Source organism: Haematobia irritans, chromosome 2 (assembly GCF_050003625.1).
Source record: "Haematobia irritans isolate KBUSLIRL chromosome 2, ASM5000362v1, whole genome shotgun sequence".
Taxonomy (NCBI): domain Eukaryota; kingdom Metazoa; phylum Arthropoda; class Insecta; order Diptera; family Muscidae; genus Haematobia; species Haematobia irritans.
In genome coordinates, this window is record NC_134398.1 from 101,319,805 (window position 1) to 101,391,893 (window position 72,089).

The 72,089-nt window shown below is 35.9% G+C and overlaps 5 protein-coding genes and 4 long non-coding RNA genes across 11 annotated transcripts in view; 3 read left to right on the forward strand and 6 right to left on the reverse strand.

Moving 5' to 3' along the window:
* Positions 1 to 18,046: 18,046 nt before the first annotated feature.
* Positions 18,047 to 28,652, reverse strand: LOC142225894 (uncharacterized). 2 transcript variants are annotated; one of them, XM_075295753.1, is made up of 2 exons: positions 28,519 to 28,652; positions 18,047 to 19,979 (listed from the first exon to the last, which is right to left on the reverse strand). In XM_075295753.1, exon 2 carries the CDS (start codon positions 19,961 to 19,963, stop codon positions 18,476 to 18,478), a length of 1,488 nt encoding a protein of 495 aa, XP_075151868.1. In that variant the 5' UTR covers positions 19,964 to 19,979; positions 28,519 to 28,652; the 3' UTR covers positions 18,047 to 18,475. The 2 variants fall into 2 exon arrangements, with proteins under 2 accessions (XP_075151868.1, XP_075151869.1); XM_075295754.1 differs by lacking the exon at positions 28,519 to 28,652 and having other exon boundaries at positions 18,047 to 19,464; positions 19,522 to 20,076.
* On the reverse strand, positions 20,076 to 21,881 carry LOC142225896 (uncharacterized). Its single transcript, XM_075295756.1, has 2 exons — positions 20,709 to 21,881; positions 20,076 to 20,648 (listed from the first exon to the last, which is right to left on the reverse strand). The coding sequence occupies exons 1-2, from the start codon at positions 21,240 to 21,242 to the stop codon at positions 20,076 to 20,078; spliced, it is 1,107 nt and encodes a 368-aa protein (XP_075151871.1). The 5' UTR covers positions 21,243 to 21,881.
* Positions 21,265 to 21,651, reverse strand: LOC142224878 (uncharacterized). Its single transcript, XM_075294655.1, has one exon. It carries the CDS (start codon positions 21,649 to 21,651, stop codon positions 21,265 to 21,267), a length of 387 nt encoding a protein of 128 aa, XP_075150770.1.
* Positions 27,623 to 29,050, reverse strand: LOC142225895 (uncharacterized). Its single transcript, XM_075295755.1, has 2 exons — positions 27,977 to 29,050; positions 27,623 to 27,771 (listed from the first exon to the last, which is right to left on the reverse strand). The coding sequence occupies exons 1-2, from the start codon at positions 29,048 to 29,050 to the stop codon at positions 27,709 to 27,711; spliced, it is 1,137 nt and encodes a 378-aa protein (XP_075151870.1). The 3' UTR covers positions 27,623 to 27,708.
* On the forward strand, positions 28,370 to 33,210 carry LOC142225897 (uncharacterized). Of its 2 annotated transcripts, none has more exons than XR_012719497.1 (3): positions 28,370 to 28,504; positions 32,437 to 32,694; positions 32,924 to 33,210. It is a non-coding gene; the product is annotated as an uncharacterized LOC142225897 (long non-coding RNA). The 2 variants fall into 2 exon arrangements; XR_012719496.1 differs by lacking the exon at positions 28,370 to 28,504 and adding an exon at positions 29,364 to 29,503.
* A 14,866-nt stretch (positions 33,211 to 48,076) lies between these two features.
* Positions 48,077 to 48,585, reverse strand: LOC142223600 (uncharacterized). Its single transcript, XR_012718814.1, has 2 exons — positions 48,327 to 48,585; positions 48,077 to 48,259 (listed from the first exon to the last, which is right to left on the reverse strand). It is a non-coding gene; the product is annotated as an uncharacterized LOC142223600 (long non-coding RNA).
* Positions 48,586 to 50,102: 1,517 nt separating this feature from the next.
* On the reverse strand, positions 50,103 to 51,436 carry LOC142225900 (uncharacterized). Its single transcript, XR_012719498.1, has 3 exons — positions 51,107 to 51,436; positions 50,678 to 51,041; positions 50,103 to 50,613 (listed from the first exon to the last, which is right to left on the reverse strand). It is a non-coding gene; the product is annotated as an uncharacterized LOC142225900 (long non-coding RNA).
* A 661-nt stretch (positions 51,437 to 52,097) lies between these two features.
* The window catches only part of LOC142225898 (serine/threonine-protein phosphatase PP2A 65 kDa regulatory subunit-like), a gene marked incomplete in the record, with an annotated part of 366,424 nt that continues 346,432 nt past the window's right edge, over positions 52,098 to 72,089 (forward strand). The window contains 1 exon segment of the mRNA XM_075295757.1: positions 52,098 to 52,398. Coding sequence (XP_075151872.1) covers positions 52,315 to 52,398 — 84 coding nt within the window.
* On the forward strand, positions 62,441 to 67,047 carry LOC142225901 (uncharacterized). The gene is made up of 6 exons (XR_012719499.1): positions 62,441 to 65,415; positions 65,468 to 65,632; positions 65,693 to 65,996; positions 66,116 to 66,282; positions 66,347 to 66,452; positions 66,518 to 67,047. It is a non-coding gene; the product is annotated as an uncharacterized LOC142225901 (long non-coding RNA).

Sequence of the window (72,089 nt, forward strand, 5' to 3'; positions counted from 1 at the left end):
ACACATTGGTTAAATTTCTGCCTTTCAACATCTGACTACGCCGTATTTTTTTTTGCGTTTTCTTGTCATCTTCACAATGGTGAGCAATGTTGTCACATGAGTAAATACTTTAAACAAGAAAATATTAGATTAGATTTGTATTTGATTTGAGTACATTTCATGTTTTTCCACAATTCCGTTACCACTTACTTTTATTGTTAGATTTTAAAACAGTAGGCTCTCAAGTTGTTCAAGCAAAAACACAAGAACTTTGCATAACGCAGAAAATGCCGTAGTGCACACAACGAGTATGTATACAATGATACGGTTAGAAATTTACAGATAAACAGTTTGTGTGTATTAAATACCTTTCAAATTAATTTCGTAGATGTGAATAACGATGTGCATGTGGTTTCGATCGGACATCATGACAACACAACAAAAACTATTTGGTGGTGTGTAGGGTGACCTATTGACTTTTTAAAATCTCTGTAACTTTTTTGTTTATGAATATAATTAAATACTTCCAAAGCAAAAGTTTCATATTTTGATAAGATCTTTATAATGGTTATAAGAAATGGGCATCATAGGGTTATACGAAGCGAAATAAAAAAATTAAAAATCAAATTTGACGTCGGAGTCAAAAATGACCAATGCACGAAATATAGCCCCTGATCAACCATGAACAACGATATGCGTTTCTTTTCGATCGGACTTCAAATGACGACACAGCACAGTAAATTGTATTTCGGGGGGTCGTAGGGTGCACGGAAAAAAAAAAGTTTTTGTGTTCTGAAATTGTCTTCAAATATGCTACAAAACTGGGGGGTGACTGTATCAACTTTTTTTTTTGCCTTAGGCCGTGACCCTACCTAGTGTACACTTCTCCTAATATTACTCAAGAGAATAAAACCCATTCTAACTGTCTTGCAAGTTTATACTGAATAACTTTTATTCGAAAATTTCCTATACAAACCTATTGTCCAATTTTCGTAAATGTAAATCCATTCCATTAATAAATAGCAGATTTGTTTTGATCCTATCACTACGAATTTTTTATTGCATTTTTTTGATGTTAAAAAAATAATACCACATTCAAAACTTTATTTCCTAAATTATTTCTATGTTCGGTTCCAAAGATTTTGTACACTAATGATTTTGGTATTGATTCAGAGTCAAATTTGAATTTATTCGTTTTTTCAGCTTTTTCTTCATGAGCTAATTTCAAACCAAACCATAATTCAAACCAAAATTCAGTTATATTCACAGAAAAATCTTCAAAAAAATAAATTATCTGCCGCAACATAACTAAATCTCATACTTCATCCATACACACAATTACAACCAAACTTACGGTATCCTCCGTTGGGCGCCATATGTAATGGTTCTAATTCAGATTGAATATGATGAGGGAGTATTTTGGACACGGTGGCATATCTGCTAGCTCGTCAACTTGGGGAATGGGTACCTTGCACCGCTCATCATACCATTTGAAGCCACTTACATAATTCTTCGTGTCCAGAAGAAATAAAAAAAGAAACCTCTACAATAGATGTAACCACAATCACACAATTACAGGTCTTTTGTCCCGTCCGTTGTCAGAGCCTCCCACCCCATCTACTGCCAAACAAGCCTGTAGCCTATGTTTTTCCGTTGGCTCAAATAATAACTCAGAAAAACCCTTCGTTAAATAAACTCACCGTCCGTCTAGTTAAGAGAGTCCATCTAGCCTGTCCGTCTACGTTATCGAATCTGTCCGCCTAATTGTCCGAGTCCAAACAGTCCATCTGTTCTTTTCCAATCAATTATCCCATACCTATGTTGAAAACAACACCTTAAAAAAAACAAAGCTCTACTCCATTATGATTATATCAATGACGACATATAACCAAAGAATTATTTCAAAATTTAACCAAAATTTATTAAAACACATTATCCTTATCTAGATACATTCTTAATCCTAATTTACTAAATGCTAAGACTATATACTTGTACAATTTGATTTTTTTTTTCTTTTTTTTTATTTCATTAAAATTTATTTTTTTTTTTTTGTTTTTTTTTTTTTTATTCATTAATTAAATTTTGCCTAAAAATACATACAATTTCCAATTCATAGTAAGTGTAAACTTATTACAGGTTACCCCTGAGATTTTGAATTTCTGTTTATATAGATTTTTTTTTATTATTTTTCTTTTAATTATTTATTTATTTTTTTTTTTCAATACAATGTGAGAATGGATGCGAGTCTGATAATTCTGTATTCTGTGTCGATAACAGTGTCACCTGTTCACCATCAGCAGCATCTGTACTTTTATCAGTAGTTTGTTTTGATCAATTATTCTGTATTGACTTCGAATTTACGTCTTTTTCTTTTCACTGTTTTGGTTCTTTGTTTTTGTTTAAATTCCTCATTACATTTTGCAGATCGCCTATTCTTCGCTTCTTTGTTGATAACTCTACACATTCATTCTTTTTATTTTGTTATACAATTCTTGCATATTTTCTTCTTCTCCACGTATTTGTTTTGATTTATATTTTTTTTGTTTTTGTTTTTGTTTTGGTTTTTTTTTTGTTTTTGCCTTACATTTCGTCTTATTATTTTGTGTTGTAATTCTTCTTTTTGGTGAATTCTTATTTTCTTAGTTTTGATGTTAGTAACATATCACAAATATTTAATGTTATTTCTTAACATGTTTTTCATTTCTCTCTGAGTTACTATGATGTTTATCCAGAGAATGACACTTTTATTATTTTGTAAAACTGGTTTGGCCTAACACTATGAAGGCTTAATCTACACATGTACAATGTACTTGGTGGGTGTAAAAAAAATATCCCCTTAGTTTTTACCATGTGATTAGTACAACACTAAAGTATATAACTTGTGTGAATGTTACGTAACATTCGTAACAAAAATTAAAAAAAAAATGTCTTTAAATAAATCTTTACACAACATTAAATCATCATATATTATATATATTTTTATTTTCCAGTTTTTTCTGCTTTTGGCTTTATTTCTAACATGTATAAACTATGCACTTTTATAATTCATAGCATTCTTGTACATTTTTATTGCCAGTTATTAATATTTACTCGTTCCTTTGTCTTTGGTTAAATTTTATAATTTTCTCTGGTTTAGTCACAATTTCTCGTTTTCTTTTTTTTTATATTTCACGAGATTTTTAACTCATAATCATATACGCTGATATGTACTGGCCTTGCGAGCTATACGAATAACACCCACTGACTAAAAATCTTGTTTCTTTTCTTTTTTTTCTCTCTCCCAATGATATTGTGCAAGAGATAGAGTGGGGCATTCTTCCAGAGTTGGAATAAAAGGGAAGCTAGTCTTGATTAGTCCTCACGTAACAGGCTCGCTATCGTCGATACCAGGATTGGTATGGAATGGAAGCGTAAAATCATTAGTCGATAAATTCAATCAAAATTGAAAACTAATTAAAAAAAAAATCAGCCGGCAAAAGAAAACGAGAACATGGTAAAAATTCAATTGATATAATTAACCAAAAAAACTAAAATTAAACACATGTCTAAAGATTTCTTAAAAGGTTATTAAGTCAGTTAATTTGCTAATTGAAATTAAATGATGTTTGAATCAAATCAATAATTGACATTTTTACTGTTTTCAATAAAGATAAAATATAGTTTCAGTTAATTTTCAATCAAGTTCTTACACATAATATCGAATTAACAATTTGAATATTTTACCGTGTAAAACATTATATTATACGGTAAAGGATATAAAAACATTATTTGATTCAATCACCCTTTTAATTAACATTGCCATAAATATGTCTCTACACTCAAAGAAAAAAAAGGTTTGACCAAATTGCTCAAAAGTCAGTACATATATTAATTTGCGTTCCTAATTTTAATCTTAAACAAAAGCTATGCTTAATTAAGCGACCTTGTATTGTAACCAGAATGAATTGGTCAACTTGTTCACATTTTCAAAATTTTGTCATTAACTGAATTTTCTTTTTTTTTATTAATTCATATAATCAATTAATTGTTCAATCGATATCCAAATTGATCCTGGTGTAAACTTTCAATTATTTTCATTTCGATATTGGAAACTAAAGCAGTTGAGGCAGTTTAAATCTAAAAAAACAATTGAATCAATAAATTGCCATTATCGAATCCTAAATTCCGTTTTCGTGTATCCAGGATGTGTGGCCTCGACCCACGACTAATCCGCTAGCCGGGACTACTTAACCCACAAATATGTCTTGTCCATGAAATATGCCCATACTTTTTCCGTCCAGCCCTCCTAATTCGTATAGTGAATTACCTAACACTTTTAGCACAACGCACTTTATATGGGCCGGTGCAAGCTTAGAGTTGTAATTCTTAATCTTATTGCTAAGCTTAAAATTCCGCCTAAACACCATTTGGCCAACTTTATACCGCACCTCTTTGGCACGCGTGTTATAGTTCCTCGAACAACGTTCATGAGCATCTCCCAGATTGAGAAAAATTTTATCTCGAATGAGGGCCAATTTATCTGCCCGATCAGTTAGCACCAAATCAAGATCCTTGACAGAATCAAGTTTCCGGATAATATTGTAGGTGGTTGCATGTTGTATCATGTTAAGACCGAATATCGCGTAATAGGGAGATACCCCAATAGAACTATGTCTGGTACTCCTTAGGGCAAATTCCACGTCACCAATATGCTTGTCCCAGTTCCTTTGTTCTGACCCTATATACGAACGAATCATTTGCAAAACAGACCTATTCACACGTTCGGCTGCGTTGGATTGTGGTGCGTATAGGCCTGTACGAATATGTTTAATACCATACTGTTGAAGGAAATCCCTAAACGCACCTGAAACAAATTGTTTTGCATTATCTGAATGCACGAATTCCGGTACACCAAATGTTTGTAGCACCCGTTTCTCTAAAAATTTGATTACATTAACGGTCGTAGCCGCACGCATCGGTTCCAGCATCACAAATTTAGAAAAATGGTCCAAACAAACGAACAGAACCGTATTGCCGTCCTTGGTTCTAGGATAAGGACCCATAAAATCGATATAGAGACGATGAAAAGGTCGTTCGCTCACCATCTGTTCTCCCATCAAGGGCTTCTTGAAGAGGTTCCTAGTCTTACTCACGGAGCATATTTCACAAGCCCTTACGGCTTCTTTAACATCCGCCACCATACCAGGCCAAAAATACCGCTCTCTAATCCTGGCCAAGGTCTTGTGTACCCCACCATGGCCTGACGACGGTGTGCCATGTGCAGCTTCGACCAAACCACTTCGCAATTCTCTTGGCACCCACATTACCCATGAGTTGTCATCACCTAAAGGATCCCCACTTACAAACCTAGTGCGCTTATAAACAAAACCCTCAGAAATACATAAGTCTGGTATCGTATTCTCCAAAATTCTCTCTCTCAGTGCTATGTATTCATCAGACTCGAAAAATGGACTCGAGAGGTCAATATCCAGCTGTCGATGAATTTCTGCCATTTCCTCAACATGGGCCCGTGAAAGGGCGTCAGGAACGACATTTAGCGAACCCTTGCGATGTTGAATAGTAAATTCAAACCCTTGGAGCTTCAAGCTCCACCGTGCAAGTCGCCCTGTCAGCTCTTTCTGGTCCATGAGCCATTTGAGGCTCGAGTGGTCAGTTATTATTGTGAAGGGTAAACCCTCCACATAAGGTCGAAATTTTTTTACACTGAGCACCGCGGCGTAGCACTCAAGCTCTATCACGCTATAGTTTTTCTGTGCCTTATTTAATTTAGCAGACATGTAGGCTATTGGGTGCTCATGATTGTCATCGTCTAGCTGAAATAGTACCCCACCAACGCCATGGGTTGATGCGTCACACTGAATATAAAAAGGACGGTTGAAGTCTGGATTAATCAGTAAAGGAGCTGAAGTAAGGCAATCTTTAAGCCGGTCAAAAGATATAAGGGCCTCATCGGAAATCAAGAATTTCCTGATGTTTTCCTTTTTCAAACACTCATGAAGAGGAGCAGCAACATTGGCGTAATCGTGAATAAATCTACGATACCATCCACACATGCCGAGGAACCTACGCAGTTGTCTTGGTGTCTTTGGTATCGGAAATTCCCTTATTGCCTCCACCTTGGTATCATCAGTACGAATACACCCATTGCCCACGATAAACCCTAAATATCGAACCTCCTTGTAGCAAAATTTACTTTTTTCGACATTTATGGTGAGTTTCGCATTTTTAAGACATTCTGCTACACTCTCCAATAATGTCAAATGCTCGTCGAAGTTGGAAGAGACCACTAGAAGGTCGTCAAGGTAAACGAAGACGTTGGCTCTTAGACCAGCTGGAATGACCTTGTCCATGAGCCTACACATTCTCTGGGCGGCATTACAAAGACCGAACGGCATTACCGTAAAGTGGTATAATGGCCGCCCAGGGACTGTGAACGCCGTCTTTTCCCTTGACTTCGCCTCTAGTGGTATCTGCCAAAAAGCATCCTTGAGGTCTATCTCTGAAATAAACTTAGTATCTTGTAGACGACTAAGTATCCCTTCAATATGGGGCAAGGGATATGCGTCCTTGATCGTCCTGGCATTAACCTTGCGAGCGTCAAGGCACAAACGGCATTTGTCCCCTTTCCTCACTAACGTCACCGGAGAGCTCCATGCACTATTGCTCTCCTCTATAACACCCAATTCAAGCATACGGTCCAGTTCACGATACAGGAGCTCTTGTATAACAGGTGAGACTGGATAGTGCCGCTGCTTAATGGGGATATCCTCATTCGTCACATCTATCCTATGCTCCTCTAATGACGTTCTACCCAAACCAAGGCTAGAAAATGATGGAAAAGAACATTTTACCTTATCTAGCTTTTCCGTATCAATGAGTGACAATGAATGTCGTGCCGGGTCCTGTTCTGGCGAAGCATCCACAACCAACTCGGAAATTGATGCATTAGCTCGAAGAGCTTCACCAACTAAAGGTAAACCAAAAGCTCTCCAAAAGCTAATGCCAAAGTAGAACTCTTGTTCCAAACCAGGTACAATAAAAAAATCAAGGTCCTTGGTAACACCTTTCCAAGTCACAGGAAGTGTAACTATACCCTTAACTGAGACCTCACCTCCGTTGGCAGTACGGACAACTTGATTCCTTAATCCTATCACTCTCCTATCCACACCCTTTAAAAATGTATCCGCATTTCTTCCAATACAGCATGCAGCTGCACCAGAATCTAAAAGTGCCGTAACTTCTTTTCCTGCCACAAATGTCCTTGCATACAGCCTATCGTCATTCCCAGTCATCACCACAGTTTCTACCAGTAGTCGTTTCGATCTCTTAATTATTTTCTCTTTTTCCCTCAGTTTCGTAATTTTCCGGTATTTTCTAGTGCATTTCCTCAATTCATCACAAAAGATTTTACGCCTAGCCATTTCATATTCGATTCTTCGTTGATGTAAAGATTTTCTTGGAGCCTGTTCAACTGCCTCACCTACCTTGAACACACAGCCCCCATTTTCCCTTTTCAAAATCTCTATTGGTCCATGTCCGGGGTTTCTAACTGCTGGCAAAGGTACCCCGTCATCTCTGCCACCTTCACATTTACCGAATTCGGTTCATATTCCAGAAAAGACTCATCTTTGCCACAAACGAAGCATTTCATATCGTGGAAAGTTGATCTGCATACATTCTGTTCCAATGTCTCTCTCTTTTTTCTATAAAAATCCACTGGCATGCCACATTTATAACATAGATTTATATGAAACGGTGACATACAAAGTACATTGGATTTATCTTGAACGCCTAAATGCCTATTAGAATAAACAGTAGGTGAAATGATACCTGAATTGTTGGTCTGATCTAATGATAACTTCGACGCACCCGTATCCAACGTCAATGTACGCTTGTCGCCGTTAACAAACCCCGCGACAGTTAAATGGTTATTTTGCTGTTGCTATGGAGATTGTGGGGCTATCATATGTGGGAGCCAGCTCTTGCCCCGCTGAACTAGCTCTATTTAGTTTAAAGGTGTCTCACTGGACTGTGGGTTCACCCACACATGGCTATTGTTTGATGGGGATGGCGATTTCGATCTTGATCGCTTAGGACGTGCTTTACATTCGCGAGCAACATGTCCAGGCTTATCACAGTTATAGCACTTCATTCTGAATTTGGTGGTCTCCTGCTTCATTTCTGGCATTGCCTGCTTAACGGCTTCTTTCACTGAATCAATCACGGAATTTGATTCGTCATTCTCGGTCTCCACCTTACGTAATTTGTGAACTTGGAGCAGCGTTGCCAGAATTTTTTCACCAAAAACCGCTAGATTTGCCCAAAAAACTAGCCAAAAAAAGCTAAATAATGTTAAAAAATAGCTAGAAAAAAGCTAAATTTTTTTGTATCAAAAGTCACATTTTTGATTGAAATTTAACAAACTTAAAGGCTTTATTTCACTTAAAATGCATATTATTTTAATTGTATTCATTTTATTTCCATTTCTGTGAGACTGTAAGAAAATCTATGTCATATTAGCTCTGTTTGCGTACTCGATACATTTTGATTACTATCACAAATTTTTACTGGAAGTCCTTCATTTATATTTCCTAAAAAATTTTTTCCCCGGTAAACTTGCAATTATCAGCTGGTTAATCACCAATGTCACATAGAATTGCATTAGAAAATATCAATATATTTCGTTTTAACTGAATTAATGATAAATTTGTGAACGTGTACACTTCTCCTAATATTACTCAAGAGAATAAAACACATTCTAACTGTCTTGCAAGTTTATACTGAATAACTTTTATTCGAAAATTTCCATACAAACCTATTGTCCAATTTTCGTAAATGTAAATCTATTCCATTAATAAATAGCAGATTTGTTTTGATCCTATCACTACGAATTTTTTATTGCATTTTTTTGATGTTAAAAAAATAATACCACATTCAAAACTTTATTTCCTTAATTATTTCTATGTTCGGTTCCAAAGATTTTGTACACTAATGATTTTGGTATTGATTCAGAGTCAAATTTGAATTTATTCGTTTTTTCAGCTTTTTCTTCATGAGCTACCACAGTGCTTTAAAAACGTGCTAACGACAACTTAAATTTCCAAATTCAGACTCGACTTTAAGAAGAAATTATTCTGTGTATACGTTTTTAAAATAAAATATTGAAAAACCTCTTCTTTTTTTGAACGCTATTTTGGTTTGTGGTCAAGATACAAAAACTCCACAAATTGAAAGACTATTTAATTAATTTTAAGAATTTTTTAGAATTGACCCTAGCCTTCTTTCATGAAAAACGATTTTATCGGCTTTTGGACAAGGAAAACAGTTTTATAACATAAATATAAGAAAAATTCACAAATGCTATTATAACCAAAATTCGCGTTCGTATTTTAAAGACATGAAATCTTTGGCCTCATGACAATATTTTTTCAGTGTACAAAGCAATTCACATCTACTATTTTAATTTAGTAATATCATAATAACTTTAGAATACGTATTAAAATAACATAAAAAGGATAAACGAGTCAAATGCTATTATTCCTAATAATTTACTGACAGTTTATATAAGGAATTTGTATGGTAATAGTAGATTTAAAGTTTACGAGAACTTTTATGAAGACGAGGAAAAAACTTTACAACGAGGTGTATTTGCTGCAAAAATGCCCGCATAATGGCTTGAATAATTATTAAGGCTTCAATTGAGCTTTGAAATATGCGGAAAACCTTATTCTGGCAGCAAGACTTAGATAAAAACGAAGTTTTATCCATATTTCAATAGGAACATGTCGAAAATAAAAAAGCCAAAAATAGCTAAAAGGGTCATGAAAAAAAGCCAGAAAAAAAGCTAAAAGCTAAATGCATTTTTCCCCGCTAAACGTCTTCAAAAAAGCCAAATCTAGCGGGAAAAAAGCTAAATTGGCAACGCTGATCATTACCAGTATACTGGGATGCACTTAATTCACATATTTTGTTTCTATAAACATATGGTTCGTGAATAAGAACTATGTCTATGCCCTCTTTCATCAGGATAACTTTTAAGGCAGCACATGCAGCCTTACAATGATGAAGATTTATCTGGAGGGTCCGTAGAACCATTAAGATTTTCAAAAACCGTCACATCAGCCGTTTCAATCGAGTCATCAAGAATATCCTCTTCAGAGATCTCGGTGACTCTCGCAATAACCATAGGTTCACATAGGTTCAACTATCCTTGTCTTCAACTTTGGTATCTTCCTCGACTTCGCAAGAGGATCCGCTTACTTCTGATTCAGACAGAGGCTTGTCCATTTCTGAATCCTTTTTTGCTTGAGATTTAAATTTTTTTCCTTTCGAATTCCTCCAATATTTTCCCATACGATTCAATTAAATTTCGAACTTTCTTCAATTTGTTTAAGTCATATAAAAACCCCTTTGAATTCGAGGACTTAAGCTATTTTGCTTATAAAACAATAAAATTCGATTTGGGTAATTTTCCACACATACAACATGCAAAATGGCTACCAATATAAATCGTTGGAAATTATGAAAATTCAGTAAAATCTTTTCGATCCCAGTTAAAAAATTGAGTCTATTGTTCGTTACTTGTAGTTGGGTCACGTTTTATCAAGACAAGATTCAATCAAACAAAAAGGGTCAAACTATTTTCCACGAAAATAACGTTTGCACGGGTCAAACATCCAAAATATACAGGGTCAAGCATGTAAAAAACAACAACTCCTTGGATGAAATCATGGGGAGAGTGTTGAAGTCGCAGCACCCAGTATATTTCGTTGGCTTGTCGCGCCAAAGAACAAAAAACAACGCTTGTACTCACTTTGACTGTAGTGTTTTTGTGTGTGGGATTTGCGTTCTACCGTTAAAACGGGAACACCTTTGGCTTTCTTGTTCTGGCAGAAAATTCGAGATTTGATTTATATTGTTTTTTTAAACCGTACCGTACGATTGATTTATTGTGTGTTATGTAATTATTTTAATTTATTTGTTTCACAGTTTTTTCCTGCAACCCAATTTTTTGTCTTTTCAATTGATTGTGGCAAGCCTCACAATGTTTATGCATTGATCACAATGATTTGATCACCATTTTATTCGTACAAAGCTCTGAAAACACTTTAATTTTTGCACACTTCACAATCCGGCTCGAAGGACCAAATGTTTCGCCTTTCAATTCACAAAACGTTTTGTTATAAAGTTTATTTTTTTAGAAATTCACGTTTTTATTGATTTAGTGCACAAGGTAAGTATATGGTTTCCAATAGATAGGTATTAAGTTATAACTAGTAGGTAAGTTTTAGGTATAAATAAGTATAATTTGGTAAGTATAGGTTAAGAATTAACAGGTAAGTCTAGGGTTTTAGCAATTTGTTTTTTTTTTTTTGTTTTCTCTAGGAAAGTATATGTTATGAGTTCACAAAGGTAAGTTTTCCACAGGGTATTTTAGTTTTACAGGTAAGTTTTTAAAGTTATCTTTTTTTACAGTGTATTTATTTCAGGGTTTCGTTAATCTCCACAAACTCTCATTTAGCTAGGATTTCATTTAGAATTAAATAACAAATTATTTCACTTTACTTCTTTAATAATGTTCACTTTTTTATCACTTGTCACGGGGGATCGATCTTATCGTGTCGGCGCAAAAAACATAATAATAAATATTTGACATATATCAATGTCACTCAAATCAAGCCGGCAAAACTTTCGGCAACATTCAGCCAATGATTACAACAACAATGAAAAAGAGAGTAATTGCAACTAGCGATTGCAACTATGTATGATGTGATGTATGTGTAATTGAGCAACTCGCTAGTCACAGTGCCGATCACATGTTTAGGATCACACTGTTGAGTATTAATTTAGGGTAATGCTCAACACCCATAATGCCAAAATGATAAACAAAACACATATCCACACATAACAGGTTGGCTGATAAGTCCCCGGTCTAACAAAGAAAAACACATTTTTTTGTCAAAATTCGTTTTTATTATTCAACATGGTCCCCTTCAAGAGCGATACAACGATTATAACGACCTTCCAATTCCAATGATACCAGTTTGGTAGTACTCTTTTTTTTGCGATTTTGCGATCACCTCACGTCTTCATTGCATCCAAATTTTTTCCCTGCGAGCATCCTTTTGAGGTCTGAGAACAAGAAAAAGTCGCTGGGGGCCAGATCTGGAGAATACGGTGGGTGGGGAAGCAATTCGAAGACCAATTCATGAATTTTTGCCCTCGTTCACAATGACTTGTGGCACGGTGCGTTGTCTTGGTGGTACAACACTTTTTTCTTCTTCATATGGGGCCGTTTTGCCGCGATTTCGACCTTCAAACGCTCCAATAACGCCATATAATAGTCACTGTTGATGGTTTTTCCCTTCTCAAGATAATCGATAAAAGTTATTCCATGCGTATCCCAAAAAACAGAGGCCATTACTTTGCCAGCGGACTTTTAAGTCTTTCCACGCTTCGGAGACGGTTCACCGGTCGCTGTCCACTCAGCCGACTGTCGATTGGACTCAGGTGTGTAGTGATGGAGCCATGTTTCATCCACTGTCACATATCGACGGAAAAACTCGGGTGTATTACGAGTTAACAGCTGCAAACTCCGCTCAGAATCACCAACACGTTGTTATTTTTGGTCAAATGTGAGCTCGCGCGGCACCCATTTTGCACAGAGCTTCCACATATCCAAATATTGATGAATGATATGACCAACACGTTCCCTTGATATCTTTAAGGCCTCTGCTATCTCGATCAACTTCATTTTACGGCCATTCAAAATCATTTTGTGGATTTTTTTGATGTTTTCTTCGGTAACCACCTCTTTCGGGCGTCCACTGCGTTCACCGTCCTCCGTGCTCATTTCACCACGTTTGGATTTTGCATACCAATCAATTATTGTTGATTTCCCTGTGGCAGAGTCCGGAAACTCATTATTAAGTTTTTGCTTCCACCGTATTTTTTCCCTTCAGAAAACAGTATTTTATCAAAACACGAAATTCCTTTTTTCCATTGACTTACAGAGGTCAAATTTTGACACGAATCATTTGAAGGTTGGTACTATATAAAAATAATATGCATTTAATACTAGCGACGCCATCTATGTGTCAGACCGGGGACTTATCAGCCAACCAAAGTTTTTCACACTAATCGGCAAACCGTTTCTCTTAAGATTATCAATAATCCTCTTGTTATAAGTGACAATTCTGGCATCTCTAATTCTAGAAAAACTCTTCCATATAAGATCAGAATTCGCTGTCCCTTCACTGAATACGATATTTCTATATAATCTTTTCATATAATGCTCCCTTATGTTCTCCAATGATGGCAAATTAGTTTCAAAAAGTAAATTTTCTATGGGGGTTGTACGGAAACCATTAAGAGTTGCACGAATAGCACTATTGTATAGTGCCTTAATCTTACCAAGCATCTTCTTATTAGCATAACCATAAAGGAAAATTTCATATTCAATTTTACTAATAATTAAAGATCTAATCACAGATACAACAGTGCAAATATTAGTGCGAAATCTTGTGGAACTTAAACATTTAACTACATCTACACGTGCTCTCAAAGATGATTGCAGATAATTAATGTGGGCATCCCATGAGTATTTGGTGTTGAAAAATATTCCTAAAATTCTAAGCTTGGACACATTTTCTAGAGATTCTTCTCCCAGATCCAAGTTAAAAGTACATTCTCGTCTCCGACATATATGTAAGTGTTTACACTTCGAAACCGACAATACAACTCCGGAATATTGGCACCATTCATCTATTCTCCTAAATAATGGGACCACATCAAAAGAAGGGGATTTCTTCGGAAGTTGTCTGACGATCAAAAAATCATCGGCGTACGCACAAAACTTTATATTCCTAAAACTTTCCAAGGTAGTGCACAACTTATTATACGCAATCAAGAACAAAATAACAGATATTGGTGGCCCCTGAGGAATTCCGTTAAATAAGGGACATGTGTCCGAATATGTTCCTATTTGCCTATTTCTCATGAAATTGAAAACGTATCTAATTATATTGGATCCAAGCCTCCAACACTTCAACTGGTCTATAATAGCATGAATGCCGATTTTGTCATATGCCTTGGCGAAGTCTAATGAGATCAGAGACACATGATTCCGTACTGACAAAGAATCTGTAATCAAATTATCTATGAACAAAAGATTATCAGTTACAGATTTACCTCTTTTAAACCCGATTTGTCGAGTACAGATAAGTTTATTCGTGTCCGTAAACCAAACGAGTCGATTTGCAATAATCTTGTCCAATAACTTAGCAAACACGAATTCAAGGAAATAGGACGATAGGATCCAAGCAAGGTCCTATCACACTGTGGTTTAAATATAGGAAATACTAAGCTCCTTTTATATGCCTGAGGAATACAACTACAGAAAATATTATTGTATAAGTTCAATAGCGTAGCCTTAACATCAAAAGGCATATTTTGTATCATGACATAACTCACCCGATCTTCACCGGGAGTTTTTCCCTTAAGGGAAACTAAAGTAGATTCTAATTCACAAAGGTAAATCGGTGTTTCTATGCGTACCGTCGAATTTGAAGGGGTATAGTCAATAAAAATGTCTGTCATCTTTTTCTTATCAACAAATTCTGTAGGAAAGTTATCGTCACTTGACCCAGAAGACCAATACTTTCCGAACTCATCTGGTATATCAGCCCTGTCGACCATATTAGCCTCACTAGCAGCCTCTGCTATGAAATGTACGTCCTGACTACGGTTTAAACCACAAAATCTTCTAATATTATTCCACACTTTTCCTATCGGTGGTGTAGGTTTTATCTCCTCAGTGAAATGGTAAATACTAGCCGCCTTGGACATTTTAAGTTCCCTTCTGAATCTTGCATACGCCCGTTTGAATTCAATCAGATTATCATTAGTCATATTCCTATTAAATTTATTCCACCTACAATTTCTTTCTTTCTTCAGTTTCTGCAGTTGCCGATCCCCCCACGGCACTGAAAAAATTACTTTTTTACCCCTGGTCTGTGGTATTGACTCATTAGCAGCCTGATGAACTATCTTGATAATATTAGCTGATTCCTTATTCACAGCACGACTCACCGGACGAAGAGAATTATAGTGAAGCAACCGACTCTGATATTTCTGCCAATCTGCTCGATCGGTATTGAATCTTGGTTTAGCCATTGACTGTTTAGAAGGTTTTTCTGGAAACAATGTTATAGAAATAGGGAAGTGGTCGCTTCCGTGTAGGTATGAAAAAGTCTTCCATTCAGAACCTACTGCTAACTCTGCCGAACAAAAGGATATATCTGTATGAGAAAAAGAATTATGAGTTGAAAACTGAGTAGGAGAACCATCGTTCAGCAAAATATATCCCGATTCATCTATAAATCGTGCTATTATATTCCCTTTATGATTGTTCTTAGATGAACCCCATGACTGATTCCAAGAATTAAAATCTCCGGTAACCAAAGAAGGTACTCTAATGTTTTTGAAAAAATCACGTATTTGCCTAAATCAAATGATTTGCTAGGAGAAATATACGTCGAAGCAATGAAAAACTTTCTTTTTGATAATATCTTTGCAGAAATCATATCAAAAGAAGCATCAGATGTTTCAATATCATGTTCAATCGATTTATGAATTAGTAATGCAACTCCTCCAAACGAGTTGTCGGAATTGTTAACATTATATAATAATAATTTATTGGTATTGGAATATTAGAAACCGACTTTAAGTGTGTTTCCTGAAGTGACAAAATTTGAGGGCAATGAGATTTGATAATTAGAAGTAATTCATTATAATTATTTATGTAACCATTAATGTTCCATTGGATTATCTTAAGAAGCATAATACAATTAAGAAAAAAGAGTACGAAAATGTGTTGAAAAAAAAATAATAAATATCAAAAGAAAAAAGAAAATAATAAAAACAAAGAAGAATCTAAATGAATCGCTCAGAGTTAAAGTTTCAGGGTTCTCTTCCATTGACTTACTCATTGATTTTGATACTCTCTTTAGTTGTCGTTTTAAACGTGTGGAAGCATTTCTAGGTAAAATCTTAACAGTGTTGCTAGATTTCAAATACGACATCTTATTTGAAGTACCGTTAATTCCCAATTGCGATGAGTTCTCTTTGAAGTCTCCACAATTCTCCACCTCCAGCGAAGAATCTCCATCAATTGCACCAGAGAGCAGAGTATTGGGGTATAGCACATTTTTAGTTTTCATATCTGGCAATGCTGTACTTGAATTCTCTTTATGTTCATGTATTGCGTTATGCGTTTCACTCATCAATGGAGAGCTGTGTTTGGTTTGATTATTTCTTGTTGAGGGAGATTGCTCGGGTTGGGGCAATTATCTCCACCAGCTGCCTGACTGGAACTAAAGTTGTTGGTGTTGTAGGGCAAACTGTTTGTTTGCTGCAAAAACACTGGACATTTTTTATCTAGCGAACTATGAAATCTGTGCTCTAAATTATTATAGCTGCAGTTGACACAAATGGGAGAGACTTGGCATTTTTCATTTTTTTCCAAGTCTAAATGATGGGTATTGGCAGCGTTGCTAATTTAGCTTTTTTCCCGCTAGATTTGGCTTTTTTGAAGACGTTTAGGGCATTTAGCTTTTAGTTTTTTTGTGCTTTTTTTCATGACCCTTTTAGCTATTTTTGGCTTTTTTATTTTCGATATGTTTCTATTGAAATATGTATAAAACTGCATTTTTATCTAAGCCTTGCTGCAAGAATAAGGGTTTCCACATATTTCAAAGCTCAGTTGAAACATTAACACTTTCGACCCCGAATTTTTATAGGTATCCCTAATTTATTTTTTACTTTTAATCGTGTTGAAGTCATTTAAGAAGCGTCTAGCCAAAATTTCGGGTCGCCACGCCCATTCGTTTAGGCGGTAGAGAATGTTGCCTGTGGGCAACTTTGGGCAATTTTGACTACAAAATAGTTTGTTTTGTAATGATAGACGTATTACGTTTTATTGGATTTTTGTTAAGTTTTTTGTTATTTTACAGTAAATATATACTTAGATGCGCGCGTGAGTGGAATTTCAATCACGCTCAAACACATTCACGAAGAAATATTTGTACTCACGCACGCCATGTGGGTAGGAATTCACGGTCTCGAAATGAATTCACGAAATGAAAAGTCATACTCGCGCACGATCACACATGAACAACGTTTATGTCTCACGCTTTCGCACGATTCACGACAATTTTCGTAAATCACGACAAATCTCGTGAGTCACGAATATTTTCGGAACACGACAATTTTCGTGGCTCAATAAAATTCCGGTAATTAACGAAATTTCTCGTGACTCACGCTATTGAAATCTTAAGCGTGATTAAATAAGTAAGGGTGATTAAAATCGGTGAGCTTGAATTTTATCGTGAACGTGAATTTGTTCGTGATTGTGACTTTTTGTGTCTGTTTTACCGTGAGTGTGAATTTTATCGTGAACATGAATTTTATCGTTAACGTGAATTTTATCTTGAGCTTGAGTTGGATCGTGAGTTGGATCGTAAAGTAAATTTTTATCGGGAGCGTGATTTCGGAGAAAGTTTACTCACTCACAATCACGAACACAATTTGATAATCACGCTCAGGCGTCACACATTTTTCTTTAATCCCGTTCACGCATATTCACGAGATTTCGTTTAAATTTCATTCACGGCTTCGCGTGACTCACGAAAATGTTTTCTTTTTTTTTTGTTTTTAACCCATATCAATTTAACTGGCGGTGTAAAAAACCAAAGTATTATAAAGCGTCAATATTCGTGCTAATCCACTAGTATGTTGCCAAGAAGTGGCTTCCTCCCTTTTTACGATTCCTTCCAAATTCCCCACTGCACTGCAGATATGTTTTCCACATCATCGCCGCATTTCACGTCACTGGGACATCCCAATTGAAGTTCAAAATTTTTTCAAAATCATTGTTTTTCAAACCTTTTTTCTCCAGGCCTTATGTTCAAAACTATGTAATTTTACTACCACTGTTGCTTTTTCTCTTTGTTCCCCAGGAATAAACACCCTTGTTTGGTGGCCTTTCAAAATAACAACCACGGCTGAATAGATTTAAATTTGAAGACGGCTGACTTTATTTAATTTCTTGATGTGGTATATTATGATGTATTGTTGTATATTGGTATGTTGGTATTTTGTTATTTTGATATATTGTTTATTCACTAATTTTAATAAACACAAAGAAATAAATACAGTTTACAAAATTAAGTGAAAGTTATACAAAATTTTGAATAAAATTAAACAAAAATTTTTTAATAAAAATTACAAAATTATCAAATCACAAGTTAAATGACTTACATGTTTTATGGTGGAACAAATAAAAAGGGTTTGTATATGCCTGAAGGGCCTATTTATATGAAAAACAATTAATATATTACAACAAAAACAAACAAAATGACGAATTGGCAAAAGCTTGGGAAATTTCTTTTCGACCAGGCTTTTTCAGTTGACATTCGCATTAAATAGAGTTGCCACCTCAGCTAGGGTTGCCTTCAACAACATCCCCACCCCCGTGAACTGACCCAGAGGGGGAGGATTCACCCTGATTCATGATGGCCAATTTGGAGACTGGTCTTCGATAAACGCCCACATCAGTGCGAACTTCAGCAGACCGCGCAATACCGTCTTTGCCTGAATGCAACTCTATAACACGTCCTCTTTTCCATTGGCTTCTTGGCAGATCCGGGTCACAGATGAACACCAGGCAGCCCACACTCAAGGGTTGTGATGGCAAACACCATTTCGTCCTTCTGGTCATCTCAGGAAGATATTCTTGAAGCCACTGTTTCCACATACCATTCTTCAAGTTCTGCACCACACGCCACTGCTTTCGAAGACACATCAACCTGGGCTCATATGGTGCTGGAGTTTGCGTTGAATTGGTACATCCCAACAAAAAATGATTTGGAGTCAAAGGGTCTGGGTCTTCTGGGGTCACAGGGAGATGAGTCAACGGCCTTGAGTTGACAATGTTTTCTGCCTCAATTAAAAATGATTGTAGAGTGTCAAGTTTTGGTGACTGTTCCTTTAGCATCTTGTACAATGCCTTCTTCACTGACTGCACCAGCCGCTCCCAAACACCACCTTCGCTCGGGTTCAAGGGGGTGTTAAATATCCACTTGATACCCAGTGCCGTCAAACCTGAAGATAAATTATTAGTATCAAAAAATGCATTTATACCTCGTAATTCCTTTGCGATGCCAACAAAATTTGTTCCATTGTCACTTCTTATTGATACCGGGACACCCCTTCGATTAACAAAATTCTGAATACACATGAGGCAGGCGTCACTGGACATGTCAGTAGCAATCTCCAGGTGGACGGCACGAGTTGTAAAGCAAGTAAAAAGTGCCACCCGCCTTTTTTCTCGTTGACGACGGATGGTTACGTTCACTGGGCCAAAATAGTCAAGTCCAGTGTATGTGAAGGCTCTCACGTATGGCGTCACTCTTTCCACAGGCAATGCTGACATTTGGGGTTGTCGTGGTTTACATTTTCTGACTTTGCAGGCTGAACACTTACTTTGGATGTTATTCAACAACTGACGCAATGATGGAATCCAGTATTTTTGTCGAATCTCGTTCATAGCAGTGGCGGTGTTAATATGCAGAAATTTTTGGTGATAGAATTCCACCAACAACCAGGTGTAACGATGATTTTTCGGCAAAATAATGGGCTGCCTGGCCCCCAAAGACAAGAATGCAGCATTTTGAATCCTCCCAGAAGCACGAATCAAGTCGTCCTTGCCAATAAATGGATTCAATGATACCAACGGGCTACTGGGAGACACCTTTTGCTTCTCACGCAGGTCCATCAAATCATCACCATATACTTGTTGTTGAACATGACGACACAGATACAGCGATGCAAACTCTTCTTCTTCCAGCGATAGATCACCTTTTACTTTTTCTTCGCCTTTACATGTGTGTTTGATATTTGTCACATATCGGAAAACCCACGCCATTGCCCTTTTCAGTCTTCTGAAATTAGAAAAACGATCACATTTTGGAACACAACTACATACCTTTACAGAAAATAAAGCCCTGTGCTTAGATCTTAGCTCGGAACCACTTTCGTCAGTTTTTTTGTCCAATTTGCTTCTCCAACGGCCAATACGACGCCGTCTTCTGCAAAAAATCGGGTCCATTTTTCCATTTTCCATTAGGGTCATACGGCTTGGAAAGCTTTGATCGTGTTCCTTCATCTGCTGAATTCAAATTACCAGGACACCACTTCCATTGTTCAATTGAAGTGCTCTCCAAAATTTCAGCCACACGATTTGCCACATACTGTTTATATTTTCGGTGGTCAGAACGTATCCATTGTATCACAGTAAATGAATCTGACCAAAAGAAAACATTATTAACTTTGCACACATGATTTTGTAATATAATATTTTGCACTCGTACACCCATTACAGCAGCTTGCAATTCAAGTTTTGGAGTTGTGTAGTATCGTATCGGAGCACAACTTGTTTTTCCCATAACAAAACTCACTTTAATTACACTTTGACTTACCACTCTCCAATATACCAAAACAGCCATAGCTTCCTCACTCGCGTCTACAAACACATGCAGCTCAATATTGCTGCCACTCAATCCCACGGCGTAATATCTTGGAACATTGAATTCCTTCACTTTTGCAAATTGCTGCAGCCAGAACTTCCACTGTTTATAAATATTTTCTGGCAATACCTCATCCCAACTTACCCCACATTTCCAGACCTTCTGCATTATCACCTTTGACGTCACCATAAAATCGCCCAGAAATCCGTATGGGTCATACACCGACATATTTAGGCTAAGCATTTCTCTTTTCGACGGCACTTTTTCACAATTTAATATTTTATTATCCACTTTGCTTAGCACTAAACGAAAACAAAACAAATCTGATTTTGGTACCCAATGAATACCGAGTACCCGTTCAATACTGTCACCGCCAAGAAAGCTGCCACCTTGATCGCCACTTACAGTATTACCGAATAGTGTTGCCACATGTTCACTATTTGATATTATGTTACGGAGATGAAATCCCCCAAGTTTATGGATTCTTACCACTTCTTTCACCACCGAGACTGCCTCATCATCATTTTCAAAACAATCCACATAATCATCAACATAATGGCGCTCAATTATTCCAGTGACTGCTCTTGGTGACACATCTTTGAATTTTTCGGCATTTTTATTCTTCACAAATTGGGCGATGGTTGGTGAACAAGTAGCTCCAAAAATTAATCTTTCCATTACGTATATGTCAACAGGCTGGTTAGAATTTCCATTTCTCCACAAAAATCGTTGGCAGTTTTGGTCTTTTTTTTGTTACAGCGATTTGATGAAACATTTCTTGTATATCACCACACACAGCAATCGGTGATTCTCTGAATTTAAAAAGAATTGAGATTAGTGTGTTGTTCATATCAGGACCTGAAATTAAAGCTTTATTTAGTGATACATTTTGAACTTCAGCAGCGGCATCAAATACAAGACGAATTCCATTTTTATTTGGATTTTTCACACCAAAATGGGGTAAATAAAACGTTAAACCATTTTCAACGAATTTTTCTTCTAATGAAAGTTTTCGACAATATCCTTTGGCGATGTAACTTTCAATCTTTTCACAATATTGCTTTTTATACTCACTGTCTCTTGCCATTTTTCTTTCTACGGAGTATAATCGGTTCAATGCCATGTTGTATGTGTCAGGAATAAGGGGGATATTTTCTTTCCAGAGCAATGAACATTCATATCGACCACCAATTTGTTTTACTGTTGATTGAAGTATGTTTATGGCTCTTTCGTCCTCTTTTGACATCAACGGTTTAACACAAATTTTTGTACCAAGGGACACAATACCAAAATATCCCCGCATCATTTCATTCAAATTGTTTAAAATATTGTTACGTTTTTATATTTAGGCGTTTTTAATTACCCGACAATTAAAACACAGTTCTTTTAAATAACGGCAATCTACAATTTATTTACTATGACTTCACACTTTACAATTCGTTCACACTGAAGTTATTCGTTTGACGCTTTAATTAAGACTGACTCGTTAGCAGCATGCGAGCGCTTTTATATATCACGGTGTGGCAATACGAGAACATTCTGGTAGCACTACAATATTCTGGCAACGCCAGATATGCTAGAAGGATCTACGACCATTAAGTTGTTTACCTGGTGGCTGCCAAACACATACACACTCACATAGATATATGCTCGCATTACTACAACAACAACAATAATGACAATAGACAATGAGATGAAATGAGAATGCAGAATAACAAAGCAAAGGGGTTGCTATTCTATGAGAGAGTAAGAACTAACATTTCGGTAAGCAAACAAAAGAACATAAAAGAAATTCAGGAAAATACTAGAAAATGAATAGATGATTCCAACAAGTGATAGCAAAATTTTATCGTTACAATTTGAAATTTTAAATTAACGGAAACCAATTTAAATAAACTTATATCTATAATTATCAAATTCGTAACACTGCCTCCCGCTTAAGCCTGTTCGTCCCGAACAGGCACAGAACCTGTTCCGTAAGGAGCCAATCGTTCCAGATGTACAACTTTCATCTTTGATCTAGGGCTGTCGTCCTTCTGAATCCGGTATACAACATCATTGATCTTCTTGATGACTTTGTATGGGCCTTCCCACTGTGTTTGCAGTTTAGGACACAATCCTTTCTTTCGTTGCGGGTTAAATAGCAGAACCAATTCTGCTTCTTGGAAGCCTTCAGTATTTACAGCACGATCGTATCTCGCCTTCATTCTGTTGCTGACCATTTTTATTTTGTTGCGCACTGATTCGTGAACTTCACCGAAAGTGTTTGGGATGTCGTTTCTGTTTTCTTCCATGGCGAGCTCATTAGGTTTAGCACCGAATATCAGATCACCAGACAACTTCAACTCAGTTCCGAATAGAACATTGGCCGGTGTTCGAGAGGTGGAATCATGAATGGCAGATCTATAGGACAGCAAAAACTTTGGTATATGCTCGTCCCAGTCCCTCTGGCCGTTGTCCACCACTTTTCGAAGATGTTCCTCCAGGGTGCGATTAAACCTTTCTACCATGCCATCGGATTGTGGATGTAATGGCGTAGTCCTCGTTTTCTTTATACCAAGGGATTCACACATCTCTTTGAATATGGCCGATTCAAAATTTCTTCCCTGGTCTGAGTGAATCTCGGACGGCACACCGTAGCGACATATCCAGTTTTTGTTGACCACATCCACAATCGTTTTTGCCTCTTGGTTTGGAATTGCATACACCTCCGGCCATTTGCTGAAGTAATCCATGACCACAAGGACATAACGGTTTCCAGAATCACTTACTGGGAAAGGGCCTGCCACGTCCATTGCTATTCTTTCAAACGGGGCTCCAGGTCTATACTCTTGCATAGGACCTCGACTTTTCCTTGTTGGACCTTTCGCCTTCATGCACTTCTCGCAATTGGCCACCCATTCAGCAATTGATTTCTGGCATCCAACCCAGTAGAATCGTTGCTTCACTTTCTCGGCGGTTTTGGTTATTCCCAGATGACCTCCACTGGGACCATTATGGAACTCCGCCAAAACGTCTCTTATTTTGGAATCTGGAACGATGATCAAATTTCGGCTGCTCTTGCCATCTTCGCTTTCCCATTTACGTTGCAGGGATCCATTGACTAGAACTAAACTATCCCATTGAGCCCAGTATGATTTCATAAGTGGACTTTCGGCAGCGATGTCTTTCTTACTGGGCTTCTTGTTCTCTTCCTTTGCCGAAATAATTTTGTTCAAAATGGGATCTTTACGCTGTTCTGTTGGCCAGTCCAGTCCAGATTCGATGTGTAACAGCCGAATATCAACAATCTCCTCCTTATGTTCAGCTTTCGAGCAGTGCTTGCATTCTATATTGCAAGGTCGACGTGACAAAGCGTCAGCGTTACCGTGTTTTCCACCTTTTCTATGCTCGATACTGAAATCATAGCTCTGGAGCCTCTCGGTCCAACGTGCCAGTTGAGCTTCCGGATTCTTGAATTGAAGCAACCATCGTAGAGCTGAGTGATCAGTCCTTAGCAAGAAATGTTGTCCATACAAATATTTATGATAATGTTTTACACTCTCTATGACGGCTAGCAGCTCTCGTCGCGTTACACAGTAGTTCTTTTCGGGCTTGGACAACGTTCGGCTGAAATATCCGATGACCTTCTCCTTGCCGTCTATCTGTTGGGATAGCACACCTCCAATACCATGCGCGCTAGCATCTGTATCCAAAACAAATTTTTCGCCCGGAATAGGATACGCTAGAACAGGAGCTGAACATAAAAGTTCTTTTAAATGTTGGAATGAACCCTCCTGTTCGTCGCTCCACTGGAACTTCTGACCTTTTTGCGTCAATTTATGGAGACTAGCGGCGATGCTGGCGAAGTTTGGGACGAATCGTCGGTAATATGTACATAACCCAAGGAAACTTCTTAATTCGTGGAGATTTCCGGGTCGTGGCCAATCTCTGACAGCTTGGATTTTGTCTTCATCGGTGGATATGCCCTCTGCAGTCACATGATGACCCAGGTATTTAACTTCTCGCTGGAAAAGGGAGCATTTCTTTGCGTTAAGGCGTAGACCAGCGGCTGACAATTGCTGGATAACGTCTTTCAAGTTCTTAAGGTGCTCGTCAAATGTTTTGCCCATCACTATGATGTCGTCCAAGTATATCAAGCACGACTTCCAGTGCAACCCCTTCAGTACCCGCTCCATCAATCTTTCGAAGGTAGCTGGAGCGTTGCAGAGCCCGAACGGCATTACATTGAATTGCCAGAGACCGCCATTAACGCCAAAAGCCGTCTTTTCCTTGTCTTTCTCGGCGATCTCTACTTGCCAATATCCACTCTGCAAATCAAGCGTAGAAAACCATGTTGTTCCGGCTAGTGTGTCCAACGTGTCATCAATGCGTGGAAGCGGATAACTGTCCTTTTTGGTGACATCATTTAGTTTTCTGTAGTCCACGCAGAATCGGGTACTTCCATCTTTCTTTTTGACCAGCACAACTGGGGAACACCAAGGACTTGATGATGGCTCGATCACTCCACTCTCCGCCATTTCCTTTATGAGCTTTTGAACTTCGTCTCTTTTTGCCAGGGGAACACTTCGTGGTGCCTGTTTTATGGGCCTTTCTTCTGCGGTTTTAATTTCATGTTTCACTACAGATGTTCTTCCTTGATTTCCCTTTTCAGAAGCAAAAGCAGAGGCGTTTTTCCACAACAATTGCTTGGCTTTATTTCTCTCTGACGGCGATAGATGACGTGTCCAAGCCTCGAAATACCCTTCTAGATGTTTTCTCACTGCTCCATGTGTCTTTGATGAGTTGCCTTCCAAATTGACTATTGCCTCGGCTGGTGTACATTTTCCAATATCAGAAAATTTTACAATTTGCTCATGATTGTCAGACAAGTTCAAGACACGGACTGGTATTAGTATCTCTTCGTTCGTTGTTACCAGGGCATTTGCTATCAAGATGTTGTTGCTTTTGTTTTCTGCTGGTTCAACAACCCACAATTGGCCGACTTCACAATCTCCATCCATAGAAACCCATATAATTGCTTCGGCATTCGGTGGTATAGACTCTGACTGGCTCGTTGTCAAACGTCTGACAGGTGTATTCTCGTCGTATCCCACGTTTACCGTTATTTCGGTATCGCACCATGTCATTACACGACGCTTCATATCCAGATTGAGACCAAAAGCAATCATGAAATCCGCTCCAATTATAACTTCGTCTACTATATCGGCCACAATGAAATCATAAGTAACGGATTTGTTAGCAATAGTTAATTTTACGGTGACCTTTCCATATACGGTTGCGGGTTCCCCTGTAGCCGTGCGTAGCTTGACTCCAATCAGTGGTGTAACTTTTCCTTTTACTAAATCAGATCTAATGATAGACTTTGATGCACCAGTATCCAACGTCAAAGTACGCTTGTCGCCATTAATAACACCCGCAATAGTTAAATTGTTATTTTTCTGTTGAACTATTGCTATGGAGATGGTGGGGCCATCGTCTGTGGGAGCCAGCTCTTGCCCCGCTGAACTAGCTCGATTTAGTTTAAAGGTGACTCACTTGACTGTGGGGTCACCTTCTTATGGCTATTGTTTAATGGAGATTGTGATGTGGACCTTGACCGTTTGCGTCGTGCTTTGCATTCTCGAGCTAGATGTCCCGGCTTATCACAGTTATAGCATTTGATCCGGGATTTATTTGCCTCTTGCTTCATTTCTTGCATTGCCTGCTTAACGGCTTCTTTCACTGAATCAATCACGGAATTTGATTCGTCATTCTCGGTCTCCACCTTACGTACTTTGTGAATTTGAGGACGTGCTAGTACCCTCGCTGTCTCTTGTGTAAGGGCAAATGTTACAGTTTCCACAAATGTAGCTTTTTGTGACGCATATGTTGCACATTTTATGTCTGGGTCTCGAATGCCATTCACAAAGGTCTCAATTTTGATGCGGTCCACAAGTGGGTGACTCTCTCCTGGGTATGCCAATAGCACCAACCGCTCAACTTCTGTTGCAAAATCTTGTAGAGTCTCATTTGATTTCTGGACTCTTCCTCTTAATTCCATTCTGAAGATGTCTTGCTTATGTTCTCCACCGTACTTGCGTTGTAGCGCAGCTATTACTTCCTTATAGTTATTTCTGGAAGAAGTTGGGATACTTTGTATTACATCGGCAGCATTACCCTTCAATGCCAACAGAAGTTCAATTGCTCTGTCGTTGTCATTCCACATGTTTCTGGATGCCACCGTCTCAAATTGGAATTTGAAAACATCAAATGAAGATGAGCCATCAAAAACAGGAGTTTTGGTTTTTGGGCCCTCGATTACGCGCACTGGACCACCTTTCATTTCTAGTTCTGACATTTTTTTCTCAAGGTGTAGAAATTTTTCATCGTGAACCACAAATTTCTTATCCAATTCCACAATTTGACTTTCAATGTGGTCTACGCGTTTCTCCATACCTTCAGAAAGTTGTTGTAACTTTTCATTAAGAATTCTAGAATTTTCGTCAAATTTCTCCACCAAAAGAAGAGAATTTTCTTCCATCATTTTTCTAGAATTTTCTTGCATTTTTAGAGCGTTTTCTTCCAGCAATTTTCTAGAATTTTTTTCCACGCTTTAATTAAGACTGACTCGTTAGCAGCATGCGAGCGCTTTTATATATCACGGTGTGGCAATACGAGAACATTCTGGTAGCACTACAATATTCTGGCAACGCCAGATATGCTAGAAGGATCTACGACCATTAAGTTGTTTACCTGGTGGCTGCCAAACACATACACACTCACATAGATATATGCTCGCATTACTACAACAACAACAATAATGACAATAGACAATGAGATGAAATGAGAATGCAGAATAACAAAGCAAAGGGGTTGCTATTCTATGAGAGAGTAAGAACTAACATTTCGGTAAGCAAACAAAAGAACATAAAAGAAATTCAGGAAAATACTAGAAAATGAATAGATGATTCCAACAAGTGATAGCAAAATTTTATCGTTACAATTTGAAATTTTAAATTAACGGAAACCAATTTAAATAAACTTATATCTATAATTATCAAATTCGTAACAATATTGTGTTCGTACTCACATTTCCGAAAGTGTAAAGCCCTCTTAACACATGATGATTTTTCGCCTGGAATCGGTCCATATATTACAGCGCCTAATCTGGTGATTGAAACAATTGGTCCAAAATCAGACAATAACTGCGGTGTTTTAATCGGCACTGTCAAAAAAGAATGGGTTAAGCTTAAAATCATTTGTGGTTGCACATTATCATAATCCCGCATATTAAAATTGGCGATTTTTTCATTATCGTGGGATTTCAAAAAATTATCGATGTGGCAACTTTGTATGGGCAATGACATTTCTGATGAAACGTCAACATTGGAAATGGTATACTTTTTATCAAAATGGTCAATTCCACTTACGGTGACGCGGATTTTTTCGGTTCTTTGTGACTCGCGATGTTTATTAAGCCATTGCAGCTCCAGGTATTCCTGTTCTCCGCGTATTCCTAGTTCTCGTGCGATTTCCTTATCCAACATTGATACATTGGCGCCGTCGTCAATAAAGGCATATGTGGTAATCGTTTTGTGCTGTCCATGCAACTTTATGGGCAAAATCTGGAAAAGCACATTTTCGGTCGAGTGAGCTGCATGGCAATTTCGTCGTTCGTTTCGTGTTTGTTGTGCGTTGGACGTTCCCGGTCGGTTATTTGAGTCCAATTCCGTCGTGGACAAATGTGTTGGCTCCTCTGCTGACCCCGGTGGTGAAAGTGTTTGGTGCAATAAGTGGTTATGTGGCTTTGGGCAATCATTTACGCCACATCGGCGTTTTGTGTAACATTGTTTAACTTGATGCCCAGATTTTAAACAGCAAAAACAGATTTTGTGTTGTTTTATGTGGTTCCATCTCTCATTGATGGACATGTTTAAAAAGTGTTGACAATTTTTTAGGTTAGTGCACTCACCTCTACATACTGGACATTGGTTGACAGTGACGTTAACATATTTTCGGTTTGATGGAGGTGCATGAAAATGTCGGCGACTGGGTGCAGAGTTGGTGGACGTTGTTGGCAACACAGTTAACCATTCTGCAAAATCCATTATCGTAGCTGGACGTTGAAGTTGAAGACATTTCTCTGCCCACTGCATTTGACGGCTAGTTGAGAGCTTCGACACCAATTCACTCAACAATGAAGGATTTGAAAGATGATGTTCTCCACTGGCATTTTTCACAAAGGTCGCCATGTTGTATATTTTGTTGGCGAAATCGACTAAGGCTTCCAGGTTATCGTTGGCTATAGGCGGAATGGAACGAACCTTTTCAATCTGGCTCGTAATTAGCTGTTCTGGACGACCAAATGTTTCTTTGAGTGTTTGTATAATGATTTCAACATTGGCAGAATTTCCAAGCAGCGACTCGACATTTTCTCTAGCTCGTCCTTTTATGGCATCTCTGAGGCGCATGATGTTGTGGAGATTATTATTAGAGCATTGCATGAGAACATTCACTCATAGCGCACACAACTTCACTCATGAAACGGTTCGAGAAGACTGAATAATCTTCGTTGATCGAATGAATAAAATGAGAACACTGGCTTGATCGAATCGGTTCGAATGAATGTAAATGTATGAATGAGACATGGTTTGAATCACACCCAATAATTCAGTATCGAGTGAATGTTGTTGTGACGTCACATCATTGAAGTTGTGCATTTGTTTCCATTCTCGGTCGCAAGCAAACATTCGATTGCATTTGGTGAAACGGGATAATCGAGAATACTCGAACATTTAGCGGGAGTTTCGGGAATTTGCAAAGTTCTCGAGTATGTTATGACAAAAAATGGAATCATGCTTAATGACAAAAGAAGTCATACAGTTTGTGTTTCTTTAGATATAATTGTGTAATTAATGGTTAAGCTTATTGACGATAAAATGAGTAATTCTAACAAGGTAAATGTTTAAATTTGTTATGTTTTTATATGTAAATAGCAAAAGTAAATTTATTTTTGTATTTTTTGTCTGTTTTGTATACCATCCACAATTGGAAGGGGGTATATTAACTTTTTCATTCCATTTGTAATACATCGAAATATTGCTCTAAGACCCCATAAAGTATATATATTTTGAGTCGTGGTGAAATTCTGAGTCGATCTAAGCATGTCCGTCCGTCCGTCTGTTGAAATCACGCTAACTTCCGAACGAAACAAGCTATCGATTTGAAACTTGGCATAAGTAGTTGTCATTGATGTAGGTTGGATGGTATTGCAAGTGGGCCATATTTTATCAAAATTTTATTTGTATAGAAAATTTTATCAACATTGTATTTCTATAGAAAATTTTATCAAAATTTTATTTCTATAGAAAACTTTGTGAAAATTTTATTTCTATAAAAATTTTTATCAAATTTTTATTTCTATAGAAAATTTTATCAAAATTTTATTTCTATAAAAAATGTTGTCATAATTTTATTTCTATAGAAATTTTTGTCAAAATTTTATTTCTATAGAAAATGTTGTTAACATCTATAAAAAATTTTATCAAAATTCTATTTCTATAGACAATTCTATCAAAATTGTATTTCTATAGAAAATTTTGTCAAAATTTTATTTCTATAGAAAATTTTGTCAAAATTTTATTTTTATAGAAAATTTTATCAACATTATATTTGTTTAATTCGGCTTGAGGTCATATGAATAAAAACAGATGTTGTTGTTTTTTGGAGTTGTATTTTTATTTAATATTTATTTATTTATTTTATTTATTTTATTTTCATTATTTATTTTCATTATTTCCAATATTTCGAAACATCTCCGATGTTCGTTTTCAGGGAAATGTTTTTAGAAGTAAAGAACAATGAACTTATTCGCAAACGAGTAAATCTATAAAAAATTTTGTAGAAATTTTATTTCTATAGAAAATTGCTAACATTTTATTTCTATAGAAAATTTTGTCAAAATTTTATTTCTATTGAAAATTTTGTCAACATCGTATTTCTATAAAAAATTTAATCAAAATTTTATTTCTATGGAAAATTTTATCAAAAATGTTATTTCTATAGAAAATTTGGTCAAAATTTTATTCCTCTGGAAAATTTTATCAACATTTTATTTCTATAAAAAATTTTGTCAAAATTTTATTTCAATAGAAAATTTTGTCAACATCGTATTTCTATAAAAAATTTAATCAAAATTTTATATCTATAGAAAATTTTATCAAAAATTTTATTTCTATAGAAAATTTGGTCAAAATTTTATTTCTCTAGAAAATTTTATCAACATTTTATTTCTATAAAAAATTTTGTCAAAATTTTATTTCAATAGAAAATTTTGTCGACATTTTATTTCTATGGAAAATTTTGTCAAAATTTTATTTCTATAGAAAAAGACAAAATGTTTTATTTCCTTTAAATACGAATGCCCCTTATTTTTTATACGAAAAAGTGAATTGCATTTTTAACGATTACTTACTATAATGTCCCAAAATATCATCCCAAATGTTTCTCCTAAAAACTAGAGCAATATTTTGTTTTGCTGTTAATACCTTTTTACATAGAAATGCAGAAGGTTTTGTCCACTTTATGTTATTTTTTTTTTTTACTTCATACACAAACGCCTTTCCAGCAACTTACAACTAAACAAACGTACAATACATATAAAAGTTGTTGTTATTGTTACTACGTGAGGGCAAAAAAAGATTCGAAATCCTCGATTCCTTCACTATGTTTTCGAAAACAATTTGACTCGTTGTGTTTGATCCCGAAGACTGAAGTTGTTTGATTGACCGTTTCATACAACACAAACGAGAACGAGTTATGGTTGTATTCGAACTTACAAACATCGGTCCAAACGGGAACGACTACAAATCTCTACCTTACTAGTTGGGCTTCGAGATGTTCTCGAACACAAAAATATATGACCGATGCAATGCTCTAATTATTATAACCAAACTCGGCTGTGGTACTTTCAAAGGCTTCAAAAAAGGTTTGCCATTCTTCTGGAAGACCTGAAAATGTGGGGAGAGGATAAATCTTTTTCTGTGGAATCGGTGCAAAACTATTTGGATACGAATTGTGGACAGACATATTGGAGTTTATAGACAGTGGTGATGGTTGATACAATCGAGTTGTTGGCTGAGACATTTGTGGCAGTGTTGTATGATTTTGTGACTCCTCTGGCGGCGGGTTTATTGGCTGTTGTGGCACTTCAATTTGCAATGGTGGCGGTGGTAATAGCTCCGTTCGAGAACCCTATAATTTTTGATAATTATTACAAATTTTTACTGGAAGTCGTTCGTTTACACCAAAACGCCAAACAAAAGAGAGCCGGAGAGAGACTACATTTGACAGTTATGAGATAGAGAAATTGCAAGTTTTTGCTAGAGATTTTTCCCCCAGTAAAATCTTGCAAACCATAGCATAGTTTGCCAGCTGGTTTATGATAACAAACAAAGTACCAATACAATGTACATGTTCGGCAACTACGATTGGAAGTTAAATATACAGGATTCGTTTTTTGTTTTCAATGTTTTAGCAGCTGAAATTTTCAATGTGCAAATAGTTACTGGATACCGTTCGTGTACTTTTCAGCAATTTTAAGCAAAGAGTGTAAAATACACTCTTATTCTCTTGCTAGTTTTTACTGGATATTTTTTACTGGAAAAGTACGCGAACAGACCTAATGTCTGTGTATGTAATGCTGGCTGGGGTATTGACGGTGGCTGAAAATTGGCTAGTTGCGTTTGTACTTGTTGGGCAGTGTTAACAAGTTGGGCCTGCATTCTTTTATTAGATGCAATATTTTCGTTTTGCATTACCTGCATTTGACGTTGCAACTGCTCCATTTGCGCTCTCATCTGCTTCATAAACTCACCAATTTCATTTGTAGATTTCGACATACCTGCTGGTGATTGATCTTTGGCTTTTTGATGCTGCAAATGAGAAGACGGATTAGTCGTATTGGCAAGAGGAGTACTGACCGGTAGTGGATTTTGGATTTTTGATGGCGTATCGGCTTTTGGTGAGTGGGCGACAGACATTTCGTTGATATATTGCTGAAAACGGGCTGGCGGGGTTCCTTTTGTGCTTCTGCTGCTTCTTCTTAACTCTTCTTCAGGCATAAACTTCTTGGACATCAAAGACAAAGGTAAGTAACAACTTTCACACAATGGCTGGCAAGATCTTAATGTAAAATTTGGCGTGATTCAGGCGACGTAAATTGTTTATTAAAATTTTACATTAGAATGGCTTGAAATGTCCGTCCGTCCACGGCAATTTTTTTTTCTTCACTTGCCACCAAACATATAACACAAAATTACACGATCATCGACATAAAACATTGAATAAAATTGTTGCTTTTTCTCTTTGTTCCCCAGGAATAAACACCCTTGTTTGGCGGCCTTTCAAAATAACAACCACGGCTGAATAGATTTAAATTTGAAGACGGCTGACTTTATTTAATTTCTTGATGTGGTATATTATGATGTATTGTTGTATATTGGTATGTTGGTATTTTGTTATTTTGATATATTGTTTATTCACTAATTTTAATAAACACAAAGAAATAAATACAGTTTACAAAATTAAGTGAAAGTTATACAAAATTTTGAATAAAATTAAACAAAAATTTTTTAATAAAAATTACAAAATTATCAAATCACAAGTTAAATGACTTACATGTTTTATGGTGGAACAAATAAAAAGGGTTTGTATATGCCTGAAGGGCCTATTTATATGAATAACAATTAATATATTACAACAAAAACAAACAAAATGACGAATTGGCAAAAGCTTGGGAAATTTCTTTTCGACCAGGCTTTTTCAGTTGACATTCGCATTAAATAGAGTTGCCACCTCATCTAGGGTTCCCTTCAACAACAACCACAATTGCCCAAAGTTGCCCACAGGCAACTTTTCAATTTTAAAAATTTCTCATCTGTTGTTTTTTTGCAATTCTAAGATTTGACTTCCAGAAATATTTTATTTGACATGTACTACAATGGATTTAATAAAAACTTTCTACATTTTAGTTGTAATTTTTGAAAAAAGTCACATGTATAAAAACCTCTTTTTAAATTCGCAAATATTTTTTTCTTGAGGTACGTGCGTATTAATGAAAATTTTTTTGCTAATTGACAACCAAATTAGCTGATTTTTCATTCAACTTGAAGAAAACACTTGTAGCTTTCGATACCGTTACAGTTTTATGAACAAAAACAACGCTGACAGTGAGTCTCAAAACACAAAAAGTTGCACACACACACAGAGAAGAAAGTGGTTGGAATTCTGTTGTAGTTATGAACATTCTATATTTAGAAATAAAAATAGGTTGTCTATACCAATATTCTGTATCTACATGTATTTGTTCGTAACTGTAAACATTCGATGAGATTTCCAACAGATTTTCTGTCGTGCCACAAGATAAATGGTTGTGACAACCAAATCTAACTCCTTTGAATAATTTTGAGTCAAATTGGTTGATACGACCTACCGTAAGGGAATTTTTTAACTATCTTTTAGTAGCCACCATTTTCATATAGTATTCACAGCCGAATGACATTTGAAATTTTTAAATGTCAATTAATTTTGAAAATTAATTGAAATAGAACTTTTAAATCGATGCAACAAAATGGGGCACAAATGTCGATTCTTATCAGCTCTTCACCATGGATGGGGTCGGACATTACGAATGATCTATAAAGAGGATGTTTCCAGTGGACAGTGGTTTATATTCTAAATATTTTTTAGAGAATTCAAAATAACTCCATGTACCGAATATCTAGCATGTAAAATTAAACTTGGAGGTTGTGGTTCAGCTTGCATGCCGTTTGATCCCAAAATTTGTAAGAGTCGCTGACAAGTTGAGATAAAAAATAAGTAAGGCCCGACTATATTATACCCTTCACCATTCGTTAGATCTCGCCAAGAAATTTGTGAATTGTAAGTTTTTGAACAATATTTGGCTATATTTATAGATGTCGAAGGCTTACGTATTCAATTGCAGAACATATATAAGGAGGCTTTATCTAAATCTGAACCGATTTGGTTTTGAAGAATGTGAAATCTACTCTGGGTAAAATATCAAGTCAATTGAACTAAAATCTCGTTGAATCTCGTGCATCTGTGCTCATATGCTTGTAAATCTGTCGAAAGCTATATTTGGGAGCTATACCTTAATCTGAACAGATTTCAGTGAGATCTTTTAATGGAATTTTTTAAATGGGACTACTAATATCATATCGATATTTTTCTTTTATATACATATATTCTATAATTATAAGTTTTATATCTGTGTCATATATAACAAAATTAAATAATAGTAAAATACTTAATATAAAAATTAACTTATTTCAGTAAAAAATGGATGTGGATAGCGTTATTTAGGTAGTAGGACCATTTTTTATAATTCGGTTATATGTACTCCGAGAGTTGATCGACTCAACCGAATGATGAAGGTGACAGCAGAATTTATTGGTTGACAAAATCAACTCTTTATGTCATTTAAGTCCTCTTTACCATCATTCGATTGGCAGGACCGAATTATTTGGGAGACACAACTGCGAACTGATAGTAGCTGCAACTGCCATAAGGAGGTTGGCAATAAATTCGATTGTCCCAACCAATCTGTATTCTCTGTGTAAATAAATATATTTAATATATTAATAAAACATGTATTTTATGGAAGAAAAAATTTCTTATATAAATACATAAAATTGTATTTAAAAACGAAGGTAAGCAGTTCTAATTTTGAAGTAAAAGGTTTACGACAAATATGTAAGATTTGTGCAAAATGAATGAAAAAAGTTCAATAAAATCATTGCATTCATGAATTCAATTCAGTTAAATTTTTTCATTCTGTAGTATAGTGGTACATAAATATAGGAAAATGTTAACTAATATATGGAATGCATTCTATATATATTTAATATATTTAGCATATTATAAAACATGGCCAACGGCCATCGTTGTGTTGCTCTTTTGCAGCTGTAAGTGCCTAGCATTTGATCCATGGTATCAACGCCGCATTTGTTGGCGTTGTAATGTAATATGGCATAGGGCTTCCGCTTCTCGGTTTGCTCGTCAACGAGGCAGGTGTAGTGCATTGTGGAGAGCACGTTCACCACTTTATTTTTTTCGACACGTATGAGCATTTTGATATATCCCCCCCGTTGAACCCAAATAATGTACTATTTATGGTGCGCTTCGGGTTCTTCTTGAACTCCTGTGGAATGAATGTTTTGTTGTAGCGCACTGTACCAACATATGCGGTCTTCCTCCTCAACAAAATACGCGCCAAGCCAAGAGAGAGAAATTATCCGCGTATATAGTACGGTTAAGATCTAAATATTTTTCCACAAGATCCAGCACTACGTTCTGCCCTGGGTTTATCTCCCGTTGTTGGTTTGGCAGTTTTCCAGAATATATCATTCCCTTCACAGGATAATAACTCTGTGAGTCGCATAACCACCATACTTTCAAACAATACTTAGCTGGCTTCGACGGAATATATTGTGTGAAGCGGGTGCGGCCTCTGTAAGAGAACAACTGCTCATCAACTGTTAGTGCTCCATGAGGAGTGTAAGCTGCTGCCAAGTTATGTTGCAACATTTCCCAAATGTCGTCAATAGCCGCAGTTTTGCTGTTGATGAGTCGCTGTTGTCGAGTGTTTCCATTGTCGAATCGAATAAATTGCTTTATACACATGAAGCGATCGTACGACAACGCAGCTTTGTATATTGGGCAACGCGTCGCGTCCCATAATTCCATAGCTGGTTCATGGTTTGATCTTGTGAGTCCAGCATACAAAAGAATAGCTACAAAGGCGTCAAACTCTCACTGTCACTGGCCTCCACTCCTTTTTCTTCGTGGGATTCGCCAAATTCCATGCAGTAACCTCCCTGCCTTTACGATTTGTTTTGTTTTTATCATCATCCCTAATGTCTTTGAGTTTAGGTTTTTGTGTTCAGAACAAGTAAATTATGTTTTGAAACAATAAAAAAATTATAATGATGCCCAAAAACATGCATTTATTAGTGAAATTCAGTACAAGGTCCATACGGACCTATTCACACGTCCGCGTACTATTCTCACTAAAACACCAATAACTCCTAAAGTAACGATCCGATCGGCTTGATTTTTTTCCAAAAGATGCGTAACAAAATACTCTTGGAACACAGAGTAACTTTGGGGTGGGTTGTAGTGGCCGAAGTAGGAGTAATTTCAGTTTGAAAATGCAAAAAGGTCCCTAGGGACCTTCTCACTCATCGGAGGGTTAAAGATACTCTCATAAAATGTAGTAACCAAATGGAAACTGTTTGCATTCATTGCGGAATTGAGGTAGTACAATCTGACAACGTGTGTAGCGTATGCAATAGACCCATTTATGGTGGTTGCACAAACTTTTATTATAATAAAAGTGGTCCATTTGATTGTGAATTATGTTCCCAAAAGTAAACTACACCGAAAAAAGTTTCTTGTAAATTTAAGGACCATTTTAACTTTCACATAGTTTAACAAATTTACTGTAATATAGTTCATTTTTCGTAACCACAACGAAAATTAACTTAGCTAAAGGAAAACTTACAAAAATTCAGTAAATGTTTTTTAGTTCACTAACTTCGAAAGGAAAGGATTTTACCTTTAAATAAATTTCCAACACAGTAGTTAATGCATCGTTGATTCTATTATAAAAATACATGGGCAATATAAAAATCTTACTACGAAATGTGGACAATTTACTAAGAAAAAATTTTGTATGAAAAAAATTTTAGTAAAAAATTAACTTAACGACATCACCGATTCGTACGATGGATACCTACAGATTATTTTCCTTTTTATACCCTCCACCATAGGATGGGGGTATATTAACTTTGTCATTCCGTTTGTAACACATCGAAATATTGCTCTAAGACCCCATAAAGTATATATATTCTGGGTCGTGGTGAAATTCTGAGTCGATCTGAGCATGTCCGTTCGTCCGTCTGTTGAAATCACGCTAACTTCCGAACGAAACAAGCTATCGACTTGTAACTTGGCACAAGTAGTTGTTATTGATGTAGGTCTGATGGTATTGCAAATGGGCCATATCGGTCCACTTTTACGTATAGCCCCCATATAAAGGGACCCCCAAATTTGGCTTGCCGATCCACTAAGAGAAGCAAATTTCATCCGATCTGGCTGAAATTTTGTACATGGTGTTAGTATATGGTCTCTAACAACCATGAAAAAATGGGTCCACATCGGTCCATAACTATATATAGCCCCCATATAAACCGATCCCCCATTTGGTTTGCGGAGCCTCTAAGAGAAGCAAAATTCATCCGATCCGGCTGAAATTTGGTACATGGTGTTAGTATATAGTTTCTAACAAACATTGAAAAGTTGGTCCACATCGGTCCATAATTATATATAGACCACATATAAACCGATCCCCAGATTTGACCTCCGGAGCGTCTAAGAGAAACAAATTTAATCCGATCCGGTTGAAATCTGGTACATGGTGTCAGCATATGATGCGAAAATTGGTCCACATAGGTCCATAATTATATATATCCCCCATATAAACCGATCCCCCGATTTGGTTTGCGGAGCCTTTAAGAGAAGCAAATTTCATCCGATCGGGCTCAAATTTGGTACATGGTGTTGGTATATGGTCTCTAACAACTATGCGAAAATTGGTCCACATCGGTCAATAATTATATATAGCCCCCATATAAACCGATCCCCAGATTTGACCTCCGGAGCCCCTTGGAAGTGCAAAATTCATCCGATTCGGTTGAAATTTGGTACGTCATGTTAGTATATGGTATCCAACAACCATGCGGGAATTGGTTCATATCAGTCCATAATTATATATGTAGCCCCATATAAACCGACCCCCAGATTCGACCTCCGGTGCCTTCTGGAGAAGCAAAATTCATCCGATCTGGTTGAAATTTGGTACGTGATGGTAGTATATGATATTTAACAACCATGCCAAAAGTGGTCCATATCAGTCCATAATCATATGTAGCCCTCATATAAACCGATCACAAGATTTGGTTTTGGAGCCACTTGGAGGAGCAACTTTCATCCTAGTCAGTTGAAATTTGGTACATTGTGCTAGTATATGGCCGTTAACAACCATGTCTAACAAGGTCCATATCGGTCTATAGTTATATATAGCCCTCAGATAAATCGATCCCCAATCACACAAAAACTGGCCCATATCAAGTTCATAATTGTATATAGCCCCCATATAAGCGACCCACATATTTCAATTCTGGCTCTCTACATACGTACCGTGCAAAAGTCCATATCGATTCGTAATTATTTGTAGACTTACCTACACATACCTTTTTTGTCTAATATATACCACACAGAAAAAAAAGTGTCTCGTAAATTTAAGAAGATTTTTACAATAATTTACTACAAGAATTTTCCAGAATTTTAGTTCATTTTTCGTATCTTCAACGAAAATTAACTACTCGAAAGGAAATTTTACAAATTCTAAGTAGCAATCGTTTAGTTCATGGCCTACAAAATACGATGGAAATTTCCTTAAAAAATTTCTTAACTGGTAGTTAAAAATTCGTTTGTCATGCTATAAAACTACTTGTGAAATGTATAGTATTTTCTAAATAATAAGTGCAATTTACTATAAGATTTTTTTGTATGAGAAAATATTTTTTTTACGAAAAATGAACTTGAAAGTGGATAGCAATTTCTTACTGACAATTCCTATGGTTAATAATTGTTGGTAAAAAATTTCCCAATGTAATGTTTTTAGTTCACATGTAATTAAATTTATAGACATTTTCGTCAAAAATGGGTAGATATCATTTCATGAAGTTTTTGCTAATTTTAAGTTAAACGTTTCATCGTTCTTATACTGATATGCATTTAAGAGCATTGTTTTTAGAGTAAATTGTGGACAGATGCGATGAACTAATGCATAGTACAGAGATCTTTCTCGTCAATGTGGAATATGTTTAATGTAAAGATGATGTTACTTGAATTTTTTTTTGAGAGTGAGAGCATGCAATGCAATAATGAGAAATGGTTGCGAGTGATGGGGATGTTGTGTACAGTCGACTCCGCTTTAGCGCAATGCGCTTTACTGAAAAACCTCGGATAACTGAAATCGATCGCATTCCCCAGTTGTTTTTCTGTCCATTTCATTTAAATTACTCCGCTTTAGTGAAACTCCGCTTAACTGAAAAAATCAGATTACTGAAAAGTTTTTTGTGTTCAAATGAGTTTCGTCACATTAGTATGACTTCGCTTTACTGAAAATGCCACATTCTCGCTATTGAGAGAGAGTACATTTTCTTCTCCGTATTGAGAACGCTTTATTTCAAGTGAAGATGGCACTTTCAAAACAGTTTAAATCACTCTGTAAATAAAATCAACTGAAAGGTAAAATTGTAGATGGCACACACACGGAATCAAACACCTTGTTTTTATTATTTTATGTACATAGCATTGGTCATAAGTTCGGTTAACTGAAATTGAGTGGATTTTTTTCCAGTTATACGGAGTCCGCTTTACTGAAACTTTTTCAGTTATCCGAAGTTCGCATTACTGGAAGTTTTTTTCAGTTATCCGTAGTCCGCTTTAGCAAAAACTTCGGATAACTGAAATTAAATGGCAGCATTTTTAACGTTTCAGTAAAGCGGAGTCGACTGTATATCTGAGCGTGGGGTTGTTTTTGTTCTTTCAGTGGTTTTTGTGTGTGTTTATTATTGGCGAATGGTTTATTTGTCTGGATGAGGTGTTGTTTTCAATGAAGGCACATGTGTTTTTGTTGTTGTAGGAATGTTTTGGTTTTGCTTGGTTTTGTTTGGCATGCTTCAGTTATATAGTTGGCGTTGGCGTGGGCTGTTGCATCTTTTTAGCAAGTATGTAACAAGAGAATATAAAGGTATGGAATATTTTGGTTTTTTAGGCATATATTGGTGTTTGTTTATTAAAACTTTGAAATGAAAGTTATTAATATTTTAGCGATGAGATGTACGATGGCGAAGTGATGATCGGTAGCTTAGAAAAAAGTTATTAAGAATGTTCAATATTTAGGAAAAAATGCTGAAATGGAAAGTATATTGAAATTGTTTTATCTAATTTAATTTTTATTATTCAATGTAAAAAATAAATATTCAATTTCAGAGTAACTCCAGATGAATTTGGAAAATTGATTGTTACACCACAGCGTATAGTTTAATGATAAATAGGTAAGAGTTCTTTTTCAATGTGGTTTTCGTTTACAAAATAATATTCCTTATGTATATTATTATTTGCTAATTATTATTTTAATTTTTTTTAACAAGTTTCATGTTTTTCTTTGTTGTAAAAAAATATCTAAGTTAAGAGCAACCCCAGATGGATTCGGGCAAATTTTTATATTTCTCCTCAGCGTATAATTTAATAGAGAAGTGGTAAGTTTTCTTTTAAAAATTGGCTTTCTTCTCACTAGAATATTTACGTTTTAATGACATTTTTATTGTCAAAAATTACAGGTTTTAATACCTTATTTTAGTATTACTTTAATCAAATATTTTTGGAAAATTTTTGTTACACCTCAGCATATAGTTTAATCATAAATTGGTAAGTATTCTTTTTAAAATGTGGTTTTCTTTTAAAAAGGATATTTTTTATTTATATTATTATTTGCTAATAAAATAATTATTATTTTTTTTTTGAAACTAGTTTAATGTTTTTCTTTGTTGTAAAAAAATATTTAATTTCAGAGCAACCCCAAGATGGATTCGGGCATATTTTTATATTCCTCCTCAGCGTATAATTTAATAGAGAAGTGGTAAATTTTCTTTTAAAATTTGGCTTTCTTTTCACTAGAATATTTAAATTTTTATGACCTTTTTATTATCAAAATTACATGCTTTTAATACCTTATTTTAGTATTACAATAACCAAATATTTTTGGAAACAAATTTAATATTTTTATTGTAAAAAACAAATATTTAATTTCAGAATAACAATTTGGAAACATTTTTATGAATTGGTAAGCTTTCTTTAACATTCTTTTAACCAGAATATTTAGTTTTTTTATGCATATTATTTCTTTAATTAGATTTTTTGGAAACCAATTTAATGTTTTCTATTTAATGTAAAAAATAAATATTTAATTTCAGAGTATCCCCAAATGAATTTCGATAACTTTTTAACCTCAGCGTACAATTTAATAGAGAATTGGTAAGTTTTATATTAAAACTTTGGCTTTCTTTTAACAAGAATATTTATTGTATTATGTCCTTCACTTCGATAACAACACAGTTTTATGAGTTAATATATTACTTAATTCATTATTTCTCTAATTTTTTCAGGTACAAACTTTATGAGGTACGTTTATCTAAGAAAAGTTGAATTCCTTACACCATTTAATAAAATGCCCCCAAATATGGTATGTTACAAGCTAATTTAAAGAGATTAAAAAATATATTTTATTACATGTTAATGTTTAACAATTTTCATTATTCCTTCCATTTTTTTCAGCAAGATATGTGAATATACTAACGATCAATAAAAAACTAAGGAAAAGTCAAAATGTCCAAATAGCGAGTTAAAATAAACTATTTTCTTTTTCCACGTGGTCATAATTTTTATTCACAAAAACATTGTATTAAGAACTCTCATCATAAGTTTTTATAATAAAGTACTTTTGCTTAAAGAAAGTTGAATTTTAATGTATGAAAATTTTCATAATAGTAAAACGGGTTGTTGTACCTTTAATTATTTAATTTCTCTGTACTGTGGAATGATTGATTTAAAAATAGTTTAGTCGTCGACATTTTAAGGAGACTGTTAACCACTTTTTATTATCGGGTTTCCCAAAAAATAAGCAGATAAACCAAAATAATACTGACTTGTTAACTTGGTAGGGGTATATAAATCTTATGGTGTTGTAAAAATGAACTAAAATACAATGTTATAGATTAACTAAAATTTAAGAGAATTATAAACTAGACAAGTTGAAAAAAATCTTAAGGGCTAAATCATGGTCAATATTACTACAGTTTAGTTCATTTTGCAATGGAAAAGGGTTCACTGTTTTTTCAGTGCACGTATGGACTAACTCACAATTTAGAAAACGATGTTAAGAAGTTTTAAGATACCACAACCTACTTAATTCGATTGTGGATGACAGTCTTTCGTAGAAGTTTCTACGCAGTCCATGGTGGAGGGTACATAAGATTCGGCCTGGCCGAACTTACGGCCGTATCTACTTGTTATTATATGTTGGAGTGTTTTTCCTCACATTGAAAATTTTAGATAAAGTAGAATAAAAAGTAGTTAATATATTCCTTGACGGGTGTATATAATTTTTTATAGATTCCTCATAAATTTGGTATATATTTTACCTTAACTTATAGATAGAATTCCAACTAATCAATAAACGTGCTACTGGAAAATGAAGTGAGAAGAGAGTAATGGAATCATTGCATCATATGAGGGAGTTTTTAGAGACATTTTGTGTATATTTCGTATGATTGTTTGTGTTTGTTATTGCGTCATTTATGCTGTTGTTGGTTGTTTTGTTTCTAGAGACAATGGAATGTGCCTTGTGTGTTATTGGTATCTTTTGTGGTGAGAGTTGTTTTCTTACAATAGCGAGATCAGAAAGGGATCGTGTGTGTGGAGTTGTTTTTCCTTAAGGCGGGTATGTAACCTTTATGACTATTTCTGTTGATGCATTTATGAAGTGCACACGTGGTTTTAATTTTGCAAAATTGTACGTGCGGTATTGGTGTTTATTAATGAAACTACATTTATTTCGAAACATTTTAGAAACTGAGAAGTGAATGACGTGATGGTAGAGAAATCAAAAACGCTTTTTATTGATAAAAAAAAAAAACAAATAACAGATTAAGGAACTGTATATTTCTGTTAATAGTTTAAAATTAGTGCGGATTTTTAATTGATTTACATAAAAAATATACAACATGAGTGGTAATAGGATGATATATTTGTTCTACATCTGGATCACAGGTTGGAGATGCAACCATTTTTTTGAATCTATATTTTTTATGTTACAGCAATTCCTACAGGTGAGTACTAAGTTCGAGTTTAGCCGCTAAAATTAAAAATAAATCACGAAGAAAAGTATAAAATTATACGTTTTCGATACACATTTAAATATAACTTGATGGAAAATAGCCCAAACAAAGATTATTTTTTATACCCTGCGCCACACTGTGGAACAGGGTATTATAAGTTAGTGCATATGTTTGCAACACCCAGAAGGAGACGAGATAGACATACATATGGTGTCTTTGGCAATATTGCTTAGGATCGGTCCCTGAGTCGATATAGCGATGTCCGTCTGTCCGTGAACACATTTTTGTAATCAAAGTCTAGGTCGCAATTGTAGTCCAATCGACTTAAAATTCGGCACAAGCATGTATTTTGGGTCAGAATAGAACCCTATTGATTTTGGAAGAAATCGGTTCAGTTTTAGATATAGCTCCCATATATATCTTTCGCCCGATATCTACTAATATGGCCCCAGAAGCCAGAATTTCAGCCTGATTTACTTTAAATTTTGCACAAGGAGAACAATTGTTTCGTAAAGTGTGCCGAATTTGGTTGAAATCGGTTCAGATTTAGATATAGCTCCCATATATATCTTTCGCCCGATATGGACTAATACGGTCCCAGAAGCCAGAGTTTTATCCCAATTTGGTTGAAATTTTGCACCAGGAATACAATTCGTAGTGTAGTCAAGTGTGCCTAATTTTATTGAAATCGGTTCAGATTTAGATATAGCTCCCATATATATCGTTCGCCCGATTTACACTCATATGACCACAGTGGCCAATCTTTTACTCCGATTTAGTTGAAATTATGCACAGGGAGTAGAATTAGCATTGTAGCTATGCGTTCCAAATTTGGTTGAAATCGGTTCAGATTTAGATATATCTCGCATATATAGCTTTCGCCCGATTTGCACTCATATCACCACAGAGGCCAAGTTTTAACTCCGATTTAGTTGAAATTTTGCACAGGGAGTAGAATTAGCATTGTAGCTATGCGTGCCAAATTTGGTTGAAATCGGTTCAGATTTAGATATAGCTCCCATATATATGTTTTTCTGATTTCGACAAAAATGGTCAAAATACCAACATTTTGCTTGTAAAATCGCCACTGCTTAGTTGAAAAGTTGTAAAAATGACTCTAATTTTCCTAAACCTCTAATACATATATATATCGAGCGATAAATGATAAATAAACTTTTACGAAGTTTCCTTAAAATTGCTTCAGATTTAAATGTTTCCCATATTTTTTTACTAACATTGTGTTCCACCCTAGTGCATTAGCCGACTTAAATTTTGAGTCTATAGATTTTGTAGAGGTCTATAAAATTCTGTCCAGATCGAGTGATATTTAAATGTATGTGTTTGGAACAAACCTTTATATATAGCACCCAACACATTTGACGGATGTGATATGGTATCGAAAATTTAGATCTACAAAGTGGTGCAGGGTATAATATAGTCGGCCCCGCCCGACTTTAGACTTTTCTTACTTGTTTTATAATGGATTATTAAAGAAAACTTATCATGAAAATTGCGATTTTAGCCTCTAAATTCGAACTTAATATACACCTTAAATACTAAATGCTATACTGCACCCAGAAAAAAGTGCCTTCGAAACTAAAGGACAAAATTTTCATCAATATAGTTTATCCATTTTATTTCCATTAAGGTAAATTTTTGTGAAAAATAATAAAATTTACTCGTTTCAGTAAAAAAATCCTAAACTGTAAGCAGTTAGGATTAGTTCATTAACTAGAATAAGGCATGGAATTTTACTCATACTATTTTCTTCGCTGGGTATAAGAATTTACTACTGAAAAAGAAAATTTTATTCACAGATAACAAAGCATTCGTAAAAATAAACAAAAACCGAACTAAAACCAAGTTTCCTCAAAATTAGTAAAATTTCTTATAAAATGATAATTGCGACTTCCTTTATAATAGAAAGTTTTTCATACGTACGAACAACACTTGGCATAGAAAAATATTTTAGTTCATTCGTACTAAGAAGTATGCAATCCTTTCAAAACTTAAGGAAACACACTTGTTAGAATATAGGAAATTTTCCTACATTTCTATTGTCTACCTGTAATCGATACCTGTCATCGTAATCGATGTGTTTGCGCGTGGATGTAATCGATATATTTGCGCGTGGGTTGTTTTTTTAGTTGGAATCGCGTTGTTTTGGTATGCGGAGAGATTGTTAAAAAATAATATGGTAAAATAATATAATAAATAACAAATAAAATATATAAAATATTTGTTATTTTAAATTAGTGAGAAAAATTTTCGTTTTTTTAAATAAATCTATCAATGTTCGTGATAGTGTATAAAGAAAGAAAACACCAGCAGAATAACAACCCTTTCATTTGTCTTCATTTTGGAATCTTCAATTATCAGGTAATATTCAGTGACGCTAACCTTTTGCAACAAAAATGTTTTATGATTTTTTATATTTGTAGGTATTGAAATTGTAAAAGGAGGACAAAATCGTTAGGCAGCAACTTATTAAAAGTGAAAAGTACAAGAAGAAGAAAAAGTGCGTTTTACAGTTGATAATATCACACGGAATTTGGAAATAGTGGAATAATAAATTAATATTTCAAAGAGATTCGATGCTGTTGATTCTTAATAAATATATTCAATATATTAATAAAACATGTCTTTTATTGAAGATAAAATTGCTTATAGAAATAAATAAAATTGTATTTAAAAACGAAGGTAAGCAGTTCTAATTATGAAGTAAAAGTTTTACCACAAATGTGTAAGATTTGTCGAAATGAATGAAAAAATTTCAATAAAATCATTCCATATATGAATTCAAATTAGTTAAATTTTTTCATTCTGTAGTATAGTGGTATATAAATATAGGAAAATGTTAACTAATATATGGAATGCATTATTCCTAATTTCTACGAAAATCACATCGTTCAAACAAATAAAAATGTCTTTGGCGCTATACGAAGTTCAACTTTCTTCACAATGAGTTCATTTTAACTTAAAGAAGGGGTCACTTTTTTCTGGGTGTGACAAGTGTAAATTATGTCTAATTTTATAATATTTTTTATTTCAAATATAATCTGAGAATAATTTCAAAAACGTCCCATTAGTCCATGGATATGATTTCAATAATGTTCCTACCGGATGGATTTTTCAATGTGGTAAGTTTTTCTATAAGGCCGGTATGCACCTCTAGCGAAAAATTTCATTGCCATAAGAAATGCATTGCTATTTATGCTAACGAAATTTTCGGTATCGTTCAATTTCGTAAGCTGGTACGCACCTCTAATGAAAATAACAGGGTTGTCAAAAGCATGTTTTGGCAGCAAACATTTAATTTATTACAATCATTGTGTGCGTAAAAGTTTTAAAAGGTCTGTAAATAATAAAAAAATTATTTGAGGAATATTTGGAACCAAGGCATATTAAAGAGGTAAAGTCATGCAATCAGGTGACTAATATCGACATTCATCTTGTCAAAGGCTTTGTTTACGTTTAGTAGGTTTGTTTACATTCTTTGTGTACATAAATATTACAATACAACAACACTACACATACACAAAATGTCAACTTAAGTGACCTGCCATTTTAGTTTGACTTTCTAAATATCATGGGGTGTACACACGTTTGCTCGTGACTTTACCTTTAATTAATATGCCTTGATTTGGAACATATATTAACAATTTTTAAAAGCGATTGGCTGGTTTAAAATTTGTGTACACAGCCCTGTTTTTTTGTTGTAGACTTAAATAAATTTATGCTACCGAAAATTTCGCTAGAGGTGCATACCGGCCTATAAACGGTATTTTGTCCGTTTTTAATAAAACCAAAATTTCAATTTATTAAAAATAATTATTTTCACTTGCAGGTAGACAGGTCTTGTAATGGTAATTTTTTTGAATATTCTTACTGTTTAATGCTAATTTAGCTAATATCCTTATTGGATTTAGGAAATACTCTTGAAACCCGTAAGTTTAAAATCAATATGAACGATAGAATTTGATAATATTTTTCTTATATTTTGTATAACTTTGCAATTTCAGATGCTTATAAGACAAATCCGCCCAACAAAAGTTTGCCAAAATCGATAAAATTGGACAATTCAATTGAATATAGCAACTTATGCCACATATATCTTTCATATGGATAGAAAACATGGATATTTAAATTAATTAGTTTAGTCCTAATAACATAGAATATTACTCCTTTGAAGAAGCAATTACTAACTACCGACAAGTACCCAGCCAACATTTTTTAAATTTGGGGGCGCTTCTGAGAATCCCCAGTACGTCGAAAACAATCATATACGATATCAAAAACTCGTCGGAAAAGCGCCGTCACTATTGAGAAGTTGTACCACGCCAAGTTACTACAAAAAGGTTTCGCATTAGTGCAATTATTAGGTGCCTTTATAGATCAATTTAGAACGACGCCAATAAGAGACCCTCCAAACAATCAGAAAAAGCACATTTTAAGATAGTGGTAAAAGAATCATTGTGGTCGAGTAAAACACGTTTGTTTAGATATTTATTAATTTGATTAATCATTTACAAATTCTTAAAAATATAACATTTATACCACTATCACATCACATTTAACATAATTTTTTGCATTAATGATGATGTAGAGTTACATGTTGCAGCGTCTATCAGCCAGTGTTTTTATTCGATGGAGGCAGCGTGTCTGTAAAATATTTGAAAAACAATCACTTTATTCCATTTGGAAAATCAAAAATTGTTCACCAATATACCTTTCACAATTTTAAGCGTAAAATCTATGTTTTCAGAACTTTATTTTCGTTTTTATTTAAATAAAATATAACAAGCTGGTTGCGCTTGGCGTTTCACAAAAAATAAAATGGCTTTTGTAAAAGTAGTGATGGCAAAATACATGTATGAAGTACATTTTGTACTTTATGATATGCTGCCCCCCATCACAGTAGGATGGTTGTAGTGACATTTACGAGTCTGTGGTAGCGATGAAGATGAAATGGAACTTTGAAATGCTGGCAGGGTAACTGCATCCAACGTTCTAATAAAAATATTTCCTTTATTGTATATCATAACCCATAGTTTTGTGTAATATAATAATAATTTTTTGAAATAAAATACTGGTGGTAATAGAAAATTGACTTGTTTTGTACGAAAAATGTCTCAGTTGTATACAGGCTTGTTGTACCTTTGATTCCTCAATTTCTCTACTTTTTTGAAAATTATACCGACAAACAGTGTATTTCAAACCAATTTCTTAATACAGGTTTCCCAAAAAATTGTTCATTTGTAATAATGTTCATAGTAATAATGAACTAAAATACGATGCAATACATGAACTATTTTATAAGAAAATCATGAACTTATCATGATGAAAAAAATCTTTGGCGCCAAATCATGGTCATTCTTACTATGGGTTAGTTCATTTTTCATAAAAAATAGTAAACTTTTTTCTGTGTATGATGCGCATTCGCATCGCATCCCGTAATGAGTTTGACTAGGATAATATTACAACGTTGCTATTTTAGCGAAATAATGGCAACTAAACAAGGCCTTAAGAGAATAATGTATGCTTTTAGAATGAATCAATTTGATTTTTTTCTAAAAGCACCTATTTGACCAATAAAATTTTGATGACACGTTGAATACAATTCCTACAAATAAAAATAGTTTACAAAAATAGCTGGATTTTTTTGAGGAGAATTTGAATTCCTTGCGATTCAATTTACTTATATGGGGGCTGCATGTATATTTCGTGTGTAATAAATATATATCAAGAGTCATAATACATTTTGAGTTTAATTTGGTGTAACCAGTAATAAATATGTATAACAAATTGAAAATAGCAAATAGAAACAGTAATTTTTAGCTATTCTAACAGTTTTATTTTAATTTCTGTCAAAAAGTGCTTTCTCAAATAAGCCAGTTAAAAATTTGTAAAATTTACCAATTTTATTCTTCTGTCAGTTTTAACTAGTTTTCTCTGTTTTGCTTTCCAAACAAACTTCTAAAGTCTTATTTAATACTAGTAAATTAGATAAATTGTATGCTTTTATAGTATAGTTTTTGATAATTTTTTCTTTGTGTGTACGCAAGGCATATTAATTAAAGGTAAAGTCACGAGCAAACGTGTGTACACCCCATGATATTTAGAAAGTCAAACTAAAATGGCAGGTCACTTAAGTTGACATTTTGTGTATGTGTAGTGTTCCCAATAAACACAAACGTTTGAAAAATACTAAAATTCAATAATTTTTCAAACATTTTTTCAAAGGATTAGGGTAATATTCAAGTTGAGAAATTGTTGAGAAAATCGCGTTCTCAACAAAAAACAGACATTACCCTCAACAGTAAAATTCAACACAATAGCAATAATTTCTCAATTGTAATCCTCAAATTGAAATGCATCGCTACTCAATAATTTCTCAAACAGTTTTCAATGTGATAAAAATAAAAAATTAGCATTGTTGCGAATACTTTCAAACCACAATTTGTATGAAAGTCAATCCTAGTTCTAACTGAGAGTCAATACTAAATTTCTAGAGATTTTGTAAATTTTATTATTTTTTTCGTTAACAAATATAATAATCTTAAAAATAACATTAATAATATATAAAAATAATAATATAATACCAATCAAAATGTAATTATCTTATTAAACGTATTAATAAATAAAACTATGAATACAACTTTAAATATCTTAAACATTTTTACATGTATAATTCCATTTCCTCCATAATGTTGGTGTCAAATAACTATTAATTAATATCCTGGCAATTTGAAATAATTACTATCGAGGAACTTGCTGGCTTGTGTGTTAGAATAGATTCCAGCAAGAGGAAATCACAAAATATCAAACTGATGACGGGATGTACATTGATGTAATGCACATTTTCATCCAGAAGTTCTTGATATAGGAATTGTTGCACTTTGTTTTAATTGGTTGCACCTTGTAAGTTTTCTGAAAACTTTTCTTTGTTGTTCCCTTCATCGGTTTTTCATCGGCCAACATCTTCCAAGAATATACCATCCAATGATTTTAGTTTTCTGCAAAACAATCGAGTTTTGTGATTTCCATTATGTTTTCATTTCACTTTTTATTTTGACTTACCAGTTTGTATTTCTTCCAACTGACCACGTACCTCGTGTTTTCCTCAAGAACGTTGGTGTTACAAAATTGTTGTTATTAAAATACTGGCAATTTTCAGGAACTTGATGACTAGATAATTGGAATAAATTTCCAGCAATTTCAATTCACAAAATAACAAATTAAACCGATGATGCGATGTAAATTAAACTATCGATGTGATGCGAATTATCATCCAGTAGTTGTTGATATGGAAAAGAATAAATACCAAGTTTTTTTGGTTGCACTTTGATTTATGGAAACTTTCTCTTCTCGATAAGCCACTATCATTTTTCATCGGCCAGTCTCTTAATGTGTCCAAGAATCAGCATTCAAATATTTTAGTTGTCTGCAAAGAGATTTGATTTTAGTGACTTCCTTAAAGTTTTCATTTCGTGTTTTAGTTTTACTTACCAATTATTATAAGCAATTTCAATTGATTATTAAAAACTTTCCACATTTTTGTATTTCTTCCACGAACTTTGTTGTCCAAAGTAGTATTGAAAACCATGTGGTTTTTTCGTTGCATTTCAGGGTTGTGTTTTGTCAAAGTTTTCTCCAATTATCTTCAACACATTTTCAAAGTTTTCGTCAACATTTTGCCAAATTGGTTGTAATTCGCAAACAATTTGAAGATGTATTGAAGATGAGCTGTTTCAAGTCAAGTTGAATTTATGTTGAAAATGATATTTACCCTCAAACTGAAAAGGTGTTGCATTTGAAAAACGCTCATTCTGTGTTTATTGGGTTGTTGTATTGTAATATTTATGTACACAAAGAATGTAAACAAACCTACTAAACGTAAACAAAGCCTTTGACAAGATGAATGTCGATATTAGTCACCTGATTGCATGACTTTACCTCTTTAAGGTGGGTATTAAGTTCGACTTTTTTCACTAAAGTGAAAACTAAAACAGTAAAAAAAGGCCTAAAATTATACATATTTGTTGCAGATTTTATTATAACTTGATGGGGAATAGCCCAAAGCAAGTTTTCAAAAAGTTTGTATTCCTTAAAAAGTATTATTAGAGAAAAGTAATCGTGAAAAAATGGCGATTTTAGCGGCTAAACTCGAACTTAATACTCACCTTTAATATGCCTTGGTGTGTACGAAAAGAGTATTTTTGCAATTTTATCCATGTTTGTGTCACCCTATGCAACTAATGCGCTTTACAGGTTATCAGTTATTCCGGACGGAATGTCGGTGTTTGTAAAGAATTTTACAATGTGTCGGATCGATACGACTTGTCGGCGATGACTAAATAATCGGTAAATGTGTTATCGATCCCATAAACATGCAGCAGTATCGATTATGCCGTCGGACTTAAATTATAATGTGCACAATATATGGGATATGTTCGACACGAGCACTGTCGTCCGGAATAACTGATAGTCTGTAAAGCGCATAAGCCAATATTTAAGTTGTCGAAATTTTGCGACGACGTTTGAACGGTATTGACAACACTCAACAGAACCTATATGTGGTAAAAAGTACTATTTTTGTATTATTGGAGGAACATTGATTGCAAAAGAAAGTAGAATAATGAGATACGAAATAGAGGAAATAGTAGGAGCTTGTGGCAGTTAAGAAATCTGCAGTATTGTATACAAGGTTTTGAAAAATGGCAGCGAGTGATAAAACAGCAAATGACTCCTTATACCCAATAGCAGTTCTAATTGATGAACTGAAAAATGAAGACGTACAGGTAATTTTCAAATGCAATGGTGTTTATATCTTCATAAAATTAAATTTGCATAAAGCACTGATTTGTATTAAAAAACCGTTTCAATGCCTGGATTTTTGAAAATGTTTGTTATTGTGGCACGGCAGTAAGAAAACCCTGCCAACATTTTTTAGATTTGGATACACTTGTGGGTCTCAACATCAATTTATAAATACTCGTAGGCGATATCTGCACTCAAAAGCTTTTTTTTTATTCATAAAAATCAGAAAAACATCAGTTTGCTGTAAAAGGGAATGCAGTCAATGTAGTTGTTTCAGCATCCGCTAGTTGAAACAGCAAAAAATTTTCTCTGCTGAAATAGCAAACAAATATCTTTGCTTAAAAAGGCAAATAAACTCATTTTACAATCAATACCAAATGGCCATACGCGGTTACATACCCATCATAGAGATAGTACAGAACTTTGTCTTAAAATAAAAAGAGGACTACTATCATGGACAGCAAAATTGTTATACACTGCGCCACACTGTGGAACAGGGTATTATAAGTTAGTGCATATGTTTGTAACACCCAGAAGTAGACGATATAGACACATCGTGTGGTTCCGAGAGTCGATCTAGCCATGTCCGTCTGTCTGTGAACACATTTTTGTGGTCAAAGCCTAGGTTTAAGCCTTTCGACTTCAAATTTCAATAGGGTTCTATTCTGTTTTGGGTCAGAATAGAACCCTATTGATTTTGGAGGAAATCTGTTCAGATTTAGATATATCTTTCGCCCGATATGTACTTATATATGCCAGAGTTTCACCCTGATTTGCTTGAAACAAACATAACACTTGGTCGTTTAGTCAAGTGTGCAAAATTTGATTGAAATCGGTTCAGATTTAGATATAGCTCCCATATATATCTTTCGGCCGATATAGACTTATATGGCTCAGAAGCCAGAGTTTTAGCCCTATTTGGTAGAAATTTTGCACTAGGAGTACAATTATTAATGTTGTCAAGTGTGCTAAATTTTATTGAAATCGGTTCATATTTAGATATAGCTCCCACATATATCTTTCGCCCGATTTTCCGTCATATGACCACAGAGGTCAAAGTTTTAGACCGATTTACGTAAAACTTTTCACAGGGAGTAGAATTAGCATACTAAAGTATGCATGGTTGAAATCGGTTGAGATTTCAATATAGCTTCCATATATATGTTTTTCCGATCTGGGCAAAAATGGCCAAAATACCCACATTTTCCTTATCAAATCGCCACTGCTAAGTCGAAAACTTGTAAAAATTACTCAAATTTTTCTTTATTTCTAATGCATATCTATCGAGTGATAAATCGAAGTTTCCTCAAAATTGGTTCAGATTTAAATGTTTCGTATATTCGTTTACTAACATCGTGTTCCACCCCGGGGCATTAGCCGACTTAAATTTAAAGTCTATAGTATTGTAGAACACTCAGTCTTTGCCACATCTAGCAAAGTCCCAGGGCCGTGTATGTTATGGCTTTCATTATATCCAAATGAAGGTGTATAAAAACGATCAGCTAAAGGATTCAGAAATGGACAAGCCTCTGTCTGAATCAGAATTAAGCGGATCCTCTTGCGAAGTCGAGGGGGATACCAAGACATTTGAAGACATGGATAGATACCGTATGCGTGAGGAGGCTTCTACTGCCTCAGAACTCACCAAAGTTGAACCTATGGTTATTGCGAGAGTCACCGATATCTCTGAAGAGGACATTCTTGATGACTCGATTGAAGCGGCTGATGTGACGGTTGTTGAAAATCTCGATGGTCCTACGGATCCTCCAGATAAATCTTCATCATTGTAAGGCTGCATGTGCTGCCTTAAAAGTTCTCCTGATGAAAGGGGACATAGATATAGTTCTTATTCAAGAACCATATGTTTATAAAAACAAAATATGTGAATTAAGTACTCCGGGGTTCAAACTATTGCAGTATAGTGGTAATGGTGTAAATCGAGCCTGTATAATTGCTAAAAACGAGCTCAACTTGTTTCTGCTTCCTTCAATGTGCAATACAGACACTGTCGTTGCCAGTTTAGAAATAGCCAAATGCAAATATTGGGTATCTTCGGTCTACATGGGACATGACAGGGAGATGCCTCCATATGCCGTTAAGACCTTAGTGGAGGAGTCACGGAAAACAAAGACGAAACTCATTATGGGATGCGATGCGAATGCACATCATAGTATATGGGGAAGTAGTGATACTAATGCAAGGGGAGAGTCGCTAATAGAGTTTATTTTGCGTACTAATCTGGTAGTTTGCAACAAGGGAGATGTCCCAACCTTTGTCACTAAAAACAGGCAAGAGGTTTTGGACATCACCTTGGCCTCGCAAGAACTGAATGAAATGATATCTGAGTGGCAGGTTTTAAGTGAACACAGCTTCTCAGATCATCGCTACATCAGTTTCAAATTTGATGTTCATATCACCAAGATCATATTTCCGCCAAATGTTAGGAAAGCTGACTGGAATAGGTATAGGGAATCGTTCAATATGATGATACCGGAAATAACAGAGACAACTATGAGAAATGTGCAAGATATCGAACACGCAGTGGAGCGGATTACTAAGGCCTTCAACATCTCACTGAAAGCTGCATGCCCTAGAGGAAAGCCAAGGGGGAAACATCGACCACCATGGTGGTCTACGGAATTAAGTAATATGAGGAAATCCTGCAGGAAGCTCTTTAACAAGGCAAAGTCCACCAGAGCCCCTGAGGACTGGGACGCTTACAAGAAGAATCTGAGAGGATACAAGCGAGAACTGAGAAAGGCTCAGCATAACTCTTGGAATGCTTACTGCAGCAGTATTGAGAATACGTCCGAGGCTTCCAGACTACGGAAGGTTCTAGCATCCACCAACTCCGCTCCAGGTTTCATTAAAACATCGGAGGGCAATTGGACAACGTCCAGTGAGGAGACGCTGGAGGTACTATTGGACACACATTTTCCTGGAAATCAGACGGTTGAACCATGTACTGGCGGTGCCACAGTTGCTCAGCGGTCGTTTCCTGTCGAGGAAATTGTATCGGAAACTAGAATAAGATGGGCGCTAAATAGCTTTGGACCATTCAAATCCCCTGGACCTGATGGAATTACTCCGGCGGAGTTACAAGCTGTAACTGACAAAATTATCCCCTGGTTGTCGGTGATATATAAAGGATGTATCAACTTATCATATATCCCAGGAAAGTGGAGGGAAACAAAAGTCGTTTTCATACCTAAAGCGGGAAAAGCCTCTCACTCGAGGGCGAAGGATTTCCGACCAATCAGCTTATCCTCATTCCTACTTAAGACTCTGGAGAGGATGATAGATATTTATCTTAGAACTAGCATCGATTCAAGTTTGTTCTCGAAACGACAGCATGCATACTCGAAGGGCAGGTCTACTGAGACCGCACTACATGAACTAGTCAGCTTTATTGAAAGCTCACTATCTGTCAAAGAATACACAATCGTGGCGTTTCTAGACATCGAAGGGGCGTTCAATAATGTCCACCCGAGCTCGATATTAAATGGACTGACAACTCTGAATGTTGATCCATGTATACTCAGGCTGTTAGACGAACTGCTAATGAAGAGACGTATTTCAGCCACACTAGGACAAGCAAACATACAAAAGTATGTGAACAGAGGCACTCCTCAAGGAGGAGTTCTATCACCTCTTCTTTGGAATGTTGCTATAAACGACCTTCTGGTTTCCCTAGAAAAAGAAAGGATACAAGTGGTGGCATACGCAGATGATGTGGCGCTAGCAGTCAGGGGAAAATTCCCATCAACAATTAGAGATATTATACAGAGAGCCCTCCGGATGACTGAGAAATGGGCGAAAGATAATGGTCTTGGGGTAAATCCTGCAAAGACAGAAATAGTCATGTACTGCAAAGATCGCAAAACTCCCACAGTTAGGCCCATTTCCTTAGGGGGTATTGAAATTCCCTTTAGGGAGTGTGCAAAATACCTTGGCGTTATTTTGGACAGGAAGCTGAACTTTAAGCTTAATATTGAAGAAAGGGCGAGGAAAGCAACGGTAGCTTTATACTCGTGCAAAAAGGCAATAGGGAAAAAGTGGGGACTGAAACCAAAAATTGTACATTGGCTATACACGGCAGTGGTTAGACCTATAATGCTATATGGTGTTGTAGTCTGGTGGCCGGCACTTCAGCAACCGACAGGTTTAGATAAAGTTCAGCGTATGGCGTGCTTGTGTATCTCAGGTGCATTCAGCAAGACAGGAACAAACTCCCTTAATGTCATACTGCATCTATTGCCTTTAGACATTTTGGCCAAACAGTCAGCTGCAACAACGGCTGTGCGGTTGCGCGAGCTATCGCTGTGGTCGGAAAAAAGTTACGGTCACAGTTCGGTCCTCAAAATAATGCCAGATGTGCCTAACGTAGTGGATTACACTTTGGCGAGTCCACTTTTCGACAAAAAGTTTGAGACTCTAATTCCCAACAGTGAGGCGTGGTGTACACGGACCCCGGGGAATAAAAGATATATAGATTTCTACACTGATGGCTCCAAATTGGATGGCCAAGTGGGTTTCGGAGTATATTCTAAAGATCTGGTACTTCGAATAGCGAAAAGATTACCTGATCACTGTAGTGTTTTTCAGGCTGAAATATTAGCAATAAGAGAGGTGGCGAATTGGCTGAGAAGTAATGTTCCAAAAAATGTGGGCATTAATATATACTCAGACAGTCAAACTGCAATAAAATCCTTGGACTCTGTGTTCCTCAACTCGAAAACGGCCATCGATTGCCGCAAATCTCTCAATGAGATGGCTGAGCAGTACAATATTCACCTAATATGGGTGCCTGGCCATAGGAACATACCGGGGAACTGCGAAGCGGATGAGTTGGCAAGGCTAGGGACTACCTTACATATTCCAGGGGAACTAGAATTTGTTGGTATGCCCCTAGCTACCTGCAAGTTCATGCTGCGTGAGAAGGCTGTTATGATGGCAAATGTTCGATGGGAGAATTGCAAGGGTTGTAACGACACCAAGCAAATATGGCCCCATTTCAACTTAAACCGCACACTAGATATGCTAATGTTCTCGAGACGTCAGATATCACTCCTGATATCTGCTATAACGGGTCGCTGCCTGATAGGAGATTTTGCAAAAACTATTGGCGCGAAGTATAATGACTATTGTATGAGCTGTCATGATGCGGAGGAAAAAGAATCAATTAAACACCTCTTGTGTGAGTGTCCTGCATTTTGTGTAAAGCGCAAGCAACTTTTAGGAGCATATAGCTTCAGATTACTGGCGGATCTGGAAAACGTTAACTTAAGCAGTCTGCTAATATTTTTGGAACAATCTGGTTGGTTCAACAAAGAAAAATAATCAAGAAGGTTCAGCGGTTAAAACTAGAAGTGCCCATATGTAATAGGTACTTTTAGTTAATGTGGTATCACAATGGACTGAATAGTCTAAGTGAGCCTGAATCTTAATCGGGCTGCCACTTTAACCTAACCTAACCTAACCTTGTAGAACTCTGTCCAGATCCCGTAGGATTTAAATATATGTATATGAGAACATAAACCTTTATATATAGCACCAAACACATTGAACGGATTTGACGTGGTATAGAAAATGTGGATCTACAAAGTGGTGCAGGGTTTAATAAAGTCGGCCCGCCCGACTTTAGACGTTCCTTATTTATTATTAAATAGAATTATTGGAATGTTTCCGTGGACATACATGAAAGGAAAACATTAATAAAAAGTCAAGAAATTAACTTCGCTATATTAATAAGAGCTCGACCGAAACATTGGCTTCGGCAGTCGACCAAAAATCGATAATCGGCCACGAATCGGCCTTCAACGTCATCAGGCCGATTAACCGACGCCGAAGCTTTTTTAATAATTTATTTGATATTGATTTGTCCAAATGTTGAATTTGTCAAAACACCCAGTACAAATAAAACGTAAAAAATTATAAAAAATATTTTTTTTGTCATTATAATATCAAACTACTGGACTGAATTACCTTTTATTGTTGTATTTATGCATTTGTTGACAAAATAGTCTAATATTGAACTAAAACACACCAAATTTCTTTAATTACAAATTTGAGGAAAATAATCGGCTTCGGCCGATTATTGCTTTTTTTTGCCGAACATCGGCTTCAGCAAAAAACCCGCTTCGGTCGAGCTCTAATATTAATTCTTAACATTAAATCAAAAAATGTTCACAAAAGTATTCGTCGCATCAGTAATCACATTGTATGAGACAGTATTTTGGTCCACTTAGTATTTGGTATGGTGCCCTTTTTTTGCGCAAATGGCTTCCAGTCGCCTTGGCATCGACTCTACCAATTTTCGACACGTTTCTTGAGAGATTTTGCCCCATTCTTCCTGAACACTTTTTAAGGGTTGCCTTAGATGAAATTTGGTTTTGTCTGTTCCACGATCCCAAATGAGACCCAACTTTTTAATGGGGTTGGTATCTGGGCTTTGCGGTGGCGTTTTGATGTATTTGGTGTTGTGAAGGAGCCATATTTTCACACCCAAGCCGTGTGTTTTGGGTCGTTGTCTTGTTGGAACAAGACTCTATCTCGGAATCCAATTTTAAGCAGCGCTGGAATGAAGATTTTCTTTCTTTTTTTACTTATTTTATTTAATGTTTAGAATTAATACAGGGAAGTTAATTTCTTTACTCTTTATTTACGTTTTTCTTTTATGTATGTCCATGAAAACATTTCAATAAAACTATTTAATAAAAATGTTAAACGCCAAAAAAATACATTTGATTTGAAGAAAGCAAAAAACGAATTCTTTTGTGAATCACTTTATACACTACATTACAAGAAATGTTGGTATAAAGCTTTTAATTAAGCTGCATACAGAGAAAAATGTGTCAAGTAATAAAATAAAAACAAAACAAAAATGGCTGTCCACTGCGCGATTTGGTTATGCAAAATTAAGCTGAGTACTATGTTCAGTTTTCAAGGTGAAAAACCAGCTTATTTTCACGGTTACTTTTTTTTAATCAATTTCGAAATATGAAATGGTTCGCAATCAATAAAGGGTGATACGGTCAAAATTTGGTCAATATAAACTTGACGTATTTCTTTCAATTTTGCATTTAAAAAACCTGAACACCCCTCATTTTGAAGGTGTGTGTGTAGAATGTTGTTCCTATTTTGATTTTGGAATTCACTCTTCAGTTGTCAAAATGCCGTCCAAGCAAGAAGAGCAGCGTATCAAAATTTTGCTCGCGCATCGCGAAAATCCGAGCTACTAGCACGCAAAGCTGGCAAAATCGCAAAAAGTTGCCAAATCAACCGTTACAAATGTAATTAAAGTGTTTGGGGAACGTTTTTTGGGTCGTGTAATTTGAGCTATGAACAAAAGACTTCCCACAGCTTGCATATAAGGGGCAATCTCCATTTCTTTTTTTTAGCTTCATCGGATGGACACATTTCCGAAGAAATCTTTTGACCAATATCCATAGGTGTTGCCACAGCTTTGCAGGCATTCTTATTAAAACGATTTAATATCTCTTCTATGTATTTTGTCTGGTCTATTTTAATAGTTCCATTTTCTTTGTTGTAGGTTATTCTCATGCCCAGATCTTTCGTCTTGAAATTTGATGCCAATTCTTCCTTTACACGTTTGAGAATGTCGACATCATTACAAAATATTAAAACGTCATCCACATAAATGCCTACATATAACATTTTGTCGTCGACCACACAATGGTACACACACTGGTCAACTTCACTTCTCTGCAGACCAAACTTTAACAATACCTCGTTCAGCTTCTTTTTCCAAACGCGACATGATTGCTTGAAACCATACAGGGATTTCTTTAAGGCACATACTTTACCACTGCCATCATCAAAACCTTGTGGTTGCCTCATAAAGATCTCTTCTTCTAGGTCGCCGTTTAAGAAGGCTGTCACTGCATCAAGTTGATGTATAATAAGTTTGTGTTTCGCCGTAAGAGCAAAAAGGAAACGCAAAGATGTGTAACGAACTACAGATGCGAAAGTATCTTCGTAGTCCACTCCTTTTTGTTGACAACAACGCTTTATTACCAATCTTGCTTTGTGACATACTTCATGTCCATTGGCATCAACTTTAGTTTTGTACACCCACTTACAATCTATGCCTCGTTTTCCTTTTGGCAGATCGGTCAAGTACCACGTTTCATTGGTTGTAAGTGAATCCATTTCCATAAACATTGCCGCTTTCCATACATCGGCCTGTGTTGATGCAACGGCTTCGTTGTAGTTTTCTGGGACGACGTTCCAACTTTGACCGCTTGTTTCGGTGACGCATAAATTATACCTTCTACGCGGTCTTGTCGCAATTCTTTCCGAACGTCCTTTTGGCTGACTGTTGTTAGATGTTCCATCATTGTCGCTTTCACCAGTGCCACTATTTTCAAGTGCGTCTTCAAAACTCTCGTCTTCTTCGAAACTAATAAAATCGTCTTCGTCTTAGGTTAGGTTAGGTTAAAGTGGCAGCCCGATTAAGATTCAGGCTCACTTAGACTATTCAGTCCATTGTGATACCACATTACCTAAAAAGTACCTATTACATATAACCGCTGAACCTTCTTGATTATTTTTCTTTGTTGAACCAACCAGATTGTTCCAAAAACATTAGCAGACTGCTTAAGTTAACGTTTTCCAGATCCGCCAGTAATCTGAAGCTATATGCTCCTAAAAGTTGCTTGCGCTTTACACAAAATGCAGGACACTCACACAAGAGGTGTTTAATTAATTCCTTTTCCTCCGCATCATGACAGCTCATACAATAGTCATTATACTTCGCGCCTATAGTTTTTGCAAAATCGCCTATCAGACAGCGACTCGTTATAGCAGATATCAGGAGTGATATCTGACGTCTCGAGAACACTAGCATATCTAGTGTGCAGTTTAAGTTTAAATGGGGCCATATTTGCTTGGTGTCGTTACAGCCCTTGCAATTCTCCCATCGAACATTTGCCATCATAACAGCCTTCTCACGCAGCATGAGCTTGCAGGTAGCCAGGGGCATACCAACAGATTCTAGTTCCCCTGGAATATGTAAGGTAGTCCCTAGCCTTGCCAACTCATCCGCTTCGCAGTTCCCCGGTATGTTCCTATGGCCAGGCACCCATATTAGGTGAATATTGTACTGCTCAGCCATCTCATTGAGAGATTTGCGTCAGTCGATGACCGTTTTCGAGTTAAGGAACACAGAGTCCAAGGATTTTATTCCAGGTTGACTGTCTGAGTATATATTAATGCCCACATTTTTTGGAACATTACTTCTCAGCCAATTCGCCACCTCTCTTATTGCTAATATTTCAGCCTGAAAAACACTACAGTGATTAGGTAATTTTTTCGCTATTCGAAGTTCAGATCATTAGAATATACTCCGAAACCCAATTGTCCATCCAATTTGGAGCCATCAGTGTAGAAATCTATATATTCTTTATTCCCCGGGGTCTGTGTGCACCACGCCTCACTGTTGGGAATTAGAGTCTCAAACTTTTTGTCGAAAAGTGGACTCGCCAAAGTGTAATCCACTACTTTAGGCACATCTGGCATTATTTTGAGGACCGAACTGTGACCGTAACTTTTTTCCGACCACAGCGATAGCTCGCGCAACCGTACAGCCGTTGTTGCACCTGACTGTTTGGCCAAAATGTCTAAAGGCAATACATGCAGCATGACATTAAGGGAATCTGTTCCTGTCTTACTGAATGCGCCTGAGATACCCAAGCACGTCATACGCTGAACTTTATCTAAACTTGTCGGTTGCTGAAGTGCCGGCCACCAGACTACAACACCATATAGTATTATAGATCTAACCACTGCCGTGTATAGCCAATGCACAATTTTTGGTTTTGGTCCCCACTTTTTTTCCTATTGCCTTTTTGCACGAGTACAAAGCTACCGTTGCTTTTCTCGCCCTTTAATATTAAGCTTAAAGTTCAGCTTCCTGTCCAAAATAACGCCAAGGTATTTTGCACACTCACCAAAGGGAATTTCAATACCCCCTAAGGTTAGGTTAGGTTGTAGAGGGGGACATCTATTTTCTTGTATTGATGCCCACTTAGACCAGTATAGGTCCATTGTGATCCCTCTATGTGATTTTGCAATCTTTCTCCTTCCGATGCGGCCGCTTTGTCCCAGAAACTTCCACCTGCTCGTTCTCTTTGAAAGAAATCTCAGAATAACAAACCAGAGGCCCTGATGAATACAAGTATGTTCCGTAAGCTGCACTCCCGCAGATCAGTGAGAGCCTGAAAGAAAAAGGAGCCCAGTATCTTGTTTCTTCTAAAGGATAAAGCTGGGCACTGATACAGGAAGTGGTACGAGTCCTACGTAACTTCCGGGTCCAGGCACCATCTACAGATATCATCGTCTTTAAGTCCTATTCTTACCATGTGTTTCCCAAGTGTGTTGTGTCCTGTTATGATACCAATCAATGGCCGTAATTCCTCTCTGTTCATCGACAACAAAATTTCACAGTTCCTACGTTTCTTTTCATCCCATATCAACTTGGTTTGCTCGCAACCATCCGAAGAGACCCAGCGTCTTCGCCATTGCTCATCATATTTAACCTCTATCCTGTAATGATAAGAAGATACTGGAGGAAAACCGTCCGCTAGGACGTTGTTCGTTCCACGAGCACCCTACTTAGCCAGCACATCCGCTTTCTCATTTCCTATTATCCCATAGTGCCCAGGTACCCAGCGCAGAGTTATATTATGCTGTTCAGTGAGAGCCTTGAGTTCTCGACGACAGCGGCTGACTACACTAGACCTTATGTCAGCCCTGCACAATGCCTTTATAGCTGCCTGGCTGTCGATGAAGAAGTTGATATCGCTTCTGAATAACGGCCTCATCAACAGCGACTCAGCAGCCTTTGCGATCGCAGAAATCTCAGCCTGAAAAATACTGCAATCACTATCCAGCGTGTAAGACTCCCTTATTCCTAGTTCACTACAATAGACTCCGCTGCCCGTTCCTTCCTCCATCTTTGATCCGTCCGTATACATGTTCAGGGTTCCGAAGGGTATCCTCCTGTCTTCACACTCCCCCATACTTGGTATAATGTATGTCGGTTTGTGATGATAAACATGCTCCATGGCCATATGGTCCGTCTCTCTATACTGCCCGGCCAGAATTTCAGTATGCCTGCAGGCTGTCCTCTCCAGCGTGTTCAAGCTCCTAAGTCTCAGAAGTGTCAGTTCAGCCGTCTTCCTTACGTGTATCCAAACGGTCAACCTTCCTATCAGCTGTTGGAAGATCTGGATTGCATCGTTTCAGAATATTTAAATTAGATTCAGGGTCAGAAGGGTTTGCATGTATCCACGCATGTGCTCTAGTTCTAGCCGGTATGGCTTTCTTCTGGACTAACTTTAGAGCAGCTCCTTCCCAAACTTCACCAATTAGTATCAGAGCAGCTTTAAAACATTCTATAGACCTCTGCTCCTCAAATGCGACTAGCTTAAATCGTCCTTGATACCAACCAGCCTCTTGGTGTCGAGGATCTGGGCCTGGAAACTTTTCCAGCACCTGTGAGTAGACGACAGACAGAGCATTCTCAATTTCCCCCATTTTTGCTTTGGAACCATACCGTCCAATGCTCCTTTATTAATGATAGCCATCACAAGGCTGTCAACTGAGGCGAACGATCTTTGAACCCTTTTGGAGGAAGGTAGCTCATTCGGCGATCGTTCCCTTTTTCCAGTCTCAAGAATTCCTTGAGCCCATTTTAAGGAATCGCTTTGTTTAGCCGACAGCGTGCTTGGGTCGACTGATCCTAACTTCTTTAAGATAAACAAAGCATTTCTGCGTTCCTTGAATCTCCTTCGTGAGGTATTACCTCCTTTTGATGTCGTTACCTTAGAAAAAGTTCGACTTGTCAGAGTGTCGCCACTACGGGAGAGATCGGATTAGAATTTTCTTGTTCAAAGGTACGTATCTGGTTTATGTATTCTATAAAGACCACATCTCGACTTGTGACGATTTTCTTGGTAACCGGATCTTGCAACCTGTACGCCTTACTTTCGCTGCTATATCCCATAAAAAATATTCTTTGGATTTAGCTTCCAGCTTATAACGTTTTTGTTTTGGTATATGTACGAAAGCTCTGCTCCCGAAAACGCGTAGATGATTTAAATTTGGCTTTCTACCAGACCACATCTCTTCAGGGCTGTTCTCGTTACCTCGACAGGGTACATGATTTATGAAATAGACTGAAGTTATTGCAGCCTCCGCCCAGTATACTTCATTTAAACCGGCATCTAACAACATGCACCGTACTCGCTCCATAATAGTGCGGTTTATGCGCTCCGCCACGCCGTTTTGTTCTGGCGTATATGTTGCTGTTTTTTGATGACGTATACCTGAGTCCTCCAGAAAAAAATATTGCCCGTGTATTCTGTGCCATTATCAGTTCGAAAATTTTTTTATTTTGGCATTACATTGCTGTTCGTCAAATTTTTTGAATTTTTTAAATTCTTCGAAAACGTCTGATTTTCGCTTAATGGGCACACAAATACTTTTCGTGAATAATCATCGACGAAAGTTAGTAAAAAAATTGTTTCCAGAAAATGATTTTGTCCTCAGAGGACCCATAACATCAGAATGGACAACTTCTAGTAAATTTTCAGCACGATGGCCTCTCTCCTGGAACGATGAACGTGTTTGTTTTCCTTTTATACACTACACATTTATGGCCTATATTTCCATCTCCACATTTCACCCCGTCGGCTGTTTTTATACACCCAGAGAAATGGTTGGTTGCAATTCGATAATTACAATGAGGAAATGATGTCAGTAACTTATTTTTTGTTACAAGAACAATGTTTTGATTATTTTCCCCATTATACATTCAACACGACCATAACAAAGTTCACAGGATCAAAACGAAATTCCCATAACCATTCTATTGGTTACAATAACCAATGCCGATAAATTTGGTTTTATGCTGCATAAAATTGTTGAGCTAACCACCAGCATAGTGAGATCTACATCATGGGAATCAACAAATGGTTGGTACAACCAAAAGTTGAGTATACTAATAGAATCTTAGTTCAATTATAGGACGGGCGTAAGGTAGTTGTTGCAACAAATAAATATTTATATCAACATCGACATGGTAAATGGTATGACGCTACAAAATTTGCAAAACGGGGAACAGCATTTACTTGATAATAGTCCGCAATACATTGAATAAAGTTGATCCCATAGAAAAGAAGTTGCCTTCAGGTAAGTATCACACCGATTTATAAAAAAGGAATATTACAAAAGTTTCCATAAAAATTGCAGGCTTCATACACGAACAAACACAAATACTTTTTACGGCAAACGAGCTTTTTTTATTGTATTAAGAATACAGGAAGAGTCTAAGTCGATCTGTATTTATATCTAGAGGCTTAAGGAAGAAATTTCTGGCAAGTATATATTGAATTAGGTTCTGTAGTTTGACCACATAATTGCAACCTAATAGCCATCTTTCATTGGTATACAAACATTACCTATAAAAAATTGTAAATTGTAATGTAAATTGATCTCACATCCCAATAAACACAGGATGAGCGTTTTTCAAATGCAACAACTTTTCAGTTTGAGGGTAAATATAATTTTCAACATAAATTCAACTTGACTTAAAATAGCTCATCTTCAATACATCTTCAAATTGTTTGCGAATTACTTCCAATTTGCCAAAATGTTGACGAAATCTTTGAAAAGGTGTTGAAGATAATATGAGAAAACTTTGACAAAACACTACCCTAAAATGCAACGAAAAAACCATGTGGTTTTCAATACTTATTTGTGCAACGAAGTTCGTGGTCAATTGCAAGAAATTAAAAAAATGGAAAATTTCAGACAAATAACCAAATAGTTTATAAAAATAGGTAAGTGAAAATAAAAAATGAAATAAAACTTTAAAGAAGTCACTAAATGTATATCTCTTTGCAGAAAACTAAAATTATGGATTCTACGTTCTTGAAAACATTAAAAAGCTGACCGATGAAAAAATGGTGGACAATTAACTGGAACTGCTTAAAATAGTTTATAATAATTGGTACGTCAATGTGAAAAATTATTTCAACACTTTAGAGAAGTCACTAAATTTAAATCTCTTTGCAGAAAACTAAAATCTTTGGATGCTACATTCTTGCAAAAATTAAGAAGCTGACCAATGAAAAATGAGTGGCTTATCGACAAGAAAAAGTTTCCAGAAACATTACAAGTGCAACCAATTAAAATTGTTAAAAACAACAAATTGTTGAAATCAACAACTTCTGGATGAAAATGTGCATCACATCGTCAGTTTAATTCATATGCTATTATCAGTTTAAAATGGATATTTTGTGAATTCCTTCTGCTGGAAATCAATTCTAACACTTTCCTAATTTCAAATTGCCCGCATGTTAATACATTTTAATGCTGTTTTATGACACCAACAGGAAGGAAATCGAATGATCAATGCAAACGTGTTTACTAATAATGTTTAAGATATTTAAAGTTTTGTTGTTTGTTTTTTTTTTGTTCTTATTTGTTGATATGTTAATCAGATTATTATTTATCAATTGGTATTGTAATGTATTATGTAGTGTAGTGTATTATTATATATTTTGTTTTGATGAAAATGAATAAATTATACAAAATTCATAGAATTTTGGGTTTGACTTTCAATTTGAAGTGGGGATATCATTCATACAAACTTAGGTTGAAAAGTATTTGCAACGATGTTAATTTTAAATTTGACTCGCATCGAAAATTGTTTGACAAATTATTGAGTAGCGATGCATTTCAATTTGAAGATAACACTTGAGATATTATTGCTAATGTGTTGATTGTCACTGTTGAGGGTAATGTCTGTTTTTTGTTGAGAACGCGATTTTCTCAACAATGTCTCAACTTAAATATTACCCTAATCCTTTGAAAGAATGTTTGAAAAATTGTTGAAATTTGGCATTTTTCAAACGTTTGTGTTTATTGGGATATATGTAGATCAAAAACATTTCTTGTTAGCACCTTTTGTATTTATTTTCGTAGTTTATTATGATTGTAAATCTTGTAATAAATTAATAAAATCTCAATATAATCTGCCCTTTCATTTGATATTGGAATTTGGTTAGGATAATAGTAAGGAAAATCGAGGGCGGTTGCACCAACAAACAAAACAATTAATATGAAATTGCGACAACCAATGCAAAGTTGATCCAACATACTACCATGTAGTTACAATTGCCAAATGTTAGTTGTGCTGACAGATATCATTGATAGTTGATGGAACCACCTGCTTTCGGTTGGCAAATAATTCGGTTGAGGCAACGAATTTGTTTTCTGGGTGTAGCTTTTCTTAAGTTGTCGTCGTAAATGTGCCCGACACAATTCAAAATTACTTTTCGCCACCATTGCATTTTCCATGTTTACATCAACAACACAATCTAGTTTATAGAGATTGTTAACAACTATTATATTTCATGTTAGCCTGATATCGAAACAGGCAATTATTGACGTCCAAATGCATTATATCTAATTATACAATTATTTTTCGAGCTTTATGGACAGATATAGATTAAGGAACATGGTTAATAGAGCCATTGAAAAGAAAACGCCAGATACAAATCTATACACGCCAGGACTGTACATGTTTCGGTTCGTTCGGCGTTTTCTTTTCAATGGCTCTATTAACCATGTTCCTTAATCTATATCTGTCCATAAAGCTCGAAAAATAATTGTATAATTAGATATAATGCATTTGGACGTCAATTGCCTGTTTCGATATCAGGCTAACATGAAATATAATAAGCAACGATTAGCCCGTCGTAAAACTAGGAAAAACACGACTAATGTACGCGTTGTTGTATCCTGGAAACCAGTTTCTGTAAGTTGTCACATGTTGTAGATGACTGTAGAAACAATAAGCATTGTTCGACTGTTCACCACTTAGGTGAATTCTAACAAATTAGCTTTCTAAAAATAATTTTCGTGTTGTTGCATTACTATGTAACAAAACGAAATAAAAATAAGATTAAGGGACTTGTAAGTTATATGAAAAGATGATGTACAGTGGGAGAAAAGATAATTCAATTTGTAAGAGGAAATTTCCCAAATGTTTTCTCCATAAGAAGTTAGCATAAAGGGCCCAAAATTGAGTTATCTCTCCCAGCCAGATCTATACTAAAGGCTGTGGAAAGGTTCATTCGCCCGAACCGAAACATGTACAGTCCAGGCGTGTATAGATTTGTATCTGGCGTTTTCTTTTCAATGGCTCTATTAACCATGTTCCTTAATCTATATCTGTCCATAAAGCTCGAAAAATAATTGTATAATTAGATTGTTAACAACTTTAGCCGTCGCAAGTATTTCACCACCTTTGTTGTATATTTCAAACTTGTCCTCTTCGAAAACAACTCTATTGCCTTTCAAGGTCAGCTGACGAACAGAAAGCAAATTTACCGCCATTTGTGGAACATATTCAACATCTCTTATGAATGCATTCGTCTTTTTTTATCAGACTGCAAAACCACACGCACATCTCCAGAACATTCGATCGGCATTTTCTCGCTACTCTCTTAGAATTTTGCAATATGTTCTTGGTATTTGTCAGATGTGATGTGGCTCCTGAGTTGTTGTGACGTTCCCCGGTAAAGAAGTTGAAAACAAAGATGCTGCTAACGAACTTTTCCCATCTACGTTATTCTTACTGGACAATCAAATTTTGCATCTTGTAAAAGCAAATTCTTTACTATGTCAACGCTTAATTTGGATTTTGAATTTTCCACTGCCATAACAAGTGGTGTAAATTCATCGGGCAAACCCGCCAGCATTAGTGATGCAACCAATTCATCATCCAAATTTAAGCCTGATTGTTGTACTTTCAGTGACATCATTATGATTTGGCTCTAGAGGTGTACACGTGACACGAAATTGTCGTGACTCACGAACATTTTCGTGATTCGTGCGTGAGTCGTGAGTCACGCTGATGACAACAGCGTGAGTGTGCGTGATTAACAAACCAAAATGTCGTGCGTGAGCGTGAGTCACGAAAATAATATCTTCGTGAGTGTGCGTGAGTAAAGAATTACACTCACGAAAATATTCCTGCTCTCCAACATATAACGCTTAAGAGTTAAATGCAATTACAATTTTAGTGACACCTGGGATGTTAAGAGTTTAATAACACTCTCGATTTTAATAATGCTCATGTTTTCAGACACTTCGGTAAGGTAAATTAATCATAAAATTATTCGTGAGTCACGATATTTTTCGTGAGTCACGGTATTTTTCGTGAGTTACGACGTTTTCGTGCGTGAGTGTGCGTGAGTACAAATTTTCTTTTCGTGAATGTGCGTGAGCGTGAGTCCTACCAAAAAATATCGTGCGTGAGTGTGCGTGAGTATGATTTTGCAGTCGTGAGTGTGCGTGAGTAAACTATTACTCACGTGCACACCTCTATTTGGCTCACGTACACCTGTATATTTTCAAAATCTTACAATTTCATTTGAACCAAGTGCTTGAGAAGTCCACCTTTTCGGATGAGACCGGTATCCTCAAAAGCCTTCATGAGTGCGTCCCAGGCATTTTTAGTTGTTTTCGCATTGGCAATATGTGCAAAATTTGTTGGCTCGATCATGAGAATTATTTCAGCAAGTGCCCTCTCATCTAAAGCCTTTAGCTCTGCACCTTCCATTGGGCCGTTTGCTACAATGCTCCATGCTACAATGCTCCATGCCGCTTCCAGATGTCAAAATTTTCTCTACCTCGTAATTTGTCGAATGGGAAAGACAAATTACTTGAAGCCATCTTAAAGAATTGTTTCTCGCGAAAATTTCACAAAATACGTTCTTTTTCTTTTTAACAGTTTATAAAACTAAATTTTAAACACGCGTGGCCTGGGCCCATAACCTGTTAGTTTGGTGGTTGAAAAAGAACTGTAATATTTATTCAATTTCTCATTACATATCTTCTTACACTTAGTGATATAATATAACGAATATTGGATACGTATATGAATATACTATTCAAATACTTTTAACAAAAAGAGAGTCTAGATCAGGCAGCATGCCACACACAAAAAATTTTTTCTGATTCAATCACGAAATTAATTGATCCAATTAATTTTTAATTGAAATGTCTTCAATCACAGAAATGATAGTATCAATTATCCTCCTGTCTTCGCACTCCTCCATACTTGGTATAATGTATGTCGGTTTGTGATGATAAACATGCTCCGTGGCCATATGGTCCGTCCCTCTATACTGCCCGGCCAGAATTTCAGTATGCCTGCAGGCTGTCCTCTCCAGCGTGTTCAAGCTCCTAAGTCTCAGAAGTGTCAGTTCAGCCGTCTTCCTTACGTGTATCCAAACGGTCAACCTTCCTATCAGCTGTTGGAAGATCTGGATTACATCGTTTCAGCCTATTTAAAATAGATTCAGGGTCAGAAGGGTTTGCAGGTATCCACGCATGTGCTCTAGTTCTAGCCGGTATGGCTTTATTCTGGACTAACTTTAGAGCAGCTCCTTCCCAAACTTCACCAATTAGTATCAGAGCAGCTTTAAAACATTCTATAGACCTCTGGTCCTCAAATGCGACTAGCTTAAATCGTCCTTGATACCAACCAGCCTCTTGATGTCGTTACCTTAGAAAAAGTTCGACTTGTCAGAGTGTCGCCACTACGGGAGAGATCCGATTAGAATTTTCTTGTTCAAAGGTACGTACCTGGTTTATGTATTCTATAAAGATCACATCTCGACTTGTGACGATTTTCTTGGTAACCGGATCTTGTAACCTGTACGCCTTACTTTCGCTGCTATAACCCAGCTTAACGTTTTTGTTTTGGTATATGTACGAAAGCTCTGCTCCCGAAAACGCGTAGATGATTTAAATTTGGCTTTCTACCAGACCACATCTCTTCAGGGCTGCTCTCGTTACCTCGACATGGTACATGATTTATGAAATTGACTGAAGTCATTGCAGCCTCCGCCCAGTATACTTCATTTAAACCGGCATCAAACAACATGCACCGTACTCGCTCCATAATAGTGCGGTTTATGCGCTCCGCCACGCCGTTTTGTTCTGGCGTATATGTTGCTGTTTTTTGATGACGTATACCTGAGTCCTCCAGAAATTTTTCAAAAATGTTGCCCGTGTATTCTGTGCCATTATCAGTTCGAAAATTTTTTATTTTGGCATTACATTGCTGTTCGTCAAATTTTTTGAATTTTTTAAATTCTTCGAAAACGTCTGATTTTCGCTTAATGGGCACACAAATACTTTTCGTGAATAATCATAGACGAAAGTTAGTAAAAAAATTGTTTCCAGAAAATGATTTTGTCCTCAGAGGACCCATAACATCAGAATGGACAACTTCTAGTAAATTTTCAGCACGATGGCCTCTCTCCTGGAACGATGAACGTGTTTGTTTTCCTTTTATACACACTACACATTTATGGCCTATATTTCCATCTCCACATTTCACCCCGTCGGCTGTTTTTATAGCTTTTCTTAAGTTGTCGTCGTAAATGTGCCCGACACAATTCAAAATTACTTTTCGCCACCATTGCATTTTCCATGTTTACATCAACAACACAATCTAGTTTATAGAGATTGTTAACAACTATTATATTTCATGTTAGCCTGATATCGAAACAGGCAATTGACGTCCAAATGCATTATATCTAATTATACAATTATTTTTCGAGCTTTA

Excerpts from the sequence above, each read along its gene's own strand:
- LOC142225894 (XM_075295753.1), bottom strand. The coding sequence starts at position 19,963 with ATGGCGTGGGTTTTCCGATATGTGACAAATATCAAACACACATGTAAA.
- LOC142225896 (XM_075295756.1), bottom strand. The coding sequence starts at position 21,242 with ATGGAAAGATTAATTTTTGGAGCTACTTGTTCACCAACCATCGCCCAA. Across the intron at positions 20,649-20,708 it reads AGAAGGTCTGGAAATGTGGG|CAATTTGCAAAAGTGAAGGA; the intron begins GTAAGTTGGGAT and ends TTCTGGCTGCAG.
- LOC142224878 (XM_075294655.1), bottom strand. The coding sequence starts at position 21,651 with ATGGCAAGAGACAGTGAGTATAAAAAGCAATATTGTGAAAAGATTGAA.
- LOC142225895 (XM_075295755.1), bottom strand. The coding sequence starts at position 29,050 with ATGCAATGCTCTAATAATAATCTCCACAACATCATGCGCCTCAGAGAT. Across the intron at positions 27,772-27,976 it reads CCGAAAAAATCCGCGTCACC|TGCCGATTAAAACACCGCAG; the intron begins GTAAGTGGAATT and ends CTTTTTTGACAG.